The sequence below is a fragment of the Piliocolobus tephrosceles genome, chromosome 14 (genome assembly GCF_002776525.5).
Source record: "Piliocolobus tephrosceles isolate RC106 chromosome 14, ASM277652v3, whole genome shotgun sequence".
Lineage (NCBI taxonomy): Eukaryota > Metazoa > Chordata > Mammalia > Primates > Cercopithecidae > Piliocolobus > Piliocolobus tephrosceles.
The window spans coordinates 79,705,718-79,777,806 of NC_045447.1; the positions used below are offsets into that span (position 1 = coordinate 79,705,718).

At 40.8% G+C, this 72,089-nt stretch overlaps 1 protein-coding gene across 1 annotated transcript; it reads right to left on the reverse strand.

The window, feature by feature from the left end:
• Window positions 1-23,530: 23,530 nt before the first annotated feature.
• KCNV2 (potassium voltage-gated channel modifier subfamily V member 2) lies at window positions 23,531-35,839 on the reverse strand. Its single transcript, XM_023213401.1, has 2 exons — window positions 33,990-35,839; window positions 23,531-24,128 (listed from the first exon to the last, which is right to left on the reverse strand). Exons 1-2 carry the CDS (start codon window positions 35,343-35,345, stop codon window positions 23,847-23,849), a joined length of 1,638 nt encoding a protein of 545 aa, XP_023069169.1. The 5' UTR covers window positions 35,346-35,839; the 3' UTR covers window positions 23,531-23,846.
• Window positions 35,840-72,089: the final 36,250 nt, after the last annotated feature.

Here is a 72,089-nt window from a genome sequence, read left to right on the forward strand (position 1 = left end):
GCTCTCAGCTTCATTCAACATTATTTGTGGATAGAAATGCTACTGAATTTTGTACACTAACTCTGTATCTTGAAACTTTGTTGAAGTCAATTATTAGTTCCAGAAGCCTTTTGGCAGAGTCTTTAGGGTTTTCTATGTGTACAGTAATATCATCTGCAAAGAGGGAGAGTTTGACATCTTCTTTTCCTATTTGGTTGCCTTTTATTTCCTCCTCGTGCCTGATTGCCCTGGCTAGCACTTCCAGTATTATGTTGAATAGGAGAGGTAAGAGTAGGCATCTGTGTCTTGTTCCAGTTTCCAAGGAGAATGCTTTCAGGTTTTTCCCATTCAGTATGATGTTGGGTTTGTCAGAGATAGCTCTTATTATTTTGAGGTATAATAAGATATATACCTTTGATGCCCGGTTTCTTGAGAGTTTTTAACATAAAGGGATGTTGAATTTTTCAGAACCTTTTTCTGTATCTATTGAGATGATCATATGGTTTTTGTTTTTAATTATGTTCATGTGATGAATCACATTTATTGATTTGTGTATGTTGAACCAACCTTGCATCATAGGAATGAAGCCTACTTCATCGTGGTGGATTAGCTTCTCCACGTGCTGTTAAATTTGCGTTGCTAGTATTTGAGGATTTTTACATCCATGTTCATCATGGATATTGGCCTGCAGTTTCTTTTTGTTGTTGTCGTGTCTTTGCCAGGGTTTGATATCAGGGTAATGCTATGCTGGCCTTGTAGAATGAGTTAGGGAAGAATCCTTCTTCCTCAATTTTTTGAAAGTTTTAGCAGAATTAATACTAGCTCTTTTTTGTATGTCTAGTAGAATTTGGCTGTGAATTCATCTAGTGTGTTGTTGGTAGGTTTTTTTTTAAATACTAATTTGATTTTGGAACTCAATATTGCTCAGTATTGGTCTGTTCAGTGTTTCAGTTTCTTCCTGATTCAATCTTTGTAGATTGTTTCAAGGAATTTATTTCCTCTAGATTTTCTAGTTTGTATGCATACAGGCATTCATAATATTCTCTGAGGATCTTTTGTATTTTTGTGGGATCGGTTATAATGTCACCTTTGTCATTTCTGATTATGCTTATTTGGATCTTGTCTCTTTTTCTTTGTTAACCTAGCTAGTGGTTTACCATTCTTTTTTATCCTTTCAAAGAACCAACTTTTGGTTTTCTTGATTCATTGTATAAATTTTTGGGTCTCAATTTTGTTCAATTCTATGCTAAGACATAGATTGTAGATTTTCTTATGGTATTAGCAAAGGTAGGATAATAGAGTATAGCAAAGCTTTAAAATTCTCTCCTGTGATTGTTCTATATTCACAAATTCCGACACCTCCCAGAAGCTCACCAAACCTCTTTCTTTCCCCTTCTAAACTGTACTATTTCATACATGGCTTCTGAGCATTTGAAATATGGTAAGACTGACCAAGAGGCTAATTTTTAAATTTTATTTAATTTTAATTTAAAATTTAAAACTGAAACAGTGTTAAGTATTTTCCCATTGGACACAAATATATGGTTTTAATAGGAGTAAATGTCACCTTAATAGTTACATCATTTAATATATTATTATTGCATTATAGTGTGTGGGCTGGGCGCTCTTGACTTTCTGATACTGTTTTTATTTTGTTTTGTTTATTTTATTTTATTAAATAGAGATGGGGTATCACTAGTTAGCCAGGAGTTTGGTCTTGAACTCCTAGGCTCAAGTGATCCTCCCATCTTGGCCTTCCAAAGAGCTGGGATTATAGGCATGAGCCACTGCACCCTGCCTGTTTTTCTAGTGTTATACGTGGATACTTTGCTGATCTAGTCAGTGTCAACAGATTGCATTAGTTCAACTGATTTTTTTCTGTGTACTGAATATAGTATTATAACGTTTTTGTCAAAATTCTGTACCAACAGCATGAGCTATAATGATACCTATGTAAATTGTGGTTGGCAGTTGTATTAGTCCGTTTTTACACTGCTATATAGAACTACCTGAGCCTGGGTAATTTACAAAAAAAAGAGGTTTAATTGACCTATGGTTCTGTATGGCAGGGGAGGCCTCAAGAAACTATCATGGTGGAAGGGGAAGGGAAAGAATTAGGCACATCTTGCGTGGTGGCAGGAGAGAGAGAGAGAGAAAGTGCAAAGGGGGTAGTGCCACACAGTTTTAAACAATCAGATCTTGTGAGAACTCACTATCAAGAGAAATACAAGGAGGAAGTCCACCCCCATGATTCAGTCATCTCCCATCAGGCCCCTCCTCTGACACGTGGGGATTACACTTAAAGAAGAGATTTGGGTAGAGACACAGAGCCAGACCATATCTGCAATTCACTTGATATGTATAGTATTTTAATTATAATATTTTCCAGTTAAACAATTATATGTGGATAAATTTTTAAGTTTAAAATAAAGGCATACTATTGTTACAAAATTAAGCAGAGATACAGAAACGAGTACTACAACCGGAACAGTTTTTGTTTTAAAGAAAACTGCTTTGTGATTTTAAAAAATAAAATAACAAAATGAAAAGATATTTGCTGTCTAAAAAGTTTCTTATAATAATTTGAGCTGGTAATCTTGTTTGAATTATTTTTCAAAATTTTGTTTGAAAATTCTGTTTCAAAATTTTGTTTGAATTCTTGCTTGCATACACACATGTACACGCAAGTACTTTTTTTTTTTTTTTTTTTTTTTTTTGAGATGGAGTCTCATTCTGTCGCCCAGGCTTGGAGTGCAGTGGCAGGATCTCGGCTCACTGCAAGCTCCACCTCCCGAGTTCATGCCATTCTCTTGCCTCAGCCTCCCAAGTAGCTGTGACTACAGGCGCCAGCCACCACGCCTGGCTAATTTTTTTTTGTATTTTTTAGTGGAGACGGGATTTCACCGTGTTAGCCAGGATGGGCTAAATCTCCTGACCTCATGATCTGCCAGCCTCAGTCTCCTGAAGTGCTGGGATTATAGGCGTGAGCCACCATGCCCGGCCACATGCAAGTATTTTTGAGGAGAGATGTTAACATTTTATTAATTATGGAAACTGTGTTAGAAAATATGAGAAGACTAAAAATATTTTAGAAAATGTAAAATACCTTGAATTAAGCAAATCATTGGCCAAATAATCCAGACCTTTCTAAGAATATTAAATATCAATTAATTCAAAACTAAAAAATTACAAGTATTTTTGTTTTGCTGTAGATAAGTCATGTAATATAAAAGATACTACCCAGTTAACACTTTGGGTACATTTTATATCAAAGGAGTTCCACATTTATGAAGAAATGTTGTCGATTCATGCCTTAAAAATTTTAATATCCTGGTGTAGATATTTTTGAATCTTTACCATCTGTCAAAGAAGAACTTCCCCCTGTAAGGATTAGCTTCTACCGTGATGAATAATGCTTTATTCATTCCAGATTTATTGGAATTTTAAAACAAAAGATGGATTTTCCCCTTATTGCTTCATTCTATTACATAATATTGACAGTGTTGAACGTTAAAGCCCTGTGTTCTTGAAAAAGCTACTCGTAAAGGACCACCCTACCCGCACATATTCTAATTAGACTCACCTCCACCCTTTCTCAATGACTCTCCCTTGTTTATGCAGTTCTACATCTTTTGGCGCCCTTCTCTTTCTTTGAAGGAAGATAAAATGATTTATATCCTATTAGACTTCCAGAAGTTAACTTCCGTTTCTACATCACTGCAGAATTGTAAGGGACAATGAAATCTGCAGACCTCTTTAGAATCAAATAACTCTGCAAATTTTCTCTAAACACTTAGCATTCTATTTGTATTAGTCCATTTTCACGCTACTAACAAAGACATACCCGAGACTGGGCAATTTACAAGTCTTTAGTGGACTTAAAGTTCCATGTGGCTGGGAAGGCCTCACAATCATAGCAGAAAGGGAAAGGTAGGTCTCACATGGTGGCAGATAGGAGAGCTTGTGCAGGGAAACTCTTGTTTTTAAAACCATCAGATCTCATGAGACTCATTCACTATCACAAGAACAGCACAGGAAAGGCACGCCCCCACAATTCAATCACCTCTCACCAGGTTCCTCCCACAACACATGGGAATTGTGGGAGTTACAATTCAAGATGAGTTTTGGGTGGGGACACAGCCAAACCATATCACCATTGAAAAACGTTCTATTGAAAGGACACCCAATATTTTTGCCCATTACAAAGTTTTTTACATTTCTTCCTGGTACTATATATTTTAAGTATATGGATTTAAAATTTTCCAGGATAAACTCTGTACACCAAGACCTTGCCAGAGAATATAATCATCAACTGTGGGACTTTCTTACTATTATCAAATGAGAGAAATTTCATCTCTCTCTATATATATCTAAAATCAACATCAAGATAAAAATGTAGAGATGAATCTCTAAATTTAACATTTTATTTGGGAAGAAAGAATTGCAATTCAGGGCATACCTACAGACGAGGTGGTCTTTGATATGCCTGAAGAACAAAGAAGGTTGGAGGTTTTATAAAAAAGAGAAACATTATGTATTGCTCTTTGAGAAAGTTAATTGGCACTAGTAAGGTGGGAGCTTGGAAGTTTTTATTGGTGAGTGATGGTGGTGGTTAAAATTAATCTTAGAATTGCAGCAGGTTGTTTCAGCAACTATTAGATAAAATGGGTTTCAGGTTACAGTGGGTGGTTTCAACAGCTAAGCTTTCAGATAATTAGATTTTTGGAGCAATGTTGTATATCCTGAGTGCTTTTCTGCTATAGCTTCTTGACTCTGTTTTAGTTGTGTATGTTAAGAATGACTCAATTTGTATGATCAACTTTCACATTACCCACCTCCACCCCCAATACACTTACACACAAACGTAGACATGTATACATACATGGGAATACTTAGACAAAAAGATGCATCCCATTCATTTCTCTTGAAGATGCGTAGCCTAGACTTGAGGTCTGGAGCCAGACAGGCATAGCCCACAGAACTATGTGTCTGTAACACAGTGTTTTGGCCCCTGTGGAAATTTGTTTACTAACTTGTATTCTCAGCTCACACATCAGTATTTTTTTAAGCTCCCACATGATCAAACTTGCATGTAAACCTAAACAATGTTGCATTTAGACTGCAAAGCTTCTTTGAGAGAAAGAGAAACTTTTTAAAAAAACTTCTTTGCAACCCTCAAGCAGGACACACATCCAGTGGTAGTTAAGAAAATGTGATTTGATCGTGGAAAGAGTTATAGAATATTAGAGTTAAAGAGAATTTGTAGTTTAGAAAGGAAAAACATCTTGTCTACAGTTACCTATCCAATTAATAGCAGAACTAGGAACCCAGTGTGTTAGGCAGAATTTTAAGATGGCCCCATGACCTTCGCCCTCTGGTGCTACTTCAGAGATTGTTATGTTACATGTGTCAAAGGTTCTCTCTTGACCAAGCTCTAGTCAAGTTCTTCTGAGACCCATTAGGTCCCATCCCTAGGCATATCCTTCAAGAGCCCAATTTTAGCAAGAATCCTGCTAAGTCAGTTTAGCCAGAATCCCCCACTCTCCATATCCGATCAAATTGCTTATCCTTCACCATCCCTTAGATGATGTCTGATTACCCTGGTCTGCTTTCAGCAAGAATCCTGTTAGATCAGTTCAGCCATTATCCTCCTTACTGCTGATGTTACCTCTCAGTAACTTTCCATCCATTGCTCCTCGCTATAAATTCCCACTTTTCCTTGTTATATTTAGAGTTGAGCACAGTCTCTCTTTCCTACTGCAAAACCCCATTGCAGTAGTCTATATGCCAGTCTCAGTAGTCATAGTCCCTTCCTGAACAAAGTCTACCTTCCTGTCTTTAACAAGTATTATTAATAATTTTTTCTTCAGTACTTACAGGAAGATTATTCAGGTGGGCTTAATCTAATCCCATGAACCCATTAAGGGAGCAGAGAGTTTTCTCCAGCTAGTGGCAGAAGAAGTCAGAAAGACTCAAAGTGTGAGGGGGATTTGACATGACAGCAGTCCTCTGTTGCAGTTAGGGAGGGAGCCATGTGGAATGTCATTGAGGAGCTGATTGACCCCTGGCCCACAGCCAGCAATGACAGTAACCTCAGTCCTACTTCTGCAAAGAACTGAATTTGGCCAAAGAACTGAATTTGGCCAACAACTTGAGAAACTAGGAAGCAGTTGCTCACAGAGCCACTAGGTAAAAACCCTGCCTGTGAGAATCTAAGCTGAGAACCCAGCTAAGTCCCCTTGGGCTTCTGAGCTACAGAACTGTGAGATAATAAATGGGTGGTGTTTTAAGCTATTAAGTTTGTGGAATTTGTTATGAAGCAATAGAAATCTAATGCAAGCCTAAAGCCTTCCCTTCACAGCATTTGGTATCCTCACAGTCTGGAAGGAAGTTGGTCCTTCTGTTTCTCTGTAAAGGGTGGAGTGGTTTAGAACATGGTCCCCAACCTTCTTGGCACCAGGGACCAGTTTCATAGAAGACAATTTTTCCATGAACCAGGGGGCTAGCGGGGGATGGTTTCAGGATGATTCAAGCACATTCCATTTATTGTGCACTTTATTTCTATTATTATTACATTATAATATATAATGAAACAATTATACAATTCACCATAATGTAGAATCAGTGGGAGCCCTGAGCTTGTTTTCCTGCAACTAGATGGTCCATCTGGAGGTGATGGGCGACAGCAACAGATCATCAGGCATTAGTTAGATTCTCATAAGAAGCGTACAACCGAGATCCCTCACATGTGCAGTTCACAGAAGGGTTCATACTCCTATGAGAATCTAATGCCACCGCTGATCTGACAGAAGGAGGAACTCAGGCAGTAATGTGAGTGATGGGGAGCAGCTGTAAACACAGATGAAGCTTCTCTGGCTTGCTCACTTCCTGGTGGGTAGCCCAGTTCCTAACCATGAACCAGTACCAGTCTGCAGTCTGGGGGCTGGGGACCTCTGGTTTAGAGGGTAAAGGAATTTGAGTTCAGATGTTATCTCTGCTAATGATAACCCCACTGCCATTGTTGAGTGGGTGCTAGGAGCCAGGCATTGTAACGGGAAGCTTTGCATTTGTTACTTTGATTTTCAACAGCTATCCATAAATTCTATAGGAATTTCCCTTTTGACAGATAAAATACCCAACACCCATTAAGGCAAGCTCCTGACCCAAAGTAATGCTGCTAGTAAGTGGCAATGCAGAGTTCTATGTTATTTCTATCTGAACCTGTAGTTTTGTGCTGATGACATCCAGTGACCTTGTATTCATTTGCTAGGAACACTGTAACTAAGTAGCACAATCTGGATGGCTTAAACAACAGAAATTTATCTCCCAGTTCTGGAATTTGGAAGTCCAAGATCACTATGTCAGCAGGATTGGTTCCTTCTGAAGGCAGCGAGGGAAGGATGTGTTCCAGGCCTCCCTCTTAGCTCCCAGTGGTTTGCAGGTAATCATCAAATAAGCATCACCCTGATCTCTGCTGTCATATTCACATGGCATTCTTCCTGGGTGTGGTCTGTGTGTCCAGATTTCCCATTTGATATGGACACAGTCATATCAGATTAGGCCCCACCCTAATGATCTCACTGTGACTTGATCACCTGCCAAAACCCTCTTTCCAAACAAGGGCACATTTACAGACCCTCGTGGTAAGAACTTCAACATCTTCAGGGATAGGGACACATTTCAATTCATTACAGACCTCAAGATCTAGTTTGTACCTTAAAGGCAAGAGAAATGCACTGGTTTGCAGGTGTATGTTGCCTTTCCCCTTTAATCCCAGAGCTGGAGATTGATATCAGTACCCAAGCCCTGGGCAGAGGGATAAAAGGGGCCTTTGTGTTTCTCTTCCTGCCCCTTTAGTCTTCCTGTCTCTTATCACTCCATCCTATGCCTTTGGGCTGTCTCAGCCTCCTTAGATCTTAGAAAGAGGAAGCTGTCAAATCCTCCTGGATCTGTTGCCTTTACCCCCTGCTTTGTCATCCAAATCCTGCTTATACTCAGCATGACTGCAGACGCCTGTAATTGGGGGTGGGAGTGTGGGAGTGAGGAGTGGAGGAGGGGTGGTCTTCAGCATATTGATGAGGCTTCCTAGGAAGGAAGTGGCATCTGGGCACAGTCCAGAAGTCAGAAAATCTCTGCGGCCATCACTTTACTTGCTTCTCTCTCACTTTACCGGAAGTGAGTCTATCAATAGAAATATACCGTGCCATCAGTTAACTTTATACTGCCAGCCGGGCCCTGTTCTAGGTACTTTATATGTAAGATCTCACTTTATTTTCATTATAATCAACATTTGCACAATGTTTTATAATTGGTGAAGCATTTTTTCATTTGACCTTTGCCACATTCTTTTGAGAGAATAAAATCGATTTTATTTCCATTTTGTGGATGAACAACTGACTTGCTTGATGCCACACTACATATGATGTAGCTACTGCCTACTAGGTTCACAGATGCAGCCAGGTTCTCCAGGTGAGCAGCTAAAGGTCCTTTCCCAGAGGATATTTTTTTTTTTTTTTTTTTTTTTGTGAGATGGAGTTTCACTCTTGTTGCCCAGGCTGGAGTGAAATGCCACAATCTTGGCTTACCACAACTTCTGTCTCCTGGATTCAAGCGATTCTCCTGCCTCAGCCTCCTGAGTAGCTGGGATTACAGGCATGCACCACCACGCCTGGCTAATTTTTGTATTTTTAGTAGAGACAGGGTTCCTCCATTTTGGTCAGGCTGGTCTCGAACTCCCGACCTCCGGTGATCCGCCCGCCTTGGCCTCCCAAAGTGCTGGGATTACAGGTGTGAGCCAACACACCAGGCCCAAAGGAGATGTTTTATTCCCATCTACTGCTGGGAATCTTTTAGAACCTGCCTCCTTCTAAGGCCCATGTGGAAGGCAGCCATGTCTTGGATCTCTATTACATGCTGAAATTAATATAAATGAGTCTGTCTCACTCACTCATTGTGCAGGCACACATAAGCCTTGTGATCTTGCTTTTGGAAAGAAACCATGGCTTTGATAGAGTTGAGGGCTTAGCATGTACCACCCACTGGCTCCCAAGAGACAAACCCAAGGGAAGGTGGCAAAACTTAATAGCTCATGACATTATTATTCCATTTATTCCTTACAAGCATCCTTTGTGCCTGATGGAAGTCTTGCAATCTTTTATAGAAGAAAAGTAAGACTCAGAGAAGCTAGATAACTAGCCCCAGGTCACACAGTGATAGTAAGGGGCAGAGAATTTGAACTCAGACCTGTGAGTTCAAACCCCCGATGCAGTCGTCATCCCTAGCCAGAGTTTTTGCTGAAGTCTTTGTAACCTATTCTTTGGGAAGCATGGCTCAGCACACAGTAGGTGCTCTATAAAGAATGATGATGTACGTATTTGTCATTTACTGCTCCATAGCAACCCCCAAACTTAGCAGCTGATAACAATGCACATATATTGTCTCATAGTTTCTGTGGAGCAGGCATCCAGACAAGATTTAACTGTGTGGTTCTAGCTTAGGATATCTCCTATAGTTGCAATCAAGCTGTCAGCCAGGCTTGTGATCACCCAGGTCTGGAGGATCTGCTTCCAAGTTCATTCATGGGGTAGTTAGTAGGACTCAGCTCCTCACAGGCTATGGACTGCATACCTCATCACACGGGTCTCTCCATAGGCTTCCTGAATGTCCTCATAGCGTGGCGGCTGGCCTCATCTAGAGCAAGCAATTTGAGAGACAGCCCAAGACAGAAGAAGCTGCAGTCTTTTATTATCTAATCTCAGATGTGACCTACTATCACTTCTGCCATCTTTTATTGGTCACACAGACCAGCCCTGGTTCAATGTGGGAGGAGCCTACACAAGGGGGTGAATACCAAAGGGTGGAGTCACTGGGAGCCATCTTGCAGGCTGGCTACTGAAGTAAACCAAAATGTTTCACCTCGAAATATACTTCATTGACGTATTTTGAGATGGCAGCTTAGAGAGCCTGCACACAGAAGTGGCCCTGCAAAGCTATCTTTTGTGGGGGAGATTTGCATCTGTAGAGAATCTGCGTTGAGGCAGCCAGGCTTTCCCTGAAGCTTTCTCTTGTCCTTATCTAGAAAAGATTAACAGAGAGCCTGACACCCTTAAAGCTCTGTAAGAAATATTTACTCTCTGTTCTCCCTGCAGGCTACTAAATGTGAGGTTTCATCCACATAACAAGACCACTTTTGCTAGACACGTTTGTCACCCACAACCTGTCTTTCCGCCATAACTCGATTACCACCATCATCTGTTTTTGTCTGTACTCTGAGCCCCCATTCTTCTGTAATCCCAAGATGGTGTGTAAGATTCTGTACCCCGCTGGGGCATGGGGGCAATCACTCTGTGGTTCTCACCCATGCATATTAATAAATTTGTGTGCCATTTCTCCTATTAATCTGCCTCTTGTCAGTTTATTTTTCAGCGAACCTTCAGAGGGCAAAGGGAAAGTTTTCTGTTCACCTCTACACTACCATAATTTGTCTGTATATTTTTACATTTTTCAGATAAATTCGCATATCTTATCTCATTTGTAAAAAGTTTTTTCTGGCGTCAATTTACCTTGTTTTCCCAGTATATCAAAAGCCTTTCAAGGGAAAAGAATCTCACATTTACAGATTCTTTGCCCCTACCCCACAATCTGCCCAACCCATGTCAGTAAACAAAACAAAACAAAATTAAATGAAACTTTTATGGTTTTGGAAACAGTGTTCATTCCATTAATCATGTAGGCTGCTTTTACCTTCTTGGCCTCAATCTTTTCCCTCTATAAAATGGGGTTCAGAGGAGAGAAGGTTGGACCAGATATTCTCACAGGGCCCTTCTGAGACAGGAATGATATAGTATAGTTGCAGTAGAATAGAAACTTCCAGGCAGCAGTTTCATATGACCAGCACAATGAAACTTTAAATAGCTACAGAAGCCAGGGACTAAGACCTTGAAAAACCAGCGTGTGGACCAAGCTGGCTAAGACCAACTGGACCCAACATGGAGCTGGATTTTACCTGGGTTTCTCCTAGGATCTCATTATATGCACACTAAAACACTAAATCCACCAGTGCCATGGAAGTTCCAGGAAGACCCATATTTGGTATAAAAATGGATGGTACTGCCGTTCTGAGAAATGTCCACCTTTTTCCAGGAATTTTAATGAATGTTCCACCCCTTGGTTAAAGAAACCCATAAGGGTAGCAGCCCCAAACCCCTTGCATGTGACTCTTGAGTAGGCCCACACTCCCCTTTCTTGAGTATATCTCCATGCTTTCACTCTTTTCTGACTCATCCTTGAATTCCTTCTCGCGACAGCATCAAGAGCCTGGACACTGGCTGGGGTTGAAGCCCTCCGGAGTTTGGGAATCTCTCCCAGCCCACCGGTATCATTTCCAGCTGCAACTTTTTTTTCTAAAGTGGAAGGGATCATCTCCACTTGACATACACAGAAACAAAGGCAGAGGCTTGAGGGGTTAACCAATGTCACCAGGGCAGTCTGTGGCAAAGCTTTGAGCAGAACTATGTTTTCAGGACTGCTGGGCCAATGTGCTTTCTTCTGTTTTTGCTGCCTATCTTTGGGGCTGGTGAAAAGCTGAGCCAGCCTCTGGTCACTGTATCTGTTGTCTTGGTAGTATTACTAGTACTACCAGTTCTACTATCATTATTACGGCTGCCATTCCTTTAGCACCTAATTGCCACACCCATGTGCAGAGTTTCTATTGTTCATGAGTCACAAAAATCCTATGAAATAGAAATTATTTCCATTTAACAGAAGATAAGCCCTAGGCAAATTTTTATCTGAATGATTGGCCTTAAGTCACCAAGGAGTGAGTAGAAAGAGTCTGAAATTTGGAGGCTGGATTGAGAGCAAACAGAAGCAGAAGGCATGAATTCAGGTAACCTCATCCTAGCCACCTAAAGTGTCTGGCAAGGCAGCTGCACCCTAAGCAGCTGCCAGCCCCCTGTACTGAAGAGTGAGGTGACCTCCAGGGACACCTGTGTGGAGGGTAACCTTGATACAATAGTTATGTGACTGTGTCTTGAGCAGGTGGCCTGCTATGTTCTGAGCCAAGAACAAGACGAGGATAAAAATTGCAACATGTTTGCTCTACATACACTGTGGTGCCCTTGACTTCCAGGCTGCAGAAACACCCATCAATGTGATGGGGCTGGAAGAGAAGATTTGGAATGCACTATTGTAGCAGCCCGGCACGTCCCCAAGTCTGCCTTAGAATGCCAAATACCTCTCTGCCACTTTTTTGCATAACCCAAGCCTCTTTTTCCCCCCATCTTAGGGAATTCACCTGTCTTTTCCTGGGTTTGGGCTACCCGTAGTCCAATGTCAACTCGTAACTCTAGTCTCTGTTACTTTCCAGTTCAGCATGATCTTGCCTAACCGCTTAACATATTCTAGACCTCAGTAGCAGTTATGAAACTTCTCAAAGAAGCTGCTTACTTTTCCCGGGACAAGAGAGCCCAGACTACAGAAACCTGCTGATTCTCTTTTAAAATCGCTAGGGCTAGGAAGGAGAAAACTACTTTTTTATGCTTTGGAGTTTCTTCTAGCAAGAAGAAGGTGGCAAAACTCAATAGCTCATTATGTTATTCTTCCATTTATTCCTTACAAGCATCCTTTGTGCCTGGTATAGGTCTTTCAATCTTTTATGGAAGAAAACTAAGACTCAGAGAAGTTAGGTAACTAGCCCCAGGTCACACAGTAATAATAAGGGGCAGAATCAGAATTTGAACTCAGACCTGTGTAACCTGAGCCATAGGCTGTAGGGCTGACAGTGGTGAGCACCTACCGTCTGCTGGACTGTGTCTTTTTGTAGATGCTTTCTGGATGTTGTCGAGTTTTAAACCTCACCACAATCCTGTGAGATAGGTCTCACTGAGGCACTTTATGGATTATAGAACTGGCTCAGTAAGGTCAAGTAACTTGCCCAAGGACTAAGAGTTAGATGTGGCAGGAACTAAGTAGAGTTCAGAATACCCTTGTGAGGATTTCCTTCCTCCAGAGCCAAGAGGCCACCTAAGCTCCAGGTGCTCCCAATTAGATTGACCTAACTGATACCTGGTTCTCTCTTGCAAACCCTGTTTCCCTGTAGTCCGCTCAGGTGGTGGGTGCCTTCTATCCAGTGACCCTTACCTACAGGGCCTGGTATAAGGTAGGTGTCCTCCTAGCTCCTTATTGCTGCATTCAGACCATCTGCCTCCTCCTTCACTGACTGCTCCAAACCAAGCTTGAACTGCAAGTCACAGATCCCCTCCCACTTCTTACCACAATCAACTACCGCTCTCCAGACTCTCCCTCTAATTCCTTGAAGAGTAGGACCTCATTGTCACCCTTTCCTGAAACCACCTTTGCAAAAATTATAACAGTGTGACAATTATGACAGTGAAATAGATCTAATCTAACCAATTCCATCTTTCCTTTAACCTCCATGCTCTCTTTGGTCATTCCTGAGTGGGAGTCAAGCTAGCTAACTTTGGGAGAAACTTAGTTTATACTTTAAATGATAATACCCTTCCCACAACTAAACTGCCTTTGCAAAACTAGTGAAAGGCCACCAGGTTAGGAGGATGAGAGGGGTCTGAATTCTGCTAAAATGTAAGCATAGTTAACCAATAACCAGCCATTGTTCTGGGGGTACAAGATTTGCCACTTCCCCAGTTACTCATATAAATAACAACATTATTGTAGAACCTAAGATTGGCCTTTTAAGATGTCTTTTTAAGCTTTTGCATTTCTGATGACCAGATGGCTCCACCCCACCCAGAAGCAGACTCAGCACATGAAGACCATTTTCCACACCCCTATGATTATATCTCCAATCAATCAGGAGCACCCATTACCTGGCCCTTTGCCTGCCAAACTATCCTTAAAAGACCTTAGCCTCTGAATTTTTAAGGAGGCAATTTGAGTAATAATACAACTCTAGTCTTCTGTTTAGCTGGCTTTACGTGTATTAAACTTTCTCTATAGCAGTCCCACCACCTTGATAAATCGGCTCTATCTGGGCAGTGGGCAAAATGAATCCAATGGGCGATTATACTCCAACACCTTTCCTCTCTAATTCTCAGGTACTTTAATACCTACTTCAGTGAGACTTCCAATACCTTTCACCTTCTCACCATCTGTAGTTTTTTCTTCTATCCTACTTTAGACACTCACTGCCATTACTGTAGATTATGCATGGGAATGGCAATCATTCCATCAAGTCAATTTCATACATCCCAATTTTTGATATCTTTCTTTCCAGCTCACTCCCTGTAGTGTCTGAACTTCAATAACTCTTCAACTGCACCATGAACTACAATCTGTCACACCTTCCTCTTTGCTGTTCTTCATTCCTTCCGTGGCCTCCTCACATGCTGGGAGTGCTCCTACTCTAGGACATTTGCACTTGGTGTTTGCTCTTCCCCAGGATACCTGCGGCGTTCAGTCCTCACCTTCCTGCAAGGCTTTGCTCCAGTGTCATCCTTCACAGTGAGGCCCACCCCAATCATTTTATTGAACATCATGCCTCATTCCAGTATTGTTACTCCTTATCCCCCTCCTATGATTTATTTTCCTCCATTGTACTTATCAGTAAAATATTATATATTCCTCTTTCTATTTATTCCTCTATAATGGAAGCTTTATGAAGGAAGGGAATTTTGTTCACTGTAACTCAGTGCCTAGAACAGTGCTTGGCACACATATGGTTGTCAATAAGTATTGATAATTAATTGAAAACAATGGGCTGGGCTAGGGCTGTATTTTGAACCCAGGTTAGTTGAACTAGAAAGTCTCTCCTTCCCACTACCCCAGGTCATTTCAAGATGAGCAACAGATATAAACTAGACTCATGAGAACCATTGAGTTGGAGGATTTTCTAGGGGTGTGAGTGGGAGTACAAGGAAGGGATTCCATAAAACACACCAAAGATGGGTGATTGACAAAGTAATACCAATTAAAATTTAAAAAAATCAAATGGTTGCTGATATAATGAAGACACAGAGCCAATCTCATTGCTACTCTGTTCTTTCTCTTCCCTGCATACACACACACATGCACACACCTACATACATACACATATACATATGTATGCACACAAATGCATATATATGCACACATACACGTACATATATATATATATATATATCTTTTTTTTTTATCTATCTTTTTTTTTTTTTTAAACAGGATCTCACTCTGTTACCCAGGCTGAAGTATAGTGGCTCAGTCAAGTTCAATGCAACCTCCATCTCCTGGACTCAAGCAATCCTCCCGCCTCAGCCTCCTAAGTAGCTAGGACCACAGGTGCATGCCACCACATCTGGCTAATTTTTGAACAATTTTTGCAGAGATGGGGTCTCACTATGTTGCCCAGGCTGGTCTAAAACTCCTGATCTCAAGCAATCCTCCTGCGTTGTTGGCCTCCCAAAGTGCTGGGATTACAGGTGTGAGCCACTGCTATATGTCTTTCTATTCTCTCTCTCTCCCTCACTCCCTTTCTGCCTCTCATTTTTTTTTACCTCTTATTCCTTTGACCTCTTTTCTCCTCTCCTTAGCTTTCATGAAGAACAAAGCACATTACTTTTTGGAAATAATTTTAATTTCCAAAGTGTAGGAAAAATGAAATTGTCCCCCTCCTGAGTTCTCTTGAGCATCCTGTGCTTTAATGAAATAAATGGCCTGGAGGCACATGTGGTGAGTGGAGGTTGGTTGGCAGGTCTGTCCGTGTTTGGGTTCTCTCTCTCTCTACCTCCCTGTGTGGACTCTGTAGCTCTAGGAGGATGAGCAGGGAAGGAAAAACTTGTTATTGGCCCCTCGTCTCATGCTACTTATGAAACAGAAATAAGTGACAGACAAGCCTAGAGATTTTGAAGAAAATGAAGGAAGGAGGGGGAAATCCCTTTGGTAGTGCATCTTGAAGCTGGCAGAAAAATATAAATCCTCTTTCTGAATGCCAAGCTTTAATTTCCATGAAGGGATTAGCCTGAGGGAATCCAATTTTTCTCTCCCTCAATGAATTAGTCTACAACAGCTCCAAGTGGTAAAACCAGGGCGACAATTCTGAGGTTGGGGCACCTGTCACATCAGTGGGAAGCAGAAATTGTCTCAGGAAAGTCTATTACATGGAATTTGGCAGTCCTTAATGGGCAGTATATGGAGCAGTATGGAAAAGACAAGAACTTTGGTTTCAGACATACTTGGGCCCAAATCCTTGCTGCATTATTTTCTGCCTCTGAAATCTTGAGCATATTACTTAATGAGTTCGTGCCTTGGCTTCCTCTTCTGTCTAGTGGAGATAATAATAGTGCCTACCTCACTGGGCTGTCGTAAGGACTGGAGATGACACATAGTAATGATGACAATGATGGTGGTGATGATTAGAATAAGTTTGGACATTTACTATGTGCCAGACATGGTACTAAAATGTATACATTAGCTTACATGAAGTGCTCAGAAAAAATGCTTGGCATGTAATGGGCATTGGATACATTTTAAGCAGCCTTATTATCAAGTACCATGTAGAAGAGTGAGAAAATTACTTTGGGGAACATGAATATTCAAGACACATGAATGTTTCAGGTTATCTCTCTGTTACGATGGAAACTTGATGCAAAAAGAGGCATTCATCAAGGTAGATTAGAAACAATTGCAAAATCTCAGTGACTTTACCCAACAGAGGTGTATTTCTCACTTACATGACATGTCCAACAGGGGTCAGCCTAGGGTTCTGCTCATCAACGTACTCAGCCTTTGGCTGACGGATGCTCCATCTTGACATGTGTTTCCACAGTTACAAAAACATAGAAAAGGAAGACTGGAGGAGAGAAGCAGCAATTAAATGCTTCTACTCAGAAGTAATATCTCTTGCTCTTATTTTTTTGGCCAAGGCAAGCCATTTGGTCACACATAACTTGAATGTAGTGGAGAAATACAATTAGAATGCACCTATTTCAGGAAAATTAATAAAATACTTGTGAACAGCCTAATGGCTGGGGACCCTGATGACCACCACAGAAGGGCACACTGTGGATGGTGGACATTCTGTTGATAAAATATGAATAATAAGAGCTACCATGAATAGAGCATCCGTTATATAACAGATATTGTGCCAGGTACTTTGCACTGATGTATCAGTTAACCCTCCCAATAAGGGAATCTTAATAATCTCCATGTTATAATGTGGAAACTGAGACTTGAAGAGGCTTACTTGGCCAGGCGTGGTGGCTCACGCATGTAGTCCTCTTGCTTTGGGAGGCTGAGGTGGGCGGATCACTTGAGCCCAGAAGTTGGAGACCAGCCTGGGCAACATGCAAAACCCTGTCTCAACAAAATATTAAAAAATAAAAAAAAAATTTTAAAGTACAAAAATTAGCCAGGTGTGGTGGTGGGCACCTGTGGTCCCAGCTACTAGGGAGGTTGAGTGGGATGGTCACCTGAGCCTGGGAGGTCGAGGCTGAGGTGAGCCATGACCACGCCACTGCAATCCAGCCTGGGAGACAGAGTGGGACCCTGTCTCAAAAAAAAAAAAAAAGGAGGCAAAGAGGCTCACTTAACAAAACGTACTAGGTATTAAGGATAACATGAGCATAGTCTGCCCAGGTTTTCTGAATTTACAGGGAAATCCTTCAAAAAGAACAGTGCATTAGGAGACTATAGAGATTGATTTCTAGTTTTTTTTTCCCCCCCCGTTTTTAACACTCAAGCATGTGCTAGGATGACAAACAGGTCTTGAGTGTCAAATCTGGGAGATTTGTGTTGGTTGCTAGAGAACTGCAACAAGAAGGCCTTCCAACGGGAATGAGTCATGTGATTGATTAACAATGTCTGCTGTGGACATAGGGAGGGGGTGGCAGCAGCATAGGAAACAGATCCATCTCTGGGCATTTCTCTGAGCTTCTCTGGGTCTCAGTCATACCACCTGCCAAACAAGGTAAATAAACCTTACCTGAATCAAAGTGTAAGAGCCTGGTTGAGATGATTTCTTGACGTCCTCAGGGCACCAAAACTTCTGTTTCTAGGTGCATATATTTGAACTGATTTTATGCATGCAATTCCATCATATATTCACAAAAATCCATTTGTATATTTGGCATGAGGTTGTGTAAGGGAACTCAACAGATTTAGTCACAGAAAAGTTCTCCTAAAGATGGTGGAGCTGGAAGACTTTGACAGGAGAGATGAATCATTTATTGGCACTGAGGTATGCCGATTATCACACCCTACCAATCATCTGTGAGTTGGATATGGCTGCCTTTTTTTTTTTTTTTTTTTTTTTTTTGACCAAGTCTCACTCTGTCACCCAGGTTGGAGTGCAGTGGTGCAATCTCGGCTCACTGCAACCTCTGCCTCCCGGGTTCAAGCAATTCTCCTGCCTCAGTCTCCTAAGTAGCTGGGATTACAGGCCTGTGTCACCAAGCCAAGCTAATTTTTTTGTATTTTTAGTAGAGACAGGGTTTCACCATATTGGCTAGGCTGGTCTCCAACTCCTGACCTCAAGTGATCCGCCCACCTCGGTCTCTCAAAGTGCTGGGATTACAGGCGTGAGCCACCGTGCCCGCAGACGTGCCTCTTTGTTGATAAATCTGAAGACTGTCTTTCTCAGTCTGGGGTGGTGACTGTCAGACAAACATGCTTCATCTATTTGGTGGTTAGTTGGGGAATCTGTACAATATATTTTTCTTTAAATATACAAGATGTATTAAGGTTCCAGCAGGAAATATATGGCACACTCAAGGAGTTTAATTGAAGAGATTTTTAATAAAGATTCCATTTACACACACAGGTATGATCAGGATGAAGAGAACCCCAACAAGGTTAGGTAAGATATTCAAGAGTTAGCAGCAGTGGGAGGCCATTACTACTCACAGGCCTGAAGGAACAGGAGGGAAAGGTAGTTCTAGGACCTGTGAATGCTGTGGTTAAACTAGGCTACTCAACTGAGCCACAGCTGTAGGAACTCAACTGCTGCTTAGACTAGACAGTGGTTAGAGAAAGGGTGAGGGGTAGACACCCAGAACATTTTCTCCAAGACCCCTTGGTCATGCTGCAGGGCAGAAAAGGATAAATAATGGCTGTGGGAGGACAGATGGAAAAGGCCCAGCACACAAGAATAGACATAGAAGATAGAAGAAAATATTCACATGAGTTTTAAAAGTATCACATCAGAGGAGACCAGGGAGGGAAAGGAATGCTGGAGTGTAGGCACCACATTCCCCTCGACTGGGGAACCAGGACATCAGCCTAGGAGGAGGGAACTGGGAGCTCAACAAAATGCAAACTATTTTCTTGAACCTGGAATCTTTGGAGACAGGTGATGACTAATATTTTCCCATAAATTTAAGAAACGTTTATTGTGAACATGTCCACTTACATTTTGAAGCTAAGGTGAAACACGGGAAGTGTTTTTGGCCCAGTTTGGGTTAGAAGATTAAGAAGATAATGTGTATGCCCCAGAGCCCCTTGGGATGAACGTTGGGACCCATTTGAATAATGGAGATGGTCTTTTCAGAGCTCTTTTTTGTTGTTGCTTATACTTTGGAAGATTTTCTTTTCTTTTCTCTTTAACAAAGGAGGCCATCCTAGTCTACCAATCAGATCAATGATATCTATTTCCAGTGCTGTACCTGTTGGCCTGGAAACCCATTCCAGCTGCTAGGCCAAGACAGGGGTACTGTCATGTTTTCTTGTTCTTTTCCTGGTTCTACTCCTCCTCAAAAAGCCAAACACTCCTCCTGAGATCCCACCATGAGGGCAGAAGAAGAGGCTACATTGCACTGTACATCTGCATTGTCCAATTTGGTAGGCTCCAGCCACACGTGGACATTTGAATCTAAAATAAAATTAATTAAGAAGTAAATAAAAAATTTAGTTCCAGAGTTATGTTAGCCGCATTTCTTGTGCTCACCAGCCACGCATGGCTGATGGCTACTGCATCAGACAGTGCACAATAAAATTTCCATCATTACAGAAAGTTCTATTGGACAGACTCATCTAGATCCTTGTGCATACCCCTGGTTGGGCTAGGGGGCTGGCAACAGGATTCAAAAGCTGTCTTCACCCACAGACTCCTCTCTTCAATGACAGGTGACTCTGTCTGGACTTGTATAGTTTTCCTATGCAGCTAGCAAAATAGTGATGATGGTGGTGATAATGGTGACCTCAATTCATTTAGCTCTCAACATGTGCCAAATAGTACATTAAGAGATCTATCATATCATTTAATTACCACCACGACCCTGAGAAAGACATTGTTAGCTCCATTTAAATGAAGCAGAAACTGAGGCTGAGGGAAACTGTGGTCACACAACTATTGTTATGCCATGCGAAATTACCACTATTCAGATATTTTAAAATGCAAATGGAAACTTCATATGGCTTAACCTCTTAGTCAATGGCAGAGCCAGGTTTCAAACCCAGACCCAAAGACTGTGTCAAGTTAAAGGAAGCTAAGCCTTTGTAAATGACCACCTTGAAACCTATGCCATAGGAGTGTTGAAGGATTAAGTGACATAATGTTGGTTTTGTGCCTGGTACACAGTGAGGCTTATAAACATTATTTTTGTTTTAACTTCCTTCGATCTGTCCGTCTTACTTGCTGGGAAGGCAGTGCACAGCTGTCTGAGCAGATGTGGCCAGTGAGATTGGGAGGAGTGGTTCACTGTCATTTCCTAGATTCCCTCCCAGGGACCTGGAGAAGTCCATCTTTGTCATCGAGACCTCTCCCAACCCTTCCTCCACAAGTCCCTACTCCTTTCTCTCAGGCAGTCTCTTCTGGGAAGATGGACCATTCTCTCTGGGCGTCAAGCAGGGACGGGGTGATGGACATTGGCCCTTCCTAACAGCCCCAGCAGATGCATTTCATCAGTAAACTCCTCCCCTTGGAGACTGCAGAAGGAGCAGGAAGGCTGGAGGTGGACAGGAAGAGGCGGCTGCTGCAGTGAGGGTGCCAGGTGGTTATATAAGCTGTGCTCCAGACTGCCTGCACGCTGTAACTTTGTTTGCATGATTGTATCTGGCAAATAAACTAATTAGAAATTTCTCTCTTTTATATTTGGCAAGAGGGGAGAGAAGTCTTCCTTGGCTGAGAGGCCAGTTGTTTGGGTGGGGTTTTTAGGACTTGGGGGTAATTTTCACCCATAAGAGGAAACTTTGTCTCTCAAAAGCAATAGTACAGGATCGCCAGATTTAGCAAATGAAAGTACAGGACACCTTAAATTTGAAGTTTAAATAAACAGTTTTTTAGTAGAAGTATACACCATGCAATATTTGGAAAATGCTTCTACTAAAAATTATTTATCTTGAAATGTAACTGGTGCTATGGTTGGGATGTGTCTCCTCCAAAATTCAGCTGTTGCCAATGTGATACTTTTCAGAGGTGGGTCCTTTAAGAGGTGATTAAGCCATGAGAGATCCTCCGTCCTGAAAGGACGTAAGGGCCTTATAAAAAGGGATTCATGTAGTGTTTGGTACGCTTCCTTTTCTACCACATGAGGATGGAGTAGTCCTCCTCCCCTTAGGAGGATGCAGCAATAAGGAACCATCTTGGAAAGAGAAAGCAGCTCTCATCAGGCAACCGAACCTGCACATGCCTTGATTTTGGGCTTCCCAGATGCCAGAACTGTGAGCAGTAAGTGTCTCTTCTTTGTAAATTACCCAGCCTGTAGTATTCTGTTACAGCAGCACAAACAGGGTAAGACACCTCAGCCATCCTGTATTTTATCTGGCAACCTTAGGACCGTAGGGCTTCTGTTCAGCCTTCAGAAGCCAGGTCATTGCTGATGATAAGAACATTTGGGAGTAAGGGGGAGGGGAATATAAATTGAGTTTGCCAGCCATAGCCTATTTTCATAGTCATAGCTCCTTATGGGAGTGCAGGGCAAAGTGATTTAGACCCCTGGCTCTCAACATGTGTTCCCTTGCACAAGCGGCATCAGCATCACCTGGAACTTGTCAGAAATGCAAATCCTTGCGCTCCATCCCAAGCCTACTGATTCATACCCCAGGGACAGGGCCCAGCGTGCTCGGCTTTAACAAGCCCTCCAGGTGATGCTGAGGACAGAAGTTTAGCCCTCCATCAAGAGCCTTAGGGATCAGACCTGGGCTTGAACCCCAGTCCCACTGTTTACTGGCTGTGTGAACGTAGTGGAATTACTTAACTTTCCCAAGCTTCCATTTCTTCCTGAATTAAAAAGTAATCCAATACCTTATTTCGGGATATATTAAATATTAAAGTAATATGCTACATATACAGCCCAAATTGCCTGTCATTGTAAGCAACTCTTCTTATTTTTTTCTCTCTCTGTTGCTTGAATCAGCAATTTATACTTATGACACAAGTATAGGTCCAGCCATGCCCTGAGACAAATTTGAGGGTCTGCATGGCAAGCTCCAGTTACAGGGCAATCTTTGTGTGCTCAGTTCCAAGGAGACTTTAATTCTCAACACTTCCATTTCCAGTAGTCCTAAGGAAGGAGAAAGAAATTAAGAGGAAAAGGTTACAGGGAGAGTAAAGACCAATTTCCTGTGGGCACTGGTTCTCTAATCCACCAGCAGTGACAGTGGAGGGCCACACTGATTTAATTCCTTTTGCCCACAGCAGTTGTTCAGAAGGTAGGATATTTTTTTTTTTCTTCCTTTCATGGAAAAGAGAGAGAAAAAGGAGGCCTGAGTTGGTGAGGACAGTATGGGGGTTCCTTTTAAAGGGGGAGGATTAGTACATTTAGGCATATTTCACAAGTCCAGTCTGGGGGCTCCCATATTAAATCTAGACAAGAGTTTCTCCAGTTTGACATTATTGATATTTTAGGTCAGATAATTCTTTGTTGCAGGGGCTGTCCTTTGCCTTGCAGGATGTTTAGCAACATCCTCAGCCCCTACTTCCTAGATGCCAGAAGTCCCCCTTATTGCCCCTCACAGTACTGGCAATCAAAACCATCTCTAGACATCAGATAGCCTCTAGGGAATGAATTTGCCTTTGAGAACCAATGGTCTAGAGATTTCATTAGATAACATCCACTTAAACCATTGTAATAGCTATCGTTTATCGAGCATTTACACACATCTATTATCCCGACTCATTTACAAGGTAGGTGGTTTTATTTATTTATTTATTTATTTATTTATTTATTTATTTATTTGTCTGTTTGTTTGTTTGAGACGGGGTCTTACTCTGTCATCCAGGCTGGAGTGCAGTGATGTGACTATAGCTTACTCTAACCTCAAACTCCTGGGCTCAAGTGATCTCACCTCAGTCTTCCAAGTAGCTGGGACTACAGGTGTGGGCCAGCACAGCCAGATAATTTTTAATAAGTTTTTGTAGAGGCAGGGTCTTACTGTGTTGCTCAGGCTGGCAAGGTAAGTATTACCTACATTTTACAGTTGAAGAAACTGAGGCTTAGAGTGTTAGAGGCACTTGCCCTAAACCATACAGCTGGGAGCTCTGGGATTGTAAGGTTGGTCTAACTCCAAAGCTTGTATAATTCCTGCTGTAACACTCCCTCTCTCTGGAAAGTTAAGAATTAACAAAAAAAAAAAAAAAAAAAAATTTTCTCAAGTCAACTTGAGTCCAAAAATGTTTATTGAGCTAGATGCCACGAAAAGCTACAAGAGAAATCTAAGCTGTTGTTCCTCTCAAGTTTTCAATATCAATGTCATTGAGAAGGTCAGATGTTTCACACAACACAGGGAAAGAGTACTGTGAGACATTCTGAGTTTGGGCCAAAATGAGCATTTCTAGAGGCAGAACTTTGTGAACTAAATGGCTTTTATGTATGTCTGCTTCACATTTCCTTTTTCTGTCAATCATAATTTTTTTGAAAAAAGAGAGCAATGAAGCCTTGAAGTTCATGGAATCTACCAGCCAGATGTCCTACAAAATATTAATTCTCTTGTCTTGGGGTGGGCTGTGGGTTGCTTGCAACCAAACATTCAGCTATCTTCTTTCTGGCTCTCTGCATGAAGTTCACCTTTCCCCTCTCCCTACGTATGGCGGTATACTCATAAGCCTTCAGCTTGCTGTAGTAATCAGAAAACTTGTTGTAGAGGATGGAAATGGGCATCCCGTTGAGAATGATCCCGAAAGCAATGCAGAGGAAGGCAAAAAACCTGCCCAGGTGGGTCTCTGGGTACATGTCTCCATAGCCCACGGTGGAGATGCTCACCTGTAGAGGAAGGAAAGCAGGATGGAATTGTTAGCACTAAGATCGGGGAGGAGAAGAAAGGCAGAGGAGCAGGCAGAGAAGTGTCCTCCCTGTGGGTGCACATGGGAAGTGTAATGGCTTCCCACGGAGCCTGCTTTAGGAGGTACCAGGAAGACTCCCTGTAGGACCTGTGTCATGAAAAAACAGAAGCTATGGATGGAGCTGAAAGACTTTGGCTGGAATCCTGACTATGACTCATGCATGTTTGAATGTAAGATATGGGAGGAGGTAATGCCTATTTGAAAGGGTTGTTGTAGAGAGCATTTAAAATAGTATGTTAAATTCCTGGTGTAGAACGTGCTCAGTAAATGATCTTTGCCTCCCTAACTCAGCTGGGACCAGCTTCAGGACAGGGGGTCCCTGGGTTTGCCTGTACACTGTATGTATTGGAAAAATCTTGGGCTTAGAACAGTCAGACCTGGGTTTAAGTCCTGACTCTGACCCTTTCCAGCTGAGTGACCTCGGGCAAAACCTTCAGACCCGCTCTCACTCTCTCTCTCTCTCTTTTGTTTTCATTTAAAACAGGAGACAACCATCTAACTCTCAGGATTCTTGTGCGGCTAAATAAGAAAATGAATATAATGCACTGAACATAGTACCAGGCATACAAAAGGCATGAAACTCCTCCATTGTCTTCCTCTCATCTTTAAAAGGAAGACAATTATAACACTTCCCAGTGTTGTTCTGTAGTTCAAATGAGAGACTTCACATGAAGGTGCTTTAATTGCAGATGTCTAGAGAAACACTCTCATTATTTTGTAAAGGGACTTTTGTAAGACATCATTCACCAAAAATATGTTCACCCCTGCATGAAATACTTCCCATTACTCTTGTCATACTGATTTAAATCCCACTAATTGGAGATTTATTTAGGTTAACAAGCTTCTGTTTTAAAATGCAGATACCCATGGGACTAGTTATCAGTTACCAGAGAAAACCCTGGGAAAATTCCTTGGGGACTGTTTTTTATGCCTCATGTACTCCCTCTGATCCCCAGAGTATTGGCTAAATTACTAGAAGCCTTTTAAGCGGAGCTGTTGCTCACAGTTGTAAACATTTTTGCATTGCACAACTCCAGGGGGCACTCTTTGCTTTGTGTATTTGGGTAGTTGTTGCCATAATTTTCCAGCAGACGGCAGTAAAGCATATGCTCATCTTGTTGATCCATGCTGAGGTGGCCCTTAGCTTAGTAGTGTAAATATTTTTGTTTTGATGATGTAAGGGTTAGTCTGAACCTAGAATAGTGCAGCTGATTGATTAGAATGAAATGGAGAAGTGAGCCAGCTGGACAAAACTGGGGGCACTGATAAGAACCACAGTTCCATCCAGCCCATGAAGAAAGGAAGGGTATCCCTCCTTTCTGGGGCTGCTGATGCACCTCCTCTCACTCAATGCTTTGTCTCTGGTGAGAGGTCGTGCAGCCTTTTTCTGCAGGGTCAGAATACAAGCAAGCATCCAAGAGAGGTAATATGGTGTAGACAAGCTGAAGGAAACAGGGACTACCTAGACTTGTGGGTCTGAATCCACTTCCCTGCTGAATAAGTTGGGCAGATCACCTAACTTCTCTTGGCCTCAGTTTCTACTTTTGACCTATGTGGCATCTACCTCACACAGTTGTTATAGGAATTGAAGGAGTGCCTGGCACAGGGTGTGTAAGCAATAATATTAGTATATATATCATGTAGGCCATCCCAGGGTCCCCCATCCTGAAGCTGGCCCCCACTGAGGAGAGGCAAAGACCAACATTTGTTGAGTGCACTCTACACCAGAAACTCTATATATGCTATGCTTATCAGACCCACAGGCTGTGGAAAGAAGCTCCTCCCCGACTCTGCCCTCTGGTTCCAGTAGAGAATCTCCTTTTCCCAACTTCTGGACCAAGGGGTGATGTGAGGCAGTGATAAAGTGAGATTGTGGGTTAATCTCAAAGTCCCCTTGGTTGCCTGAGTGGGTGTGTGTTTCTTGTCATTGACCACCCCAAAAGTAAAAGAACCCTAGGCCGATCTCTCTCTGGGTGTGTGAGCTGAACAATCACTTTCATTTGTCACTAACACCATCACTCACACGTCTGGATGAAAGTTTAGTCGACCTTCCCTGGAGGAGACCTAAAGGGAGTTTGGATTTAGGAGTGAATGGCAGGAAGAGATAGTTTAGAACAGCGGTCCCCAACCTTTTTGGCACCAGGGACCGGTTTTGTGGAAGACAATTTTTCCCATGGACAGGGTTGGGGGAGGGGATGGTTTCGGGATGAAATTGTTCCATCTCAGGTTGTCAGGTATTAGATTCTCATAAGGAGTAAGCAACCTAGATCCCTCGCATGTGCAGTTCCCACTCCTAATGCTGTGGCTGATCTGACAGGAGGCAGAACTCAGGCGGTAATGATTGATGGCCCGCCACTCATCTCCTGCTGGGTGACCAGGTTCCTAATAGGCCACAGACAAGTGCCAGTCCACAGTCCCAGGACTGGGGACCCCTGGTTTAGAACATGAGACATCCACGGAAGTCCAATGCAGAGGCCTTGGAGGAAACAAGTCACTTAAGGGTTCAGGACGGCAGGGATGGGAGAGGGCAGGAAGACACAGAGGAAGAAAATAATTAAGACAAACTGCTTATTTTCAACTTTTGATCATTCTGCACACTGGCTTTGCTTTACCCTTAAGCCAAACTTCTTTTTTTTTTTTTTTTTCTTTTTTTCGCTGAACTTTGAGTGAAAAGTCAAAAGTAAAGAGAATTGGCTTAAAGAAGAATAAATATTTGATGTGCATAATATGGTCCAAATATTTTTGTATATCTTCAATCTCTATTTTTAGAGAAAAGATCTCTTCTGCTAGGAGGCTATGTGTGACCAGTCCCCAATAATTTGTTCAAAATGTACAGTTAATTTATGTGTTGTCTATTTTGTGAATAATTTGACTCAACAAGTGATCTGTTTCTTGCCCCTTGGCTCCAGGAAGAACTCAGGATTCCTTGGCTTTGGGGAACATTTTCTCTACATTCCATAGGCCAAGCCGTTTCTCCCTAGATGGGAATTAAAAGTTGAAGGCCCCAGACTGACCCAAATGACCTCACAGAATGAGTTGTCACATTAGCAGGAGTTGGGTTTGGAAATGTGACTAAAATTTCCACGATCCATCTTAATATCCTGAAGAAAACTGGCTAGCTCAGCAACTCTCTGCAAATTGGAAACCTAACCATTCTGCTGTAAACATACATACTGTCCTTAGCTTTGGGTCCCAAAGCCAGAACGTGACCTTCCCCTGGCAGTTTACTCACTTAACAGCAAATCCTGGCCTGCCAAATATTATGAGGTTAAGCATCAAATTTTTCTCTAAAACTTCAGAATACTTGGATTTCTCATTTAACAAGGCAAGTTTGTTTCCCTCATAATGAACAAGGAATAGAATAAATCTTGGCACCCACTAGTACATGCATTCAGGAATTTATGATCCTAGGGAATAAAACTTATTTTTCAAAATAACACTTTGTTTTCCAAAGGAATTAGAGGTGGTGAAGGTGGACCTTTTTTGGATAAAATTATTATAAGCCTCAATACATGTTGTCCTTCAAAGGATTCAGCTTCAAAGGTTGTGCTTACTCATGCTATTGTTACAAGTATGTTTGGAATTCCTCTTTTGAATTATAATCTGCACAGTAGATTCAGTGGCAGCAAGCAGTCATATTCACCTTGATGGTTTACTCTAAGTGTCAATCTTAAACTATGAAGTGTCTTAACTATTTTAAAATATTGAATCTAGCCTTAAAAAGATAAAGATTTAGCAACATTACAAAGAAGCAAGTGGATGTGTCACAAACTCTGAAGGTAATTCCTCATGGAATTCAAAGAATGTCTTGATCAGTGGAAGCACTGTTAGAACAAGGTCATGGGTGACTACCTTCAAGAGAACAACAACTCTCATCTGTATATTACAGTTCTGACATGTTTGTAAATGGTACAATAAGGGGTAGGTGTGTACAGCTAAAGCAAAACCACAAATGTTAAGTTTGAGATCTATTAATCTATCCACAGAAAGGTGCACAGTAATGATGCTCTCCACATCCTCAGCCTCCTTGCATTTCTCCCTGCCCTCAACAATTCTGTCATGTTCCACTCACGTTATATAGGCTAACGTGAGGAACATACTTTAAAGACATAAAAGGAGACCACTCCAAAATTGGGAATCCATAAGATCAAAAGTAGTAACAATGCCTAAGAGCCTTTACCCTGTCTATAGCTCCTGTACTATTTCTGAAGGAGCTAGAACTCTACTACTTTCTGTGCCAGATATTTATATGTTGTCTCTCAGTCCCAAGCCTGACACCCTTCTGTATTTTATTCTATAATTCCAGAACTGGGAGTCTGCAAACTACATTTCCCAGATTCTCTTGCCCACTGTCTTCTAATTATATTCTGCCTATGAGAGACTGGAAGATGGTATGAGGACATAAGGGTCTCTGATCCTGCCTCTGGTTTCTGCTGTCATTCCTCCAATTGCAGCCAATAGCTATGGTTCAGGCATTTTTTGGCATTCCTGGCATCAGCCTCATTGTGCCAATTTAGGAGTCCCTGCAACAGCTACACAGAGGCCCCTCCCCTGGACTCTTAGCTTCTGGTAGCAATACCTTTTCCCATTTATTCTCCCAGTTCTAGGGCCAATAGCTATTCCCTGCAGTTATCAGTCTCTGGATTATCTCAGTTTTCTCTTTCTGCTTTTCCAGCCTTTTTTTTTTTTTTTTTTTTTTCCTTGTAGTCTTCTAACAACTGTCTATTTCCCTGTATTAAATTCCCTGTTTGAAATATTCACCTTGGTATCTGTTTTCCTGACTTCAACCTAATTTATTTTTCAAATGGGTTTCCTCAAAGCAATCAATGAACAAAAATAAAACAATTTCAGTGATCTTGTAAGTGCCACCTACTGGTAAGGTAATGAAAGCATACTTTAGGAAAACAAAGATGGGAACAAGGCTCTGGGACAAAATTATCTGGTGCCTCAACTAGAGATAAATCTTCCTTTTGAGAAGTTAGTTTTTGAAGGAATGTGTTCATGCTATAGTTTTCTATTTGGTTTCTACAGCTTTAACTTGCCCTGGAAAACTCAGAAGGAAAATGGTTCATTCAAAATCTACTTACTCTTTTCTACTTAAAAACATACCCACCCCTCCACCCCCCACCCCCAAAAGAAAGAAAAAAATGTGGTAATATGTTGAGGCTAAAAAAAAAAAAGAAAAAGAAAAAACCATACGCACAGAGGAGGCCAATGATTATAGCTTCATCATAGAGCCCATTGTTCTTGTTTAGCTGTGCCTTGCATTTCCTATCCCCAGGCGATCCAGAGAGCCCCAAGATGGCTGGAGCTGCTTTAGGCGTGGGCCTGTTTATCTGGACTCTCAGAAGTTCTCCCATGAGGGAACAGCTGACCTTTTTTGTATAGGCTCTTTTTATAGTCTCTTTCTTTTCCTCAGTAGAAGAAGAATCATTTCTGTTTTATTTTCTTCCCAAATGAATGTGGAAGCAAAGGTTATTGCTTCCATGTGATAAAGACTATCAACTAGTCAGGTATGGTAGCTTCTATTTATTTCAGACTTACTACAGGCTAGCAGTTTACATATGTTTCCTATTACATTAGTGCTCACAAATAACTTCCATTTGACAGATGAAAAAGAGAGGTCTATCTTACATCCTGATACATGAACATTTGTAGACATAAGTGTCCAGGAGGGATTTGTTTTGCAGCTGCAGGAGAATTCACGATAATGAAAATTACCGTATTTTTCTTAAATCCCTGACTTGCGTTACAGAGAAAGTTTGCAGGATCCTTGGCATAGAGAGAAGAAAGGTTACTAAAAGCAAGTCAGATTTGGCGTTGTCTGTAAGTACGAAAAATACATAAAAGAATGGATAAGAGAAACTCTGTAATGTGGGATGAATATTTCACAAAGGATACAGCCCCAGAATGGTGAAATAAAATGCCAGTTCTATTTTTCTTTATCTCATCTTAAAAGTTTCAATTTGTGAGTATATGTTTTCTGATATGTATAATATATTTGAGCAGTTACATATTACTGCAGGAGAAAGATTGCATTATTAGAACTAATTCTTTACATCTTTCTGTATCCAAGCTGTTTGCCATATAACTTTGCAGTGCCTTCCTATGGTGGGTGGGCTAAGCTGCCCTGCCCTTTGACTTGCAGCTTGGCCATGTGACTTACTCTGGCCAATGGGCTGAGCAAATGCCATGAACAGAAGCTTATGAAGTGTTTGCGTGATGCACCTTGCATTCTCTCTCTTATTCTTTGCCACAGCCATGGACTTGTGGCTGCTGGGGTCTGCTAGAGGAATGCAGAGGTCTGATAGTGGACTAGTCTCTCCCTTCATGCCAGCTGACCATCAGGCATGTGAATGAGTAACAACAGCCTCATGAAAGAGAAGAACCTTCTAGTTGAAATCAGAGTAAATGCTGACTTTTAAATTCATGAGCTAAATAAATGCTCGATGTTTTAAGCCATTGAGTTTCAGAATGGTTTGTGATGCATTATTATTATAGCAATAAATAACTTCTAATTTGTTCATAAATAAATACACATTTATCATGGGTATGTGCCCCAAATTTTAAAAAATAAGATACATGATCAATAAAATGCTTAGAAACCACTAGATCAGTTACTTTTAGGAATCCTCTTCTCAGACTGTCGTATCTGTTTAGTCAGGTTCATTTAGATGAGTCTCTTTTCATCTTTCAAACTTCATCTCAATGTCATCTTCTCCAATAAGGCTTCTCTGACTATCCCACTAAAGACAGACTGGACTGCCTTAACTACTCTCAGTCTTGTTGTCCCACACAAGCTATACCAATACCTGAAATTATTTATTATCTGTCTTTCTCCATTAGAATGTAAGCTCCACAAGAGAAAAAAACTTCATTGTTTTTTCTTCTCCTACCCTGTATCCCTAGTGTTTAGAATACTACTGGGCACATTGGAGGTGCTCAAAAACTTATTGCTCAATGAATGAATAAGGTGAATTTTTGTGGGTTACATGACATAATTGGTCCTAGTATTTTGTTTCTTTTCACTTTGCATCTACATATTGGAAACAAGACATTTTGTCCACATCATTTCAAAGTGTTCTTTTCTCTTTGCTCTACTGAGAATATGAACCTTTAGTCTGTATTATGCAGTGTAGTTAGAAGTATAGAGAAGAACTGGATTAATAACATATCAGTCCTGGGGAACAGAGCGGTCTTAGAATATTCAAGGGCAATTGCTCCCATTGTTTTCATAGATTAGTTTGGAAATAAATACAAATGATCAGTCTTTTGTCTAATTTATAATGAATTTTACAGGTATAAATAATTTTCAGAATAAAATGAACAAAGACCATTGGTAAATGATAAGGTTCATAAATGGGATGGTTGGAAAGTGCAGAATTTGGCCTGTGAAAATGGTGGCTGATAGAGATGATAGCTTCAAAAGGAAATTCATACAGATAAGAGCAATAGTTAGTAACATTTATTATTGATAACAACTGGTGATTCAATTTTTGTAAAACTTATAAAAAACATTGATTTTGAGTTAAATAATGCCACTTAAGGGATAATTTGAAAGGTTTAGACTTCATTGTACATTAAACAGATCAGAAATTTAAGTGAGATCAATGGGTATTCAGTTCAAAGAAAATTTACTGGTAAAAATACAACATGAGTAACATTATTCTTTATTATATTTAAATTAAAATTTTTTCTCTAGCCATATCCCTTTGAAAGTAACATAATTTTTATGAAAGTATTTGTTAATATACAAAAGGTTGAAAAACCTTTTGTGGGTTACAACTGCAGTATCAAAGAGCGTACTAGGTCTAGTGCCTACATGCACTAGCCTGTAAAGATGTTTAGATGAACAGAACTTTGACTCTCAGGTGCTGTATCATATCATCAGCGTGTGGATTTACTCTTCTGCTTTCCTGCTTTAGTCACCTCCAAAGTAAATGTCATTTGCTGGGGACAAATCATCGACCATGAGCCTCATCTGTACACATGGTTTATCTACTATGGGGATGACCTTTCATCACTTGGAATATGATCAGAGAAGCAGAATTTGGCTAGCTCATTCAGAAGAGCCTTGTGTCATCCTGCCACTGAAGAAAGCTCACATATCCTCTATACATATGAGCTCCCTGCTTTCAAGGGAAGGAAGAGTCACTGAACTGCATACTTTTCCATGTCCAACCCCCCTTTTAGAGGTGAGAAAGCAGAACAGCAAGTGAGTGATTGAGGTTTCACAGTTAATTATTCAGAGTCATGGTTGATTATTGGCAGATCTGGGACTAGAATCAGGTTTTCCGTGTGTGTGTGTGTGTGTGTGTGTGTGTTTTAAGACAGAGTTTCGTTCCTGTTGCCCAGGCTGGAGTGCAATGGCACAATCTCAGCTCACTGCAACCTCCGCCTCCCAGGTTCAAGTGATTCTCCTGCCTCAGCCTCTGAAGTAGCTGGGATTACAGCCATGCGCCACCACACCCGCCTAATTTTTTTGTATTTTTAGTAGAGATGGGGTTTCTCCATGTTGGTCAGGCTGGTCTCGAACTCCTGATGGGGTGATCTGCCCATCTCAGCCTCCCAAAGTGCTGGGATTACAGGTGTGAGCCACTGTGCCAGGCCTAGAATCAGGTTTTCTAAATCTTACATCAAGCTACATTGCACTGTCAGTGGCCTTGGGCTTGTGTGTCTCAGAAGTGCATACCAGACTGTGGGTTATGACATATACAATGTTAATATTGAAAATATCTACCTTCTGACACGGGAAAACTGTCTATATTTGCTTAATGTCTTTAAAGGTATTACAATCTACTTTTAAGAAGGAAACTAAGGAAACTATACATTCAATTCTTTCCTTCATATATGCCAACTTATTCATTGATCTGAGAAGACCTGATTAACATTTATTTCCAGGGGTTCAGCTACCATAGCTCAAAATACAGATATTTGAGTAAATAGGACAAGTTATAAAAAGGCAAAGGCCAAAGAAAACAATGACAAAAAATAACTATTATACTAACTGTACAAATTCAGCAATGCATGCAAAGAACTAAAACTTGAAAGAGACAGTGCTTAGGTGTGGGAAAGGCATGGATTTTGCGGTTGGACAGGCCTGAGTTTCAGTTCTGGCTTTGCCACCTCTAGTTGTGTGTCCACACTCAAACTCTCTGTACTTCAATTTCACTAACTGTAAGATGGGGCAATAATTCTGGGTCCTGAAAGAGCTTTAGGTAAGTTAGAGCAAGTTTCAGTTTGAGATGCTTCTTTCCACACTCAGATTTAACTGGAACCAGAGGTGGTGGGGTTTCAGTTAGGATCGACATGGTTCAGCCAAGTCTTACCTCCTTCTCTGCATAAATCTACAGTTTCTTTCAAAACCTGAAGCCATTTCTGCTTGTCCCCTTAAACAAAAATGGTCATAACCATCTCACAAGGCTGTGATGCCAAAATGAGGTAAGCTTTGTAAACCATTTAGGACACTGGATGTTCAATAAATGGTAAATAACAGTAACAATGACAAATCTTCTTAAAATCTATCTTTCAAAGGTTTAAAGACTAAATTAGATTTGGAGATTCTACGACTAAGTCAAATTCAGTTACTTACTGAACCTCCGGGATTGTCTTTCCAACACTTTGACATCCACTGCCGTTTTGTTAACTGTATGCAGCAATTGGGGGTGAAGAGGAAGAAGGGGATCAGAAGCCAGAGCCTGGTGGCTGACAACCAGGGAAGGGAGGAGCAGCCCACTGGGCTGGGGAAGAGGATGGGAAAGCCCAGGGCCAAGGTACTCACCGCGGCCCACCACCAGGAGTGGGGGATGGTGGTGAAGTTGGTGCTGGGCACATCGTGCTCCACAGAGTAGACGGCTGCGGAGAAAGTGAAGATGCCCATGGCGATGAAGAGCAGCAGGCAGCCCACCTGCTGGTAGCACTGGCGCAGCGTGAAGCCGAAGGCGCGCAGTCCGGTGGAGTGGCGCGCCAGCTTGAGGATGCGGAAGATGCGCATGAGGCGCATGACACGCAACACCTGACCCACCTTACCCACGCTGCCCACCGTCTGGCCGCGTTGGTGGTCCTCGCCCGTGAAGCACTCGAGCAGCAGCTGAAGGTAGAGCGGCAGGATGGCCACCAGGTCCACCAGGTTGAGGGCGCTGCGCGCGAAGCGCCTCAGGTCGGGTGTGGAGGCGAGGCGCAGCAGGTACTCGAGCGTGAAGAAGCCTATGCACAGCATCTCCACGTGCTCCAGGATGGACCGCAGGTCTGGGCCGCCCTCGTCCTGCTCCGAGTGCTGCTGCATCTCCTCGACGGTGTTGAGCGCCAGCGCTACCACGGAGACGAGTACGAAGATGCTGGAGGCCACCCCAATGGCCTTGGCGGCCACCGAGGAGAACGGCTTCTCCATGAGGTTCCAGAGACGGCGCCGCTGCGGCCCGTAGAAGCGCATGTCGCGGAAGAGCTCCTCTGCCTCCTCCACCTGCGCCTGGGCGCGCAACTCGCGCTGGATCTTGAGCTGTTCGCTCAGCTCATCGCGCCGCTCCTCGAAGCAAATGCGGCAGCAGCGCGGCGTGTACTTGAGCCGCACACCCCAGTAGCCCAGCTCCTCCAGGAAGCAGCGTGGACACAGCTCGTCAAGCACCAGCAGCACCCCGGACAAGTAGAAATTGTAGACCAGCTGGAAGACGGCTGGGTCGCGGTCGAAGAAGTATTCGTCTGTCTGCTCCTCGTAGTCGTCGCACAGGCTTAGCTGGCGGCTGCGGCTGGTGGAGGTGGCCAGACGACCTAGGCGCGTCTTGGGGAAGCTGGCCAGCTCGCAGTAGTCCAGTTGGTAGCTGTGGCCGCCCACATTCACATTCAGCGTGGACAACAGGGCCGGAAGGTCGCTGGGGCCTTCAGGCTTGGCGGTGGTGACCTCCTCTGCCCGCCGGTCCTCCTCTGCCAGGTCATCCTTACACTGGTCCTCCTCCTCCCCATCTTCGTCTTCCTCGATGTAGTAGTTATAGTTGCCCTCTGTCCAGCCTTGGATGCTGGCCTGGGAGCCAGAACGGGCCCCCAGGGAGCAAACGCTCCTGCGGTGTTGGCTGCCCTCATTCTCCGTGGTGTTCCAGGGCTTGTAGCTCCAGGACCGTCTCCTCTCGCTCTGTTTCAGCATGGCTGCGGAAAGTAGACTCCTTGCTTTTTCCTCCTGGTTGTCCTAGAGGCCCTAACCTGCTCACTGCCTCTAGAAGGATAGATCACGTGGCCTGCACTGTCTTAGAGAGGCCAGCCTGGACCAGCACACCTAGGGGCCCAGATATTGCCACCGGAGCTGCCCCTCCTCAGGTCCTGGGCAGGCCAGCCCAGCCTGCAGGGTCTGAACTCAGTCAGCTGTTGACTGCTCTAATCTTGCTGATTGGGAAGAAGCAAGTGTTAGGAGGGATTTAGAACCTCTTAGCCCATTTCCTCCCCCACTCCCTTGACCCTGTGACGTAGAGGACGATTATATGGTCTTAAATCTCTAAAGAATCAGAAGAAGGCAGCGATTATTGCTAATAAAAATGTCAGTCAACCTTGCTTTTAGGAAGTGCTCAGTGTGTGTGTGCTGAGATGAAATCAACTGAAATAGCTTTAGAATACAGATGCCTGTGTCTTCAACTTCATGGTTGAGACGGTAGCCTCTGCCCTAGGTAAACTCACCAATAGCAGGGATGACAAATAGCAACAGAGCAAAGCTGACTTCATGACAAGTCAGTTTCCCTCTCAGCATAACTCTTTGTTTAGAGCATATAAGATCTAAAGCCATCTCCTTTTTGTCCATTCACATGGTCACATTTTTTTTTTTCAAATGAATTCTCCCTGGGTCACTGCTCTGAAGTCCAGTCAGATCTTTAAGTCAGCTTCAGATTCTCTCTCTCTCCTTTTTGTCTCATCCCTTTCTCTTAAAGAATAGGGATGTTTCAAGAATTCTACCTTGAATTCCAGGAATAGTAGGAAGATGTTTTAGGGCCTCGCAATTCTGCTCAACTGTATTCGGTCATATTTAAAGGGAGCCTGACTTCCACCCAAAAAAAGGGTCTTTTTCATCCTTCAAAACATCACTTAAAAAAAAATCCCTTTTCATGATTAAGGCACCGTGCAAATGCTGGATATGCAAACATGATGGACACACAGTTGTAGCACTCGAAGAACTCCTGGGGATATAAACATGCAAGGATAACAAAAGATGCCCTAAAAAATACTGGGGGGGCAGAGAAGTGGGAGGGATTTGCTTTGAGCAGGGAATAGGTTTTTTGATTCAATTTCTTTTGCATAGCTAATACAAATTCATGATAAAAAATTTTTTTAAGGTAGAAAGGCATATTACAGTAGAAAGTTTGTGTGTTTCCCAACCATAATTTCAAGCCATCACGTGTACCTCAAGGAAGCAACCACTATTACTACCTTTTGGCCATCCTTCCAGAAATATTCTAAACATATACAAGCATCCATCATGTCAATACCTTTATCCATCATGTCAATACCTCTTCATTATTAATAGAAATCATAGAATGCTATATACTTTGCCTTTTCCAGTTGACTGTATAAAAGATGTTTTCATATTTGAACACAAAAATCTACCTTATTTTAAAAATAGCCACTGAGCAGTCTCCTAATAACAGACATTCAGGATGTTTCTACCTTTGCTTTTATAGACAATTATGCAACAAATACCTTTTATGTATAACACTTTACACACGTTCAAGATACATGAAGGATAAATTCTTAGAGGTGAGATTACTAGGTCAAACATTGTACATTTGTAATTTTGATTAGTAGTGCCAAATTTCTCTCCATAAAAGTTTTACCAATTTACACTTCACCATCAATGGTTGAGAATGTCTTATCACACTTTTTGAACTCTACAATTTTATAAGTGAAAATGATGTGTGGATTAATTTGTGTTTCTTAAAAATGTGATTGAACTTTTTCATGTGATTAAAAGCTATTTCTTTTTCTGGGAACTGTTCATCTACTTTGCCTATATTTTCCATTGAATTGTTTACATTTTTCTTATTGATTTGCAGGAGAGCTTAATATATTAAGAAAAAAAGCCCCTTTACTTGTGATATGGATTGCAAATTTTTTTTTCAGTTTTTCCTTTGATATTTTTCCCATGTAAAAATCTTTATTTTATGACTTCTAGGTGTTGTATATTATTAGAAAAGGCTTCAGCTCTCTGTAATTAAAAATTTTCTTTTTATAGTTTTTAACATCAGAAATTAATTTTGATGTAAAGAGTGAAATAGGAGCCTAACAACTTTATTTTCCAAGCTTTTATCCAGATGTTTCAACACATTAATTGCATAATCCATCATTTCCTCACTGATTTGTGGTACTATCTTTGTCACTTAGTTGAGTTTTAACTATGCTTCAAAGTTGTTGAGATGGGTAACATTACGAGGTCTGCATCTGCTAGCGTAGAATTCACTTATGTTGTTTAGCCTGCAATAGGCCTCAGACCTATAAGCTTATGGTAAAGCTTCTTACCAGGCTTAGCCTTTAAGTTCCTAAATGTATTTCGAGCATTCTCTTTTTGGTATACAATATTGATGTTGTTTTGCTAGCCACACACTTAACTGCTTTCTAAGTCTATCTTTTCTTTATATTGTGCTGGGTACTGCTATAATAGATTTTGCATGTTGTATAAATTCACCTTTTCTCTTCAGAACCAATTATACTATTATAAAAAGTAAAGTCTGGGTGCAGTGGCTCATGCCTGTAATCCTAGCACTTTGGGAGGCCGAGGTAGGTGGATCACTTGAGGTAAGGAGTTTGAGACCAGCCTGATCAATGTGATGAAACCCTATCTCTACTAAAAATACAAAAACTAGCCAGGCTGGATGTGCTGGCAGGTGCCTGTAATCCCAGCTACTCAGAAGGCTGACACAGAAGAATTGCTTGAACCTGGGAGACAGGTTGCAGTGAGCCGAGATCACGCTGCTGTACTCTGTCTCAAAAAAAAAAAAAAAAAAAAGTAAAAAAAAGTAAAAGTATCACCATTTTCATATTTTTATCTTCTTCTTTTTCAATTGAAATAATATACTACTTTTTTTTTTTTTTTTGAGACAGAGTCTCACTGTGTTGCCCAGGCTGGAGTGCAGTGGCATGATCTCCGCTCACTGCAACCTCTGCCTCCTGGGTTCAAGCAATTCTTCTGCCTCAGCTTCCCAAGTAGCTGGGATTACAGGTACCCGCCAGCATGCCCAGCTAATTTTTGTATTTTCAGTAGAAATGGGGTTTCACCATGTTAGCCGGGCTGGTCCCCAACTCCTGACCTCAGATGATCCACCCACCTTGGTCTCCCAAAATGCTGGAATTACAGGCATGAACCACCACGCCCAACCCATATACTACTACTTATCCAAACTTTCAACACTCTCAAGGCTTTTACACTTAAAAACTATGGAGATAGTAATGTTTGTATGGCATCTAGAAGCTAAGCACAAACACCACATTCATATAGTAGATTGAGGAATATTACCTTGGTAGACCATACTTAAGTGACTGTTACACCCCTGGTATGAGTAGTTGCTTGGATTTTGCCCTGATGTATATGCATGTAAGTGTAACATTAGATGAGTATACACATATGTAGACACAGTTTCTAATAAAACTGTCCCCAACAATGGTTGATTCATAATGTGGAAAGCACCCGCTTTCTTTTTTTTAAATTTTATTTTACTTTAAGTTCCAGGATACAAGTGCAGAACATGTAGGATTATTACATAGGTATACATGTGCCATGGTGCCTTGCTGCACCTATCAACCTGTCATCTAAGTTTTAAGCCCCGCATGTATTAGTTATTTGTCCTAACGCTCTCCCTCCCCTCACCCCTCATTCTGACTGACCACAGTGTGTGTCGTTCCCCTCCCTGTGTCCATGTGTTCTCATTGTTCAGCTCCCAATTATGAGTGAGAACATGTGATGTTTGTTTTTCTATTCCTGTCTTAGTTTGCTGAGGATGATGGCTTTCAACTTCATCCATGTCCCTGCAAAGGACATAGTCTTATTCCTTTTTATGGCTGCGTAGTATTCCATGAGAAAGCACCCTCTTTCTGAATGCATTTTAAGAATCAGTCGAGCAGACTGCAAGGGAGACCTGCACAGGGTGGAAAGTAGGACTGGATGACCTTCATGTCCCCTTCTTGCCTTTAAATTACTTAGATTCTAAGTCTTTGCTTGATAATCCATTGGTCTTGAATTCTCTTCCAACCTTCTTCTTAAATCTTTGGCCTCCAAAAGTCAACTCAGACATTGTCTTTCTCTTTCAGTGATTCTTCTCTGACATCGCTGTGTTTCTCCAAGGTGAATCAGCTGTGCCATCTCAGTGTATTCTTTTAAGATAGGATATACAACTAGCTTACGACATGAGACACTTGTTTTAACTAAGAGTGATTAATTTTTTTTCTCTAAAAGTTATGTAAGTGCATTGTAGAAAAATTTAAAAATAGAAACCAGAATGCCAACAATTGATACAATATTAAATAGTAAATAGAATGTCCAGATACTGTTATGTTAATGTTTACACCAATCCTATAGTATAGGTGCTATTATTAATCCTCTTTTACAGATGAGAAAACAGATACAAGTGCCTGTTTTACAATAGCTTGGCTAGAATGTCATTATTATTATTATTATTATTTGTTAATTGATAGGTGGAAGTTGCATTATATTTTTGCTTTAACCAACTCTATATTAGTGATTTATTTATATGTTCCTCATCTCCTCTGAAGTCTTTAAGGGAAAGGATGATTTTGTCTCTGTGGTCCCAGCACTAAGAAGGGGGTCTAGTATGGTAGCAGATTTAAAAAAAGTATTAAAAGGATATGCAAAATCTTACCATATGACTTCTTACAACCTTCTTACAAGCATGTGGGTCTACCATTATCTTAACATAAAAAGTTAAAGAATATTATTCTGCATTGACATAACCCCAGTCACCACTTTGAAGGAAAGAAAACAAATAACTTTGGGGAACAAACAGTGGCTGGGATTTATAGAGATTTTCCTTGTTGACAGAGATTTACAGGCAGCATAGTACAGTAAAAGAACACTGGAATGCAAACAGACTTGATTTTGTATTCTAGTTACAAAGTTTGGGCAAATTACTTAGCCTCTTTTAGGCTCTGTTTTCACATCAATAAAATGGGTTACTGGAACATCTACTAATATAAAAAGAGAATACTTCTCTACTTTATTTTTCCCTGGTCTATGCCCAAACCTTGGCATATAAAAAGTACTCCTCTTGAATTAATTTTCGTATAAGGAGTAAGGAAAGGATCCAGTTTCAGATTTCTACTTATGGCTAGCCAATTTTCCCAGCACCATTTATTACATAGGGAATCCTTTCCCCATTTCTTGTTTTTCTCAGGTTTGTCAAAGATCAGATGGCTGTAGATGTGTGGTATTATTCCTGAGGACTCTGTTCTGTTCCATTGATCTATATCTCTGTTTTGGTACCAGTACCATGCTGTTTTGGTTACTGTAACCTTGTAGTACAGTTTGAAGTCAGGTAGCATGATGCCTCCAGCTTTGTTCTTTTGACTTAGGATTGTCTTGGCAATGCGGGCTCTTTTTTGGTTCCATATGAACTTTAAAGCAGTTTTTTCCAATTCTGTGAAGAAACTCATTGGTAGTTTGATGGGGATGGCATGGAATCTATAAATTACCTTGGGCAGTATGGCCATTTTCACGATATTGATTCTTCCTATCCATGAGCATGGTATGTTCTTCCATTTGTTTGTGTCCTCTTTTATTTCACTGAGCAGTGGTTTGTAATTCTCCTTGAAGAGGTCCTTTACATCCCTTGTAAGTTGGATTCCTAGGTATTTTATTCTCTTTGAAGCAATTGTGAATGGAAGTTCATTCATGATTTGGCTCTCTGTTTGTCTGTTACTGGTGTATAAGAATTCTTGTGATTTTTGCACATTAATTTTGTATCCTGAGACTTTGCTGAAGTTGCTTATCAGCTTAAGGAGATTTTGGGCTGAGACAATGGGGTTTTCTAAATATACAATCATGTCATCTGCAAACAGGGACAATTTGACTTCTTCTTTTCCTAACTGAATACCCTTGATTTCTTTCTCTTGCCTGATTGCCCTAGCCAGAACTTCCAACACTATGTTGAATAGGAGTGGTGAGAGAGGGCATCCCTGTCTTGTGCCAGTTTTCAAAGGGAATGCTTCCAGTTTTTGCCTTAAATGTTAGACCTAATACCATAAAAACCCTAGAAGAAAACCTAGGTAATACCATTCAGGACATAGGCATGGGCAAGGACTTCATGTCTAAAACACCAAAAGCAACGGCAACAAAAGCCAAAATTGACAAATGGGATCTAATTAAACTAAAGAGCTTCCGCATAGCAAAAGAAACTACCATCAGAGTGAACAGGCAACCTACAGAATGGGAGAAAATTTTTGCAATCTACTCATATGACAAAGGGCTAATATCCAGAACCTACAGAGAACTCAAACAAATTTACAAGAAAAAAACAAACAACCCCATCAAAAAGTGGGCAAGGGATATGAACAGACATTTCTCAAAAGAAGACATGCATACAGCCAACAGACACATGAAAAAATGCTCGTCATCACTGGCCATCAGAGAAATGCAAATCAAAACCACAATCAGATACTATCTCACACCAGTTAGAATGGCAATCATTAAAAAGTCAGGAAACAACAGGTGTTGGAGAGGATGTGGAGAAATAGGAACACTTTTACACTGTTGGTGGGATTGTAAACTAGTTCAATCATTATGGAAAACAGTATGGCAATTCCTCAAGGATCTAGAACTAGAAATACCATATGACCCAGCCATTCCATTACTGGGTATATACCCAAAGGATTATAAATCATGCTGCTATAAAGACACATGCACATATATGTTCATTGCGTCACTATTCACAATAGCAAAGACTTGGAATCAACCCAAATGTCCATCAGTGACAGACTGGATTAAGAAGATGTGGCACATATACACCATGGAATACTATTGCAGCCATAGAAAAGGATGAGTTTGCGTCCTTTGTAGGGACATGGATGCAGCTGGAAACCATCATTCTCAGCAAACTATCGCAAGAACAGAAAACCAAACACCGCATGTTCTCACTCATAGGTGGGAACTGAACAATGAGCTCACTTGGACTCGGAAAGGGGAACATCACACACAGGAGCCTATTATGGGGAGGGAGGAGGGATTGCATTGGGAGTTATACCTGATGTAAAGGACGAGTTGATGGGTGTTGATGAGTTGATGGGTGCAGCACACCAACATGGCACAAGTATACATATGTAACAAACCTGCATGTTATGCACATGTACCCTAGAACTTAAAGTATAACAATAATAATAAATAATAAAAAAATAAAAAAAGACAATTGCATCCTGTGCCAGGGACGATACCCACAGTACTCAAAGAGTGTTTTAAACTAATTCCAAAAAATATACTAAGTTTGTTTTCTGTTAAAAAAAAAAAAAAAAGTACTCCTCAAAAGATAGTCATCTCTCCCTCATCTAGCCACCTTCTATACCCCAATTCCTGACTCTACACCTATAACACACAAATAAGTTCATTTTTATTACCTGTAGAGTTTCTTAGCACAGAAATAATGATTATATTCTTACTCCACCATTAACATTAATTCCTTTATGTGAAGGCAGCACTGACTGATAGAATTTTCTGTGTGGATGGTAATGTTCTTATGGCTTCAAACATGGCAAGTACCACAGAGGAATGGAATTTTAAATTCAATTTAATTTTAATTAATACATATTAATTAAATCAATATGTATATTAATACAATTAATTTATATATAGAGAGAGAGCGACAGCATCTGGCTCTGTCACCCATGCTGGAATGCAGGGCACAATCTTAACTCACTGCAACCTCCACCTGCTGAACTCAAGCCATCTTCCCACCTCACCCTCCCAAGGAGCCAGGACTATAGGTGCGGCCACCATGCCTGGCTAATGTTTTTGTTTTTGTAGAGATTAGATTTCACTATGTTGTCCAGGCTGATCTCAAACTCTTGAGCTGTAGCGATCTACCCGCTTTGGCCTCCCAGAATGCTGGGACTACAGGCATGAGCGCCCGCACCTGGCCTTAATTAATTTATATTTAAATTTGAACAGTCACATGTGGCTAGTGGCTACCATGTTGGACAGGGCAGTGTTAAGCTATCAACTGCGTCCAGATCCATCTCTTTTAAATACACAGGGTTCTTAAACCTCTTAATCAACTGAGTTTGCCAGCATAACCTGGCCTGCTACTTCTGAGACTAACAAGGAATGTGACAGGGAGGAAAGAATTTTGATAAAATGAATAGGATGATGGGACAGGATTGAGAAGCATGAGCAAGTAGAGAGCAGGCTTGGGATGGGGGCATTGCGATATGGATTCAGGATGGCTTGGGGAGAGTGATATTAAAAGAGTCCAACTAAGGCAAATGGTAGGAATAGCAAGAGTACTGAAAACAAACAAGTTTGCAAATTTACTCAGACCTAGTTCTGAAAGGCAGAGGGAGAGAGGGAGACAGAAGGGAACTTTGGCATTTACTTGGGAAAGTGCATTTCCTTTAGGGCCTTTGAAAGTAAATGACTAAGATTGTAATTGTAAAATGGGAAGTTGAAATAAATAGCTGGATAATTGATAGTCAAAAATAAATTATTCTAAAAAGCACAACAATCTCCCCACTCTCAATAAAGGAAAAAAGAGTAGGTCTTTCCCACCCCCCCACCCCCAAAGCCTCTGTTAAGTCTGATAAATTTCTTCTAGTAATTGAATTATTTGTTCACCTCCTCTTTACATTTGCCTGTCTCCCCATAGGTGAGATGTGGAACAAATGGGAGCAGCAATTGATTGCAGAGTGTCCTATTCGGCTGAAATTCTTGCTGACTAAATTAAAGTTGTCTGTGAGTTTAGAAAAAGGAAGAGTAAATGATGGGAGAAGAGGAGGCTGTAACTAAGCACTCTTTTTATCAATGTCTTGTAATCAAGCTTAAATCTGGAGGGTGCATCCGTTTTCCCAAAGCACATCCATCCACTTTAATTCACTTTTCAAAAGATGAAGAACCTGAGACTTAAAGATGTGGGTTTTCAGCCTGCTGATCTGGATCTGGGACACATGTATCTGCCTCTCTGGGCACCTTTCTCTTCTCTGGACTGTGGTAACTGAACATGAAGCCCCTATTGATATGCCCCTCACTTAGAAAATCTTGACTTTTATTACTGGTCTTTATTTATTGCTCCTCCTAAACATATATGGACTATCTTTCAACATGGTTCTTTTTGTTCTTTTTGCCCCAGCTGATGAAACAGATCTTGCCATCTGTTTTGCCATCTTGGAAGTGGATGCAGGCTAATTCAACAAGTAGGTGTACCTGCTTGTACTGCCTGCACAGCGTTGTGCTATTTTCAAGCTGGCAGTGACCCAGGGTTACCTAGTTCCACTGCTCACTTTAGGAATAAAGAAACTGAGGTGTCAGATAGGTCAGGCGACTAGGCCCAAATCTCACAGATAGGTAAGTTAGTAGCACCTAACTCACTCTACTCTAGAACCCTTTCTAACTCCAGGTTAGTGCCCTTTTCTTCTAACTTGATATTGTTTCTGCTTCCTTGAATGCATTTTCCACTTTGAAGTTGTATCTATGCGGAACAAGCAAGTTATAGATTTAGGGGGAATGTTTTTGAGCAATTTAAATATCAGATCCTGGCATTTAAAAAAGAGTTGAGATCAGTTATCCAAACTAATTGCCTTCACAGATCTAATTTTGCGGAAGATTTCTGCTCCCCATTTTCTGTTGCCTACATAGTCTCGATTGAATGTCACACACCTTTCCTAAACAATATGTTATCTTCTATCCAACCCAGAACTTTGCTTATTTTCTGTTGGGGCACAGCCTCATTGACTTTTAAAAGTTTAGTCTTGTATAATTTGACATTGCTTTGCATCTAACCTCCTTTGGTTTCCTTGTGTTCTCTCTTGGTCTCTGGGTCTTGGTGTGTTTCCGCTTCCTCTGCTATGAGCAATGAGGTTCTCTCTAACCATGCCTCCAGAAGAGCAGAAATAAGATGCCTGAGTGCTGTATTTGATGCAGAGAGAAAGCATTTGCAGATAATGCTTTCACTCAAAGGACTTTTTTTCACCTCAAAATTTGCATTCAAAAGCTCTACCAAGGAAGGGAAATATGACGGAGATTATGGAACATCTGCTCTGACGCTGGAATTACTGCAATGATGAGGGCTCCCTGGAGTAGGGGTGACAGGAGCCAGATGATGCTCCTGAGGAGATTTGCCGATTTCAAAAGTGGCATCTGTGAAAACCTAGTAAGAATATAAGGAATGTGCTTGAACAGATGGTATGTGTAGAACATTGGAACAGAATCATTCTCTGAATCTTTTAAGGATTAATAAATATGATGAAGGAAAAGGATTGCAAAAGATTAATGATGACTCAATTATATTATACAAATTTCCTATGCAGTTTTACTCCAAAAGCTGTTTTTTTTTTTTTGTTTTTGTTTTTTGTTTTTTTTTTTTAGTTTTTTTTTTTTTGTACAGGTCAACAGTTATCGGTCATGGAAAAATTATATAGTGTAGATAAATACTTTCCACATAGCTTTCTAAAACAGATCTTTGCATTGCAGGGGCTATTCATAAAGTCAGAACAGAAGAGTTAGACCTTAAGTGATGAATGTGTGTGTGAGTTACACACACTGAAAAGCACAAATAATATATTTAAATAATTTGTTGTCATATTGTTTTTATGTTGATGTGGATTAAATTTTCAAGCAGTGCAGCTGATTTCAGAGAATTCCATGAGAAAAGTCAGTGTTTTGGACTGAAGATCAAACTGGAAATAGATTAGCAAGTAATTGCCTGAAAGAGTTTATGGAATAAATAAAAATTATTATAATTGACATAGCAACTATTAGTATGTAACTCTGTGCTGGGTGCTGCTATAGGGCTTGCGATTAATAAGTAGCCTTTTTTTTTTTTTTTGAGAAAGTTAATGATTTTCCTTGTCCCCATAATTTCACTCTTGATTTCTTCTAAAATTAATTTGGCAAAAGTCAATTGTAGCTCCTGCTTATATTAGAACAGCACAAACTATGACCAGGTAAAGTCAATTTAAGGAGGTTTTATTGTATCCACCTTTTAGAATTATGTTAGGCTGCCTGTAACTGAAAGAATACTAAATACACCTTCAACATGTAGGCATTATTTCTCTCCTATGACAAGATGCCCAAAGATTGGCAGTCCGGGGCTGGTGGAGGTGCTAAGGATGTCATCAAGGATCCAGGATCCTGCCATCTTTAATACATAACTTTGGTCCTCATGATTGCAAGATGACTTTTGAACCTCCAGGAATTAAGTCTATATTTCAGGCTGTTAAAAAAAAAAAGGGAAGGTATGGTGGCCCAGGCCTATAATCTCAGTGCTTTGGGAGGCTGAGATGAGAGGATCACTTGAGTCCAGTAGTTTGAGGCTGCAGTGAGTTATCACTGTACCACTGCACTGTGGCCTCGGTGACACAGAGAGACCCTGTCTTTAAAACCACAAAAAACAAACACAACAACAAACTAATAATTTAAAAAAAGGAGTAAGAGGCCCCTTTTAAAAGGATATTGTTTAAGGAAGCCCCGCCCCACCCAGCAACTTTTACTTATTTCTGATTGGCTAGATCTGAGTTACAAGGGAGTTTGGGAAGGTGATTACTATACTTTACAGTATTCATAGTATTGTTTTATAGTATGGTTGGGGCTCTGGATGTTTGGGACTGGGTGTTGATATGCCAACTAAGACTAACTGCCACCTTGTGTGTAAATATAAACTCTGAATCTCTTGTATTGTGGTGCATACTTACATACAGACAAATCCCAGAGTATTTGTAAACTTTAGAAAGGTGTATTTGGTCCTAAATACAACCTCTTTCCCTTATTTCTTTTTCTGGATGATTAAGTTCTGCTCTAATCTCTATATCCAATCTGCGTCCTAACATGAACATTTGTTTCAACCCACTGGTTGGTCATGCTTCTGATACCTGGGGTTATTCAGGTCAGCCTATATTTTAAATTTTGTTGCTTTAATAAAGATACCTGACAAATATAAGAAAAAATTAATAGTAGAGAAATGTACAAAGAAAAAATAAATTCCACCTCAAATCTTACAACTCAAAATAACTATATACTGTTCACATCATCATAAACATTCATCCAGAGATCTCTGTGTCTTGCTGTCTCTCTCTATCCATATACATGTGTATGTACACACACACACACACACACACACACACACACACACACACACATATATTATGTCTAATTTAACACATTTTTTTCTTAAGTTCTGGGATACATGTGCTGGACGTGTGGGTTTGTTACATATGTATACATGTGCCATGGTGGTTTACTTCACCTATCAACCCATCATCTAGGTTTTAAGCCCCTCATGCATTAGGTATTTGTCCTAATGCTCTCTCTCCCTTGTCCTCCTGACTCCCTGACAGGCCACAGTGTATGATGTTCCCCTCCCTGTGTCCATGTGTTCTCACTGTTCAACTCCCACTTATGAGTAAGAACATGCGGTGTTTGGTTTTCTGTTCCTGTGTTAGTTTGCTAAGGATGATAGTTTCCAGCTCATCCATGTCCCTACAAAGGACGTGAATTCATTTTTTATGGCTGCATAGTATTCCCTGATAACACACATGTATTTATATAAATTTTACCTCTATGGAATATGGATAAATGTAACATTCTACAACCTTTATTCACTCAATGATATGTAGCAGTCATTTATCCATGTGTAGATCTATGTCTAGTTTTCCATCATCTTTTTAATAGCTGTCTGGTAGTCTCTTGTTAGTATGCACCTTATTTGTTATCTAACAAAATATTAATAGAGTACGTGCACCATGGCAATGCTTAGTTTTTTTCTCAAGCCTGATCCCACTACTCGTGTGTCCTAATTGTGCGGTAAAATCTCTTTAAGTACTAGATTAACTATGCTGAGAAGAATAGTTTAAACTCTTCATATTGTAATTGAGAGGCAGAATGATATGTTGTGGAAGTCACAAGAACTGAGTTGTAGTCCCAGCTCAGCTACTAGCTATGTGAACTTCAATAAAACAAGTGTTCTTTCTGGGCTCAGTTTCTACATCTGTGAAATAATGGCATGAGCATAGGTAACATATAAGGTCTCTTCTATCAACTCTTATGTTTTGTGATGTTTAAACCTTATCTTCCGTTACTACTCAATTATCAGGTTTTTGGGAACACAGACCAAGTCTAGATGATAATTTCTGTGTAGTCCAGAGGCTGGCACTTAGTAAGTGGTAAATGTTTGTAGAATGGCTGAATGCAGATGCCAGCTCACATGCATTCTGAATTATTCTGCAAATAGAACAAGTCCATTCCCCTGTTTAAAATTTTTACTCAAATATGAATGTGGAGAAACTTTCCAGAATAGTTTGTCTTTGCATTTGATCAGATCTTATTTTATGACTTTTGGCAAGATTTGACAGACTTATTTATAAAAGTCCTAAGCCTACCTTGTTAAATTTCTCCTGAAATATTTTACTCCCTTTGTCTTTGTAAATGAAACATCTCCCATTTCCATTTCTTTTCTTTTGAGACAGGGTCTCGCTCTGTTGCCCAGGCTGGAGCGCAGTGGCAAGATCTCAGCTACTGCAACCTCCACCTCCCGAGTTCAAGCATTTCTCCTGCCTCAGTCTCCCAAGCAGCTGGGATTATAGGCACCTGCCACCATGCTTGGCTAGTTTTTGTATTTTTAGTAGAGGTAGGGGTTTCACATTGTTAGCCAGGCTCGTCTCAAACTCCTGACCTCAAGTGATCCACCTGCCTCGGTCTCCCAAAGTGTTGGGATTACAGGCGTGAGCCACCACACCCAGCTGCCCATTTTCATTTCTTAGGTTTTACTGATAGCATTAAGAAAAGTTATTAATCATTGTATATTTATCTTGCATTTAGCCATCTTATCAAATCTCTTATTGATTCTAGACATTTTTCTTTTTTAACTAGAGTTTTTAGGCCTTCCGGAAATAAAATCACATCAATCTAGAGTTTTATCTCTACTTTTAAAATGTTTATGTAGATTATTTTATTTTCTAATCTTTTGAATTTGTTCATAACTTTAGGACAATACTGAGTAATATGTAGTTAAATGTGTCAATCATTTTTATGGCCAGCACTTTTTGTGTGTGCTTAGGAAGCCCTCCCATATGGTCACAAAGAGATATCCTTTTATTTTCTTTGGGAACTTTTATAATTTTCCATTACATTTAAGTTTAAAATTTATCTAGAATCCATTGATCTGAAGATATGGCCTGAGATATGGATACAATTTTACTTTTTACTTCCATGGATAACCAGTTGTCTGAGTAGTATTTATTAAATAGTATACTCATCCCCAAGTAATTTGCGATATTATTTCTAGCATATATCAAATTTCTATAGTTGATCTGTGTCTGGTCCTCTCCTTGCCATTACTTGGTTTGTCTGTTGCTGAAGCAATCCCACACTGTTTTAACAGCCATTGATACCGAGCTTTATAAGAAGTCTTGGTATCTGTGGGATGTGTTCTTCAATCTTGTACTGTTTCTCATTCGAGAGTTTGTTTTCCATTCTTGGACCTTTGAATTATTTCCATAAAAGCTTCAGAATCTATTCTTTGCTACTTTTTGAGACAGAGTCTTGCTCTGTCATACAGGCTGGAGTGCCGTGACGCAATCCCTGCTCACTGCAACCTCCGCCTCCTGAGCTCAAGTCATCCTCCCACCTCAGTCTCCCCAGTAGCTGGGACTGCAGGTGCGTACCACCACACCTGGCTAGTTTTTGTATTTTTAGTAGAGACCAGTAGTTGGCCAGGCTGGTCTCGAATTCCTGGCCTCAAGTAATCTGTCCTCCTTAGCCTCCCAAAGTGCTGGGATTACAGGTGTGAGCCACTGCACTCAGCCCAGAATCTACTTTTCAAGTCCCAAACATTTTTTTAAAAAATCTGTTGGGGCCTCAGATTAGAATTAAATTGAATTATTATATTAATTTGGAAGAATTGCTATTAAGACTACTTATCATGTATCTCTGCATTTATTTAGGTCTTCTTTAATGTCTTTCACTAAAGTTTTAAAATTTTTCTCTTTAAGGTTTTAAACATCTTTCATTAGATTTATTTCTAAGTAACTTAAAATTTTTCTGGTTTTGGATATGACATTCCTGATGGTTTTTAAATATGTTCACACATTCTTTGAAATTCTTCCTTTTAAAAGGTGGTGCTTCCTTCTTTCAGTCCCTGGCAGGCAAAAAAAAAAAAAAAAAAAAAAAAAAAGGGGGGGTGGGGAGCTTAATTCTCCTCCTGTTAGGTGAGGGATAAACTTAGTGACTTGCTGCTGCTAAGGAATAAAATAAAGCAGAAGTAATTTTAAAATGACTCATAAAATGTACTGTGGTTTTGGCTTTCTTCTTTCTCTTTCTCAGATCACCCTTTGTGCAAGAAGGCAGTGCTATGTCATGAGGATAATCAAGCAGCCCTCCACATGGAGAGAACTGAGGCTTGCTTGATCTCTGTGAGATGTTTGTTGTTTTCAGTTACTAAATTTTGGGATAAGTTTTTACAGACTAGTATATAATTAATATATCTTTTTAAAAATTATGTTTTTTGTTATATAGAAATGAAATTAAAGTTTTTACATTATTCTCCTACCTAGCTACCTTATTTAGCTCTCTTCTCAATTTGAGTAATAATACATTTCAATAGATTCTATTGAGTTTTATGTAGATAATCATCTTATATATACTTAATGGCAACTTTGAGTCTTTCTCTCCAATCCTTATTTATTTTTCTTCTTCATGCAGATGGCTTAGTCTTTGGTATAATATCGACTAGAAGAAATGATAGTCGGTATCCTTGTTCTGTTCTCGATTTTAAGGGGACTTTCCGATATTTTTCAGTTTAAGAATACTGTTTTATAGGTTTCTGATGGATATCTGTATTAGATTAAGGGAGTTATTTCTAACTCCTGGTTGCTTCTCTCAGCACACACACACTCACACACACACACACACACACTCACACACACAGACACACACACAGACACACACACACACACACACACAGACACACACACAGACACACACACAGACACACAGACACACACACACAGAGACACACACACACACAGAGACACACACACAGAGACACACACACACTCACACACACACTCACACAGACACACACACACTCACACACGCACACACAGACACACACACAGACACACACACACACTCATACTGCCACATAACTACATAAACTGCAGTTTATATTTCTGTATGGAATTGACAAATCAGAAGGTGCACACACATTTATTAATAAAATATTGCTGGATATTTTCAAATCACCCTCTAAAACATGTCATGGATGTAAAATCCAACCAATGATACATGTAGATGCCTACTTTTCCACATTTCACCAACACATTTTTCTTCAGCTCCACATTTTCTTAATATTAATAATAAAAACCAACAGTTATATAGCAGTTACTTTTCCCCAGGCACTGTTCTATGGCTTCATTTATATGAGCTCATTTAATCCTTACAACACCCTTTCAGGTATATTATTGTTATCCTCAATTATAGTTGAGCAACTGTAGCACAGAAAAACTAAATAACTTGTCCAGGGTCTCCCTACTACTAAGTGACATAGTCAGGATTTGAATACAGACAATCTGGCTTCCAAGTTCTTACTTACTTACTTATTTATTTTTAGACGGGGTCTCTGTTGCCCAGGCTGGAGTGCAGTGGCATGAACTTGGCTCATTGCAGCCTTGACTTTCTGGCTCAAACTATCCTCCTGTCTCAGCCTCCTGGGTGGCTGGGATTACAGGTGCATACTACCAAACTTGGCTAATGTTTTTTCTTTTCATAGAGATAGGGTCCTGCCATTTTGCCCAGGCTGTTCTTGAACTCCTGGACTCAAGTGATCCTCCTGTCTTACCCTTCCAAAGTGTCGGGATTACAGGCATGAGCCACCACAAGTTCATTGTGTGAGCCACCAGCCCCGAGTTTATACTCTTAAACATTGTCCTGGACTGCCTTTTATAGCCGGTAGCTACTGGGTGCTTGCTGTGTGGTGAGAGCAGTTAATTACAATCAGCACAACTACCTTCTAAGGTACATTATTCCAGTACTTTGGATGTTGCAGCACAGGACACACTTTTGCTGCTGAGGGAAAGCATTGGTTTGATGGTGGCTCAACAGAGTGGTTGATCTTCCTATGCCCTTTGATCTCCCAAGAAGTGGTTCCTACAGGTCATCAGGATTTGCCTCTGGGGCTGGAGCTAGGTGTGATATATTGCATGATTAATGTGAAAGGTATGTAGTTGTAGTATGAATTTTATTTATTTGTATTTTTTTTTTTTTAGAGTTGGGGTTTCTCTCTCTGTCACTCAGGCTGGAGTATAGTGACATCATCACAGCTCACTGAAGCCTTGAACTCCTGGGCTCAAGCAGTCCTCCCACCTCAGCCTCTCAGTAGCTGGGACTACAGGTGCACACCACTGCATGCAGCTAATATAGTTTGAATTTAGTAAGGATCGTATTCATATCCATATTGAACAAGAGACAGTCTGAAAGAGCAAGAGATCAGGGGAGAGGAAGGCTTAATTTAATCTTCCCTTCGTCACTTACCAGATAGGGTTTATTTAAATCTGAGCCTTAGATTTTTTTCATCTGTAAAATGGGGATAATAATAGCTGCTTGGTGTTGGTGGTACGAGAATTAAGTAAGATGGTGTGTAAAAAGTATCTGGCCTGGTGCCTGGCATGTGGTACTTGCTCTGCAAATGTGAGTTCCTTCTCTTTTCCCAAGGGCAGTTAACTGTTGAGGTAGTAGATCTTCGTATGTGAAGAGTACCAAACCAGCCCAACTAGAACCTAAAACCTAATGAATAATCCGCACATAGACAATTGAGAGTGGATTATGTATGAGGAAATATTTTCATTAATGTCAAAGAAATGTATGATATCTTATTGTGTGCCAGGCACAATTCTAAATCCATTAAATATGTTTAATTTTTACAATCCTCAACCCACTCTGTAAGTTAGAACATTTATTATTATTACTTGCCTTTTGTGGACAAAGAAACTGAGTGAGAACGCAGTTAAGTAACTTGCTCTTGGTGGCAAAGCTAGTAAGTAGTAGATCTGGGATTCAAACTCAGGCTATGTGGTTTCAGAGTCTTAACGTGGTAAGACCAGCTAGCAAATTCACACTTTGGGTTTCTGTTTGGCAGTCCATTTCCAGAGGTTTTGTTTAAGTTTTAACATCTTCCTTGATTATATCCAATAGTGTATATTAAAATTAATTTGATTTTTTACCACTGTGTTTGTTTCATCAAAGATAATCCATCTATCCATCTACCACTTTACTCATTCAGCAATATTTGTTAGGTCCTTAGAAAGGCAGGACAATTGCATGAGAAGACTTGGAAGTCAAAAGACCTGGCTCTAAATCTGTCTTTTTCATTTCCTTTCTGTATGACCTTGGGCAGGTCATTTAACTTGTCCAAGCCTCAGTCTCTTCAGGTTAAGTGGAGGAAATAATGCCTACTTCTCTGGGTTATTCTGATGCTTAGATGAGATAGTAATGAAAAGAAAAACGATCTGGAAAAGAAAGTGCTCTGCACACGTTATTTGATATGACTATTTCACAAAGAGGAGCCAGCCAGAAGCCTCTGCTTACTTAAGCAACAACTTAGCTTTGGGAATTAGACATGAATTAAATTGCTCTCTGTCCTTCTTTTATTGTTGATCTTTTATTGTTGAGTTTGAGCCTCAGCTGTGGCACCCACATGTGAACAAAAAAAGAAGCTTCGAGCAGCTCAGGGAACCCTCTTCTTTGTATGCAAGTGTCTTCATGGGAAAGTGATAGGTTTTTCTGGCAGCAGGGTGTTGCCTCCTCCATGGTCCAGAATACAGATGGGAATGTTACACTACAAAATGATTAGCATTTCCTTACACAGAAAAGATGTTAAAGATAAACAAGGGGCTTGTGGGACTTGGTAGAAGAGGGGAAGCCTACTAAGGAGCTCATGCTGCTCCTCTGCGGAAGACCAACCTTCTGACCGTCCAGAAGCATTTCAGACCGCAAGGAACTCCGATTTAAATTGCAGAGGACTTTTTTTTTTTTTTTTTTCCTTCTCATAAATTGCCTCATGTGCCATTGTCTGTTAAGAGAGTTGGTTCCTGGAGTGACTGGCGGCATTGGAATAAACTAATTATAAGTGAAAGTTAAATACCCATTCCTAGATCCACTCCTCAAGGAGCCTTATTCTTTGGATCTGATCATCTGCATTTTTAAAAGCTCCCGGGAGGATGCTAACTCACTGCTAAATATGGGACTCATGGCTTGAAGATGGGGATGAACTGAAGCATATGGTAATCAGACTGATGAGTTTTGGGGACTAACCAGGTTTTTGGAATGCTTCTGTCCCAGGTCCTGTTCACCTCCATTTTCCATTACCTTCTCTCCATTTTCATGAAAACCGGTTTTCAGAATAGTTTATAGAACAATTGCAGCACGCCAGTTTTAAATCACTTTAATCGATGTCATTCTTTGTCAACCGTTTCATGAGAGCAGACGTGAAAGATTTGAGGAGGTTATTTGCCTTATCCTTTCAATTCATGCCCCCCAGGTACAGCTCTATGGTTGATGTTTGAGAACATCATGATAACATCATGTTTCCATGATAAAATGTCAGTGCTCAGTTCTCTGTACATCTGCTTTTTTTGTGCTATGGGTGGCAAGTACTGCTGGGTTAGGCTGCACCTGAACAAGGTCCCTGCCCAATGCCAAGAAAGAAAGAGAATAACCTTTGACATGTTTTATCTTCAAGATCTTTGGGGGTCATGGAACGTGAGGAAAGTTGTTAGTGAAGTCTTGGAATATATTGTGTTTCCTAAGAGCTGATGAAAGATAGGGAACATAGCCACACTTGTGACTTAGGAATGCAAGTAAGTGCGTTGACTGTGATGTTGTGATTAAACATAAAATAAAAGATGTGACCATATACCTGTTTTGGCAGGTTACTTTTTTTTGAGACAGAGTCTTGCTCAGATTGGAGTGCAGTGGCACGCTCATGGCCCACCCCAGCCTCAACCTCCCAGGCTCAAATGATGCTCTCACCTCAGCGTCCTGAGTAGCTGAGACCACAGCCGCGTGTACCCTACACCTGGCTAATTTTTTCTATTTTTTGTAAAGGTGGAGGTCTCACTTTGTTGCTGTTTTGCTGGTTAAGAAGATTACTTCTTAACCAGCAAAACCTGTGCATTTGGATTCTGGTTTCTGACATTAACTGTGTGGCCAAGTACAAGTGGCTTAACCTCTCTGTCTTTAGTTTCCTCATCTGATAAAAGGATTTAACAATGCTCAAATTGCTTGGCTGTTTTGAAGTTATGATAAGACAAGGATATGAGTGTCTTGTACATAACAGAAGATAGTTTCTATCTGATCTGAAGTCAGCTTCCACCTTCTCAGTTTGTCCTGGAGTGTAAAGTGGCAGCTACTGTGAGACGAGTCAGTCATGATAGGAGAATCTATTTAGTTGAGCTGATGTGCCTCAATGTTGCTCTGTAAAAAAGATGCCGGGATACATATTGGTGCATATAACTTCATAAAGTACTACGTGACAATGCATAATGTAGCAGCTTGGGAGCTGTAGAAGGCAACAAAGGAGATTGTTGAAATATGCTTTGCAAAATGACTATGAATCCAGGAGGATGTGCTAGTGGTATCCCCACTGGTCCACCCCAGTATTTATTTAATATCAGTGGGTCAACTATAGGAAGGTCTCATTATATAGTTGGTAACATGAAGTCATCATGGGTGGATTCCACTTGCCATATAAGATTCCAGAAGGCAGGGATGTTTAGTTAATAAGTTTTGAGCTAAGTAGTCACAGATCAGTTTTTCCTATTTCATGTTGGTGGTTGAAGATACAACAAATGACTATTGCTACATGGAGGAAAGCAGTCTGAACAGGAGCTGAGAATTGCTGGGTTCCAAATTCAACAGCATTTCATTGGGAGAGGGTCATCAAGATAAGAATAAGCGCTCCACCAAGAAAGAGCACCCAGCTAGCAAGTTTTGTGCTGAACACTGAGACCCAGGCTTAGCCTTCTTTGATAAGAATAGATGCTTAGCAAAGAGGGCTGAAGTCTCACAGTTGCCAAAAGCACTTTTCAAAGCTATTTTCTCATTTAAGCCTTACAACAGCCCTGTGAGGTCAGTGCTTGAAATCCTCATTTGGCATGGGAGAATGGAAGACACAGGGCCATGAAGTGGCAGGGTTGGGAATGGATTATTGGGCCCAGGTTTTTCCCCATATGAAATGGCCTCTGTCAAAAATAAGGTGAGGTTTTGATGGTAGTATGATAGTATAAAGCCCAGGGTGCCCAGAAATACTGAAATCTTACCTCCCCAGTGATGTGGATACATTCACCTGATGACAAAGGAGAACAAGAATACAAAAAAATAATAAAATTAAAAATTAAAAAAGGCAAAATATTTTTTTCCTTTTTTCTTTCATTCCTTTTTTTTTTTTTTTTTTTTTTTTTTAATTTAGAAATGGAGTCTCACGCTATCAACCAGGCTGGAGTCCAGTGTGTAATCATAGTTCATGGCAACCCTGAATTCCTGGGCTCAAGCAATCCTCCTGTCTCAGCCTCCCATGTTTCTAGGACTACAGGCATGTGCCACTACATCTGGCTAATTTGTTTTTAATTTTTGTAAAGTTGGGATCTTGCTATGTTGCCCAGGCTGGCCTTGAACTCCTGGGCTCAAACAATCTTCCCTCCTGAGACTCCCAAAGTGCTGGGATTATAGCCGTGAGCCACCACACCCAGTCTCAAATCTGAAATTCTGAGTTAGCAGTCCTGGATGGGACTAGAGAATTTGCATCCTCATGGACCACAACAGCAAGCAGCACTGACCTACAGGATATAGCCCAGGGTTTTTAACCTCATCAAATAGACTTCCATACCTAATTTTTAGTGTCTCTTTAGCATCGTTACATGCCATCAGGTCACTTTTCACTTCATGTAGCACATGTAGCATGCTGTTTGGGCAGTACTAACAAAACTTTTGTTTCAAGGCTCTATCAGCTGTTCTCTCAAACCTCTTCCTAATTTCTCCCAAAGGAGAGAAAGTTGCTGTGAGTTGAACTGACTCTGGAATAGTTCTTGGGCCATATTTGCTATATATGTGGAAAGGTTAATGATTGAAGTGTCATCTCTCTCTTGTTTATTTCTCACTGATGGGCTAGGATCCACTTCATTGCTCAAGGACCTCTGGCCTGCTTGTTTTGTCTCATTCTCATCTCTCTTCCCAGCCAAGTGTCAGAAGTGGTAGCATAATCATTGGGAAGAGTAGGCCTGACTCCATTATTAGTCTCTCGGTGGCTCTCCATGTTTCTGTGGGTCTCTGTCTTTCTTGTCCACTTCTGAGGCAGGAGGATTGCTTGAGCCAAGCAGGTCAAGGCTGCAGTGAGCCGTGATTGCACCACTGCACCCCAGCCTATCTCAAAAAAAAAAAAAAAATCCTGGGACCCAGGAAACTGTGTCTTAATACCCTTGAGGTAACTTTTGCATTGGCTATAGTATGAGAACCATTGGACTGGTTCACCAGAAGGGAACTAAAAGGTTTCAGGGAAGGATGGGATATATTTGGTATTTTGGGGGTGGTTATACAGCCTATTATCACCCTTTCATCTGATGGCTTCCATCCCCTCAACCCAACAGCCAAGGGTGGGCTTTCAGCAGCTATGTTTTAATTTGCCTAATATGGCCTGTATGACTATAGCTTATCGGGCCATGTGAAGACATCTAACCCAAGCTAGGTCAATCAGATGATCGCTCCCACATTCCCCGGTTTGCTGGAAGTCCAATCTGTTTCATTCACTTACCTCAGAACCAACTGAGAGTTTTGGGTTATCCTTCTATGTCTACTATGCACTTCTTTCTTTTTCTATTTATGTCTCCTTACGTGGGTTTCTTCTTTTCCTTGGACCTCTATCTGACCTACCCTTGCCTAGTTTTTCTCTTGTCTTTCTCTCTTGCCTTATTATTCCCTTTTCTGCTTTCACTCAACCCCGTCTTCTTCACTTAACCTACAAAAATATAAAATGAAATTATTGTGTCTCTCTAGAAGTTGTAATGTATGGAATAAAGTTTTATGTTCCTTGCTCTGAATTTAAAAGCAGTGTTAGTTAAATTACATAATTATAATGATCATTCCTATAATAAACTCTATGCAACCTTAGAAATAAAAGGTGAGCCCAATCAATGCCTATTTCCATTTTTCAGATTTTAATTTACATCACCTAAACTGGGGATTAAGTAACTTGTGGCCTTTGAATCTGCTTTTTGTACCTATTACTGCAATTTTCTTCATTACAGATGATCCCCCAAACACCAATTTCCCATTGGCTCCAGTTGTTCAAGGTAGTAAAACTGCACATAAAAAAGCTTTTAAAAAATAGCCTAAATCTGGAATGTAATCAAGTGTACCACAAACATAGTTGCCTCATCAACAACAAATACTGTTTATATCCCCTATGGATTGAGAGTCCCTGATACGTGCATCAAGAACTGTCTCTGAATAGTACCTCCTCATTTTTCTCTGGTTCCCTTGTGGTCTATCATCTATTCAATCCAATTTAGTTGAACAAACATTCATTATGCACCTATTAAGTGTTGGGGATTTTCAGATAGTGTGCTACCACTTTTAAATAACAGAGAAACTTCCCATTAGCACACACGTTTCCCAACTAGGTGAGCCCAGTAAGTATAAATAAATGGAGATACAGGTTGAGTATCCCCTAACGGAAATGCTTAGAAGCAGAAGTATTTTGAGTTTTGAATTTTTTTCAGATTTTGGAATATTTGCATTATACTTACAGGTTGAGCATCCCAAATCTGCAAATCCCAAATCTGAAATGAGTATTTCCTTGGAGCATCATGTCAGTGCTCAAACAGTTTCAGATTTTAGAACATTTTGGAGTTTTGATTTTTGAATTTGGGGTACTCAACTTGTATTAGCATTGGGCAAAGGAAAGTTAACGAACACAGGCTGAGCACCACAATGGGCTCTGTGCCAAACAGTACAGTTATACAGGCCATATTAGGCAAATTAAAACACAGCTGCTGAAAGCCCACCCCTGGCTGGTGGGTTGAGGAAATGGAAGCCATCAGATGAAGGGGTGATAGGCTGTATAACCACCCCAAAGTACCAAGTGAGGTGCTTTTGATGTATTAGAGTTTAATTAACAATTTTCGAGCGTACGTGTTATTGTCACCCTTTTTACTGATGGAGAAACCGAGGCTTTAATACGTTAAATGAATTGCAAAACAAGTAGTAATTACTATTTTTTTGGTGTATTTTTTTATTGTGGTAAAATACATATAATGTAAGCATAACATTAATATAACATAACATTTGGCCAGGTGCGGTGGCTCATGCCTGTAATCCCAGCACTTTGGGAGGTCGAGGAGGTGGATCGCTTGAGGTCAGGAGTTGGAGACCAGCCTGGCCAACATGGTGAAACTCCATCTCTACTAAAAATACAAAAATTAGCTGGCGTGGTAGTATGTGCTGGTAATCCCAGCTACTCAGGAGACTGAGGCAGGAAAATTGCTTGGACCTTTTGAACAACAACAACAAAAAACATAACATTTAATCATTTTTAACTGTACAATTCAGTGGCTTTAAATACATCCATGATGTAGTATAATCATTACTACTATTTCCAAAATTTTTAATTATCCTAAACAGAAACTCTATACTCATTAAACAATAATTTCCCACTACTCCCACCCCACCTACCTTGGTAGCCTCTATTCTACTTTCTGATCACTGTTGTTTCTAATAGTACTTAGCTGGCATTACTGGGAAGCAGCAGAATGTGGTGATGTGAATGAGGGCTCTAACACCAGAAGCCAAAGTTCCAAACTTGACTTCTTTAGGCTTAAAATTTATTTTTGTAAATCTAGCACACTAATTGCAATTTCTTTTTCCATTTCAAACAGAAGAGGCAAGGTCTCAGCTGTATTTTGGTCAGAAAAACTAGATAACTTCATAGAGGAAAATGAATAGTTGGCTTCAGAATATAGAACTCAGGAAGACATTTCTGATGGAAATTACAAGGGTATATTCTTAGGGTGCAAAGAAAATATGAGGGGCCAGGGAACCTTCTGACTTGGGAAAGGATTCTAAAGTGTAGCTTATGAGTCTGGTGCTGAAAAAGATTTCTTTTTTTTTCCAGATGGGGTTCCACTCGTCACCCAGGCTGGAGTGCCATGGCGCAATCTTGGCTCACTGCAACCTCTGCCTCGCAGGCTCAAGTGATCCTTCCACCTCACCTCAGCCTCCCAAGTAGCTGAGACCACAGACATGCACCACCACGCCCAGCTAATTTTTGTATTTTTGGTAGAGATGGGGTTTCGCCATGTTGCCCAGGCTGGTCTCAAACTCCTGAACCTAAGTGATCCGCCCACCTCAGCCTCCCAAAGTGCTAGAATTACAGTAAGCCACAGCACCCAACCTTCAAAAAGAAAAATCTTAACTAGCAAACAAAGACACAGACACACAGATACACACATGCACACACACACACGTGTATGTGCAACATAGAGGATTCCAGTGATTACACACATATATACATATATGTGTATACACACACGCACACACATATCCTTATCGATGCATATATCTGTCTCTATATCTATTGTGATGGTTAGTATTATCTGTCAACTTGACTGCACCAGGAGAGCCTAGAATAAACATTTTTCCTGGGTGTATCTGTGAGGGTGTTTCCAGGTGAGGTGAGCATTTGAATCAGTGAACTGAGTAAAGTAAATTGCCCTCCCTAGTGTGGGTGGGTATCATTCAATCCATTGAGGGCTTGAATAGTAGAGGAAGGAGGAATGTGTCTCTCTTTCTTCCTGTGTGCCTGTTTGAGCTGTCATGTCGGTCTTCTCTTGCCCTTGGATTGGGATTTACCTATCAGCTTTTGGGTTCTCAGGCCTTTGGACTCAACTAGAATATGACACCACTGGCTTTCCTGAGTCTCCAGCTTGCAACAGCAGATCATGGGACTTGGTTGCCAAAACCGCACGAGTCAATTCCTCGTAATAGATATTCATGTGTATATGTGTGTGCACACACACATACACACACACACTTGATCCTTTTTGTCTGGACAAGCCTGACTAATTATCTATCTACCTATCTATCTACGGACCAATGTGTAGCTTAAAATACTGGTACCCATTCTGCCCTGACTCGAGGGCAAAGAGCTCTCTGAGTTCTCAACACAACAACTTGAAAGTAGCATTTCACTTGTCAGAGAGTGAGGATAAGTGAACCTGACGAAAACACACATCTAGTTCCCTTTGAGGTACAGCTGAATGAGTGTAGTGACCAAACTGTCTCCAAAGTACCAACTTTACATGACCCAGCAAGTTCACAGCAAAGTCATACAAGTCTAGGGAAATCACAGTGCTCCCTGAAAAATGTCCCAGCCTGGGCCTTTGAAAGATGGACAAATTTGTCATCTGCTAGAAGAAACCTTGGAGAAAAACAGGTCTAGGGGTGACAGCTGAGGCCAGCCCATACGAGCCAATTAATTTTGGGCTAATAGTTGTACCTGTCTGCACCAGGTTAATAGTATCTATTGCATAAAGCAGATATGGGGATTATATGAGGAAATTTATGTCAACAGTGCTTGGCCATTGCCTGGCACAAAGAATATGGTCAAGAAATACGTTTTCTCTTAATGGCAGTAGAAGCTGCTGTTTCTAAAGCATTTCCTATGTTGTCAAAATTATATATTTTTCTTTATAACTTGCAAAGGAAGCATTATCATCTTTGTGTGTGTGTGTGTGTGTGTGTGTGTGTGTGTGTGTATACGGATGAGGAAACTCAATCTCGGGGAAGTTAAATAATGGCCCGAGGTGCAGCTGGAAAGTGGCAGGACTAGAATTTAAGGCAGGCTGTGTGGGCTTCCTCAGTCTGCCTGCTCGCCAGCCTCCTTTCATCTTGCAACACTCATTGCCCAGTCTGACCTTACATAGTGGGCTCTAAAAAAAAAAAAGTCAACCCAGAAGCCAGATATTTATTTCTTAGTAAGTGATGAAGGGAGAATGTCGGGGGAAAATACTTTAGTATATGTCCTGGCTTTACCCATTCTCTCTGGATGGGCAAAGTTATGGACTTTTATTTCTTCAGACTTCTGGCAGTTGTTTGTTCTCACCAACAAGGGCAGTGTCACTAAATCAGTGCCACCAACTCAGTGGAGGGCGGCAGGTGGTAATGCTGAGCAGTTTCAATGACAACATACATCACAGCTGTTCACCCCATCAGTATCAAAATGGGGATAGGCCTGAAAGCTAATCGGTTTACAGAGTTGTTCAAAGAAAGATATTTGGAGACAAATAGCTTCTGTGGAGACTGTCTTATCCTCCATGACCTTGCTGGTGTATTCTGATGTCCCTCCTAGCAGAGGGGTGTGGATTTTGGGACCAAAGATTTTGTAACATTGAATTCAACTCTGAAGCATGAATTCGCATTTAAAATTAAAACAATTTGGGGCTAGGTGTGGTGGCTCATGCCTGTAATCCCAGCACTTTGGGAGGCTGAGGGGGGCAGGTCACTTGAGGTCAGGAGTTTGAGGCCAGCCTGACCAATATGGTGAAACCCCATCTCTACTAAAATACAAAAATTAGCTGGGAGTGATGAGTCACACTCCCAAGTCCCAGCTACTTGGGAGGCTGAGGCAGGAGAATCGCTTGTGCCTGGGAGGCAGAGGCTGCAGTGAGCTGAGATCGCACCATTGCACTGCAGCCTGAGTGACAGAGCGAGACTCCACCTCAAAAATAAATAAACAAAATTAAATAATATTAAAGCAGTTTGGGTTATAAGGTCTTAAAAGTTTTCTGCCTCAAAACTTTGGTGATGCCATCTTTCCCAGTGGCCATTGTCTTGTCCTTTTGGCTGACCTATTTTCTTTTCTCCTTTTACGGTGGCCACTCTCTGAGATTCCTTGTTTCTAGGGTCCTTCATTTCTCATAGCTTTGGGGAATTCAAGCCCTTGAAGTGTCACCTCAGGATTGGGTTGCTGTGAATGCCCCCCAACCCATCCTCCTCTCCTCAGTCCTTTCTTAAACTCATCTGCCTTGCATGCCACAACCAGAATTGTCTTACTTTCAACCTTTTACTCAACAGCTTCCAATCATTTTCTCCTTCTCAAGCTTAAGCCTTCTCAAGTTGGATCTGACAACCACTATTATTCAAATAATGTTTTTATCTTATGAAAAAAAGAGATCCATTTAGAATAATAATTGGGGGCAACCTCAGTCAACTAAACTTGCAATGCGTATAACCTTCAGGGATAGCAGTCAACTCATGAAATGTTGTATGGATGGGGTAGCAACAGAAAAGCAAAAGTCAACTTGAAAGGATTGCAGTAAAGGCAAGAAGGGAATTTACTTGCTAATCTAGCAAACTCAATATTGAAGTGACTGTATTATCAGGAGTTATTATTGGAAAGAAGATAATAGATAGCACTGAAAATGTCATGGGCCCTGTGTTTCTTCCTAACCAATGATTCATTTTTCATTGGACCCACAACAGGAAGTAATTCATCCTGTTATAAAGGATGTAACATTTCCTTCTATTGACATAGCAGGCAGGAATTTGGTGATTTTACCGGAAATGATGTTTTTTTCCTTGGAGAGATTTCTGTTTCTATGAAGCACACACAGATGCTGCAACCAATCTGAAACTCAGGTTAGAGAGGAAGAGAGGCTCAGTGGCATACAGGATAGCATGAGTTTAACTGGGAACATGTCAGAAACAGCCAGCAATTTTATTTTTTTTTAAACAGGGAATATTGAGAATAAGTAAAGCCTGCTTTTATAGAATTCAACTGATGCATTCCCAGTTAAAGATATTGAGATGGTATGTTAGCAAAGTCTATGAACTTCTTCTGATAAGTAATTAGAACAGAGAGGAGGGAATTGGACATGGCAGCCAGATAGTGTGGCGCCTATGGAAGAGAGTGAAGGTAAGGTCAGAATACTATTCCCAGTCATACTGTGTGTGTTCTTACCTCTGCCTTAGTGATGATGGAATTGACATGGCTATTGTGAGTCACTGTGTGCCTGTCCTTTATCACTCATTGTACTGAGGATAAAATCATAAATTGTTCACAGTTTTCATCATAGTCATTGCCAGTAAAATTCTTTTGTCATCTTCATTATGCCCAAAGTTCACCCTTCTCCCTTGCTGCCGTTGATTCAAGGTGTTTGGAAAAGATGAGCCCTAGCTGATTTTCAGGGAGGCAAAATCAGTGGATAGTGCTTCTTCAAAATGCTCGTTTCTCCCAACTTCCTTCCATCAGGAGGTGCTGCATCTCACAGAAACAAATTGCATTTTCCATGTGGACTCTCGTTGGATATTAGCTGCCATCTGCTTTGTGTCCTCTCCAGAAACTACTACAAGTCCCTGTCATGGGATGAACTGTGTACCTTCAAAATTCATGTGCTGAAGTCCTAATCCCTAATACCTCAGAATGTGACTATATTTGGAGAGAGTCTTTAAAGAAGTCATTAAGGTAAATGAGGTCATTTGGGTGAACTCAAATCCAATCTATGACCGGTATCCTTATAAGAAGAGATTAGGACACAGACACACAGAGAAGGAAGACCGTATGAAAACATAGAGAGAAGACGGTCATCTACAAACAAAGGAGAGAGACCCGAAAAGAAACCAACTCTGCTGGTACCTTGATTCTGAATTTCTAGCCTGCAGAACTGTGAAGAAATAAATTTCTGCTGTGTAAGCCAGCCAGTCTGTGGTACTTCGTTATAATATGTGGTACCCCATATTATACTAACACGGGATCCTTTCTGCCACCTGCATTGCTGACTCCTGAATGTGGGGACAAGGGCAATTGTGTTTGTGAGACACACAGAAAGCGCAGATGTGACCTACATCAAGCCTAGATTCCTGCTCCTTGTTTTCTAGGTTCTCTCCAATCTTCCTCTCCTCTTCTGTACTCCAAGGCTTATCTCTCTGGCATGAACTTTACGTGACCATCAGACAAGGTTGCTTCCTGTCTTGCTCACCGCACCTCCCGTATACACTGCTAAGTTCTGCTCCTCCAGTGTCCTGATGCAGTCCCTTATCCACCCAGCCCCCAAAGCCTAGATTTCGATTGCTCCTTCACTATTCTCACCTTCTTCTAGACAGGTACCCTGCTTTGTAATTGGTACCACACCACTTCAGGCTTGAGTTTTCTTTCTTCATAGACTTTCCAATTTTTTTTAAAGGTATATTTAGGCTTACACAGGTACATAAAATGAAGCAAGATAACATAAATTTGGCAGTGGGGAGGAAGGAAAACAACGACAGAGATATATTAAAGAGAGCCAGGAATGAAACAAACATCGGAGAGCAGGCTCATCTTGCTACAGATTTGGCTCACTTTTCAAGAACCCAACTTAAAAATGGAAATTTTACAGTTACACAAGTCACACTGTATATAAAATGGAAACAAACTGATTGCTCAGAAGTAAAACTGTTCCTGATGTTATTGAAAGAAGTACATTTCTCCTGAGAGTTCTAAAACTGCTTTATGTAATGAATGGCATTTTCAGCATCTTCACAGTGGCCAAGCGATGAAGTTTTTTGAATGCTCTCACAGCATTATACCAAAGTTTAATTCAGTTAGGCTACAGTAAGTCCTCAGTTAATCCAAGGCCTTAGATTTTCAAGGTCTTAGAGGAAGAAAGGGATTACATACGCTGCAGGCAGTTTATCATATTGCTTCTTTTAAATGAGCAATTAATTTAGCAATGGGAAGAGCCTACAAACAGAATTCTGGGTTGCCAAGTAAGTTTTGATTGCTTGTACTAAAGGCGACAAAAGCCAGGAATAGGCTGGCCACCGTGGCTCATGCCTGTAATCCCAGCACTTTGGGAAGCCAAGGCGGGTGGATCCCCTGAGGTCAGGAGTTCAAGACCAGCCTGATCAACATGGCGAAACCCTGTCTCTACTAATAATACAAAAAGTAGCCGGGCGTGGTGGTTCATGCTTGTAATCCCAGCTACTTGGGAGGCTGAAGCAGGAGAATCACTTGAACTTGGGGGACGGAGCTTGTGGTAAGCTGAGATCACGCCATTGCACTCTAGCCTGGGCTAAAGAGTGAAACTCTGTCTCAAAAGGAAAAAAAAAAAAAAAAAAAAAAAGAGCCGGGAGTGAAGATGTGATTCCATTTGACAGTGCTCTACAGCCAAAGACCACCAGGAATGCACCTGAAGTCAGACTGAGTTGGCTTTTTCTTGGCTTGTTGCACTGAGGGAGACTGCATATCATGGGTGGAAGGCACAGAGAGAAGGTGTGAGAGGTTTACATTATGATATTTGAGCTGGTGTTAGATGATTTTGGAGAGAGTTCAAGGAAGCATGTGTTGCTCTGGATACGGTGCTATCAGGAACTGGGCCAATTCTGATTGGGTATCTGAATTTTTATCAAGAAGGCAGGAAGAGTAAAGTGTGATTAGAGCTGTGATTATTAAGAACTATAGTCTCTCTCATAAGCTGAGAGAAATATTTGGTTATTTTGGTAGTTTTCTCAGTGGCCTTATTTTTGTCTGTGCTCAGACATGACTGTGGGGTGAATGTATTTCTGTCTCACTTTATCACAGTGATAGAATGGCCTTGTCTAGCGTTATTTTCTGTAATAGCAACACCAAGATCTAACTGCTAGTGCCAGCCGGCTCCCAACTGTCAGGGGCTGTGTTTATTTCTCCCACTCTACAGACTGAGGAGCCTAGTAAGTAAATATGGATGAACCGGAGGAAATGTCTTCAGAGAGACAAGATTTTACCCTAAAACTTTGGTTTGAATCAGTGTAAACATACAGGCAAATAAGAAAATTGAGACTTCTCTTATTTCTTCTAATAGATAATTTAACCATCTAAGTCTTAGGGCAAACCCTTCCCCCAAGCAATATCAAGCTTAAAATTTGATTTTGATCTTGGCATATCGATCCTGGAGCCTTGGATCATCTGGCTTAGCTGCAAGGCATGTGCTATGTGTGAACTTTCCTTCAGCATTTACAGATTATAGCTGTGACTTCTTCATGTTACTTATTAAAAATGTAACTCCTTTTTTTGTTTACAAAAGCTGAACTTTATATAAACCATTAACAAAAAATTGTTACTAAAATATTACATTTCAGAAAGTATGAAACAGGGAATAAAACCTATAATTCCATTAGCAACACTAACCCAACTATAGTTATCTTGCTTATTCCTCTAACGACTCTAACCCAACTACTGTCATTTTGTTTGTTCTATCTTTTTCATGACCATTTAAAAATAGTTTTAATTATACTGTATAACATTCTATAATTTGCTATTTTACTTTATAATGTGTTGTTTTTCCTTATATCTCTACTTTTCCATGTAACTATAGAATCATTTTAATGATTGTTTTTATTGGCTGCATAAAATTTCACACAAATTTACCATTTTCTTACTTATATTTCTGATAGAAATGTGTAATTATTTTCTTTTTATTTCTGTTTTACTAGCACTAGGATGAGGATTTTCCAAGTTTGTAGAATTCTCTTTTTCTTCGAAAATAATTGTCCTTTCAACCCAGAGCTTTTCAAGATTTTCTCTTTATGCTTGAAGGTTGGAAGTTTTGCCAAAGTATGGATAAATGTCTCTCTTCTTTCAATAATATTGCCTGAAGTTTATTAGGCATTTTCAATCTAAAAACTCAGGTTTTTTGTTTTTTTCCTGGGGGAAGTTTTTTTTAACTTTTGCTGCTTCTCCATCTCTTCACTTTTTTCTTTTCTTTTTTCTTCTAGTGCTGGTTTCCTGGGTCTACTTATGTTTTTCCTCAAGATTACTAGACCTTTGTATTTTTTTTCTTGAGGATCTACTTATTTTATCCTTTAGATCTTCCAGGCCATTGAATTTGAGTATCATCAGTGATCATCGTTTCCTTAAATTCATCTGCCAACTTAAAAAAAAAATTAATAGGTGTTTTCTAGGAAGTCTTTTGTTATGTGCTGAATTTGAATCCCTTTAAATACTCTTTTGCTAATTTACTTTTTCATTTTTTTAATACGTTGCCCTCTGCCTGCTCCAGTCAGCTTTATTTCATGAGGGACCTGTTAATCCTTGTTTATTTTTCCTGTCTCTAATTGTTGAGCCCCCTTAGCGTCTGGTTATTTTTCTTTGCTGATCATTGGAGTTCAGTGGCTAGGACACCTTAACTGGGATTAAGGGTAGGGTAAGATTGTCTGAGAAACAGAAGATGTGGTGATCTGACCCTGAAAACTGGCTGGGCTGCAGTGAGAAGTCATCAACTCCCTATCATGGCATGAGGCAGGGTGGAGGAGGAGGGACGCTCTCTATGGCTTTCCCAGCCTCAGGGGGAGCCTTCAGTCCACCCTCACAGCTCCTCATCAGCTTCTCTGGGCCTGGCGAGACTGGCCAATGTCAACTTCGTCAACTTTCCCTACAGAGGTTTAGGGATCTCAGGGGATCAAGCCGTTCCCAGGATCTGGCTGCTTCAGATCCTTGCACTGGAACCACCTTCTGCTGCCTCTGCCTCCCAGGCTCCCATTTGGCCCAGAGGGTGGACATACCACACTGATGTGCAATGTGTGTAACGTGTGTGTGCAGTTTTGCCAATTCACTGCCCAAGTGGATGCTAGGCTGAGAGGAGCGAGATAAAGTTGAGGAGGAGCTGTATGTCTAGGAAAGGCAGGAGGCACCAATGCACTGTCTTTCTAAATTCTCCTGTTGCCATGCTTTCTAGAATTATTTTAAATATTTCACCTCAGTTATTCTTTCCTATAACTTTAGAATAAATCATTCTGTGAATTTTTCTTGGGGTGGGGGAAGGAGGTAAATTAACATCTTTCAAATATTTGCTCATGGAAGATATGGCTCTATATTAATTCAAGCTTTCTTTATTATAAGTTTCATTATTTTCTATGTATAAATTCACACACTTTTCTCATTAAGGTTTTTTTCCGACACTTGGTTATGATCATGAATTGTATTTCTTTTATTTTTCTCATTATATTTTCTTTTTAATTATGCTCATATTAATTTTCAAGATGCAGGCCAGATGCGGTGGCTCATGCCTGTAATCCTAGTACTTTTGGAGGCTGAGGCGAGCAGATCACTTGGGGTCAGCAGTTAGATACCAGCCTGAACAACATGGTGAAAACCCATCTCCACTAAAAATACAAAAATCAGCCATGCCTGGGTGTGCACACCTGTAATCCCAGCTACTCGGAAGGCTGAAGTGGGAGAATCGCTTGAACCTAGGAGGTAGAGGTTGCAGTGAGCCAAGATCGCACCACTGCACTGCTGGGAGACAGAAGGAGAGTCTGTCTTAAAAAAAAAATTGAGATGCTCTTTAGAGAAAGTTCTTAACCCTGGATGTAGTTTAGAATCTAGATCTCTGCACAGGTTGCTCATTTCCAGGTTCCAGATGCCTTTCCTTTCTCCATCACAGGCAGTCAGGAGTTCCCCTCTGTGCCTGTGCAGCCAGGTCCAGATGATCACAGGGAAGATTTTCACTTACTTTTCCAATGTAGCCACAGAGAAAATGATCATAAAGTACTATAATGCACTATAATGTAGCATTTTATATATATACACGCACACACATATGTATATATATATACATATATATAGCCATGTATTTTTTTTTCATCAGAAGAAATAAGGACACTTGCTTTTTTCTTCCTCAAAAGAGATGACTCTTTTAAATGCAGTGGTAAAATAATATAGGACACATACTCGTCCAGCTTCCTGGTCTCTCTGATACTCCAAGGATCACCTCGGGGAGTCATGCCAATGACAGAATGTCTCATCAAGGACCAGTTCTTATCCCAAATGGACAATTTCAAAGATTTATTGGATTATTGATCAAATAATTTAAGGACATTATTAACAAATTAATTGTTTCTTTTCTTAAAATAAGAAATGTTTGACCCTTGCACAAAATTTAAAAATATACAAAAGAGGCCAGGCATGGTGGCTCAAGACTGTAATCCCAGGACTTTGGGAGGCTGAGGTGGGTGGATCACAAGGTCAGGAGATTGAGACCATGCTGGTTAACATGGTGGAAACCCGTTTCTACTTAAAAAAAAAAAAAAAAAAAAAAAAAAAAAATTAGCTGGGTGTGGGGGCATGTGCCTGTAATCCCAGCTACTTGGGAGGCTAAGGCAGGAGAATTACTTGAACCCGGGAGGCGGAGGTTGCAGTGAGCCGAGATCATGTCACTGCACTCCAGCCTGGCGACAAAGCCAGACTCTGTCTCAAAAAAAATATACAAACACACACACACTCACGCACACACACGCACGCACACATACACACACACACACAAAAGGGTAGAAATTAAAACCTAAGTTTTCGTCCTGCTCTTGTCTTTAAATTCCAGTGCCCTTCCCCAGAGGAAACGACAGCTGTTAGTTGCTGTAAATTCTTTTTGGCCAGGGGTGGACAAACATTTTCTGTAAATCTCCATGTAATAAATGTTTTACCCTTAGTGGGCCATGAAGTTTTCATCACAGCTATTCAATTCTACCATTATTTTGTGGATAGTATGAAGAGTGTGTCGGCCGGGCATGGTGGCTCACACCTATAATCCCAGCACTTTGGGAGGCTGAGGCGAGTGAATCACCTAAGGTCAGGAGTTTAAGCCCTGGTCTGGCCAACATGGTGAAACCCTGTCTCTACTAAGAATATAAAAACTTAGCAGGCCATAGTGGCACTTGCCACTAACAAAAAAAAAGATGAGTGTGTCTGTGTTCCAGGAAAGTTTCATGGAAATTGACATTTGAATTTCATGTATTTTCATGCCATGATATTCATCTTTTGAATTTATTCTTCTATTTATTTTTTCCAACTGTTAAAAATATTTTAAAAATACAAAAACAGGTAGTGGGCTGGTGTTGGCCTTTGGGCCAGTTTGCTGACTGCTATTCTAGAGGCATTCCCTGCATATTCAAGCACATGTAGATATACTGTATTTTCCTTCTGTTTCTTTGTTAATTTGTCTACAAACAGGCTCCATGTCATATGTATTGTTCTGCACTGAGCTTTTTCTATTAAGGTTTCCTGGTGATCATTCCATGTTGGTTCATAGAATTACTTCTTTTGTTTTATTGGTCATGTGATGTTCAGGCATGTGTCATGATATATTGAGGAGCGTTAAGGCTGTTTCTTTTTTGTTGTTTTTTTCTCTCTCTCGTTTTTAAATCTCTCTCTGTTTTGAGACAGAGCCTTCCAGTGTTGCACAGGTTGAAGTGGAGTGGTGCAGTCTCGGTTCACTGCAGCCTCCACCTCCAGGGCTTAAGCAATCATCCCACCTTAGCCTCTTAAGTAGCTGGAACCACAGGTACATGCCACCACACCCAGCTAATTTTTTTTTTGAGACCGAGTCTTGCTCTGTCACCAAGTTGGAGTGCAGTGGCACGATCTCAGCTCACTGCAACCTCTGCCTCCCGGGTTCAAGCTACTCCCCTGCCTCAGCCTCCCAAGTAGCTGGGACTACAGGCATGTGCCACCACACCTGGCTAATTTTTTTGTATTTTAGTAGAGATGAGGTTTTGCCATTTTGGCCAGGCTGGTCTCCATCTCCTGGCCTCAAGTGATCTGCCTGCCTCAGCCTCCCAAAGTGCTGGGATTACAGGTGTGAGCCACCATGTGCCTGGCCTAAGATGGTTTCTGATGTCTACCTTCTATAAGTAATGCTGCAACATATATCC

Bases quoted from the DNA above. Each gene is read 5' to 3' on its own strand.
- KCNV2 (XM_023213401.1), bottom strand. From the start codon at position 35,345: ATGCTGAAACAGAGCGAGAGGAGACGGTCCTGGAGCTACAAGCCCTGG. The intron at 24,129-33,989 runs GTGAGTACCTTG...CTTCCTCTACAG, and splicing joins ACTCCTGGTGGTGGGCCGCG to GTGAGCATCTCCACCGTGGG.